Source organism: Microtus ochrogaster, chromosome 16, assembly GCF_000317375.1.
Source record: "Microtus ochrogaster isolate Prairie Vole_2 chromosome 16, MicOch1.0, whole genome shotgun sequence".
Classification (NCBI taxonomy): domain Eukaryota; kingdom Metazoa; phylum Chordata; class Mammalia; order Rodentia; family Cricetidae; genus Microtus; species Microtus ochrogaster.
The window spans coordinates 54,342,748-54,394,633 of record NC_022018.1 but is presented as its reverse complement, the minus strand read 5'-3'; the positions used below and the strand labels follow the sequence as shown (position 1 = coordinate 54,394,633).

General features: G+C 45.4%; 1 protein-coding gene across 2 annotated transcripts; it reads left to right on the top strand.

The window, feature by feature from the left end:
* Positions 1–1,601: 1,601 nt before the first annotated feature.
* On the top strand, positions 1,602–46,232 carry Sptlc1 (serine palmitoyltransferase long chain base subunit 1). 2 transcript variants are annotated; one of them, XM_005355188.3, is made up of 15 exons: positions 1,602–1,681; positions 4,861–4,968; positions 5,999–6,093; positions 11,009–11,102; positions 11,576–11,648; positions 24,014–24,146; positions 29,460–29,589; positions 32,541–32,630; positions 34,867–34,974; positions 35,936–36,031; positions 36,750–36,846; positions 38,202–38,256; positions 39,688–39,805; positions 43,300–43,373; positions 44,976–46,232. In XM_005355188.3, exons 1-15 carry the CDS (start codon positions 1,625–1,627, stop codon positions 45,067–45,069), a joined length of 1,422 nt encoding a protein of 473 aa, XP_005355245.1. In that variant the 5' UTR covers positions 1,602–1,624; the 3' UTR covers positions 45,070–46,232. The 2 variants fall into 2 exon arrangements, with proteins under 2 accessions (XP_005355245.1, XP_026638867.1); XM_026783066.1 differs by lacking the exons at positions 34,867–34,974; positions 35,936–36,031; positions 36,750–36,846; ... (2 more) ...; positions 43,300–43,373; positions 44,976–46,232 and adding an exon at positions 34,431–34,464.
* The last annotated feature ends 5,654 nt before the right edge of the window (positions 46,233–51,886 follow it).

The following is a 51,886-nucleotide window of genomic DNA, read 5'->3' as shown; positions in this document are numbered from 1 at the left end:
TGTTTGTTTTTCCTCAGGAGTCATGCACCTTGTTTTTGAGACAGGGGCTGTCTCTGGCCTGGACCTCACCAAATGGGCTAGGGTAGCTGACCCAGAGATGAAGGGACACTGGCCCACTCGAGCATGTGGCTATGGCAGGCCTTGCCCTCCTCCCCCATTCCCTCTGCCATGCTAAAAATTGTTAGATTACATTCCTAAAGCTAGTCACCAAGGTCTATTACCTTATTTGACTACTTCCTCCTCCTGAGGCTGTCAAACTCCAGCAATCAAAAGTCCCTTTTGGTACGCCTAATTAACATGCCCAATTAAAAACACCTCATCCTAACACGGAGCTTCCTTCCCTCTTGACCTTTATAAACCGCCTTTGCTGTGTGCCACATTTGACTCCTCTCTATCCTGAGGCAGTCCTTTGTCCCTCAGGAACAAATGTCCCTTCCCCCTTTTCCCTATTTTTTTACCACCACATCCCAGCCCAATTTAACACAATCCTCCCTTTTTCCTCCTCTTAAAAATTAGCCTGGTCTACAGAGCTAGTTCCAGGACAGGCTCCAAAGCCACAGAGAAACCCTGTCTCGAAAAATCAAAAAAAAAAAAAAAAAAAATTGCACCTGTGAGGTCAGTAGCTGCTGTTTTCTGCCCGAGTCAGAAAGCAGCCACTTTAACTTTTCTTCCCTGCTAAATAAAGGATCTCCCCGTGAAAACAGGTGTTTGGGTGTGGTTTGTGCCTAATCTGGTGTTGGGAGGAAGCCCCTCCCAACAAGATAATTGTTTGCTCCACCTCCCCATACTAGAATCGCTCTTTTTTTTTTTTTCCTTATAAGGCGCTGGGGATTGAACTCTGGTCCTCTTTATTGACTGAGCTATCTCTCCGGGCCGAATTTAGTTCTCTCCCACTTTAAAAAAAATAATAAAACTGCTATACCAATGGCACGTCTGGACAAGTATCACGAAGTGTAAATCGGTGTGCATATTAAACGTGGCATCTAAACCTTCACGGCAGCATTTTGACCGTATTTCACCATGACAACAACCAGACATACCCACATTATGAAATAACGACTCCTCATCTTGCCCTGAGGAAGAAACTATGTAGATTTCTATGGGTTAATTTTAATAATGCTGAATGACTGGGTTCCTTGTTTCTAAAGGGGAAGAGTGTATTTCCCTCTTGTTGTTTTAATTTTTTCTTTTTTGTGTGTTTTTATTTTGAGACAAGGTCTCACTGTGTATCCTAGTCTGGCTTGGAACTGGCCATGTAGATCAGGCTAGCCTAGAACTCAGAAGATGAGCTCCTCTGCCTCTCAGATGGGATTAAAATAGGAGGTGTCACCCACCTCCCCCGGCCTAATTTCGTTCATCTCAATAACCCTGTGCACAGCCGACCATCAAGAACAAAGGCCACGAACTAATTCTCTCAACACAAAGTCTACTGAGCGAAGGTGTTCAAGTCTCAGGACTCTGAGCCTCCGACTTCACGTCCCGGTTCAGGAACAACGCACACCCTGGAGGAGGCGACGCACAACTTCCCGCGGCCCCGCCCCGCGTTGGCGTGACGTCACTAGTCCGCGCCGCCGCACTATTTGACGCGACTGTGACCCGCCTGCCGGAAGCCGGGTGACTGACCATGGCGACGGTGGCGGAGCAGTGGGTGCTGGTGGAGATGGTGCAGGCGCTGTACGAGGTGCGTCGGTAGCCAGAACTACCCGTGAACCCGCGGCCCGGGTCTAATGACCCGCGGCCCGGATCCACGGAGCTTACTGCTCCCGGGGAGCGCAGGGGAGAGAGCCTCGGCTGCCCTCGCCTCCTGGAGTCACGCAGGAAAGCAGCTCTTGGGAGGGGTGCCGAGGACACACGAGTCCTCAGAACCACAGTTGGAACTGATGGCCAGACGGGGTTTGTGGGAGTGGGCGATCTAGGTGGGAGGAATGCCCTATCATAAATTACAAACTTTGCCCAGGGCGGGCGAGAGTGGTTTACAAGGCGGAGTAATTGGGAATTTATGAGCATGGAGTAGACATTCTTTTGCCCACAGTTTCTATATTATGAATATATAACGTTTTGAAGGATATTTAAAAGAATAGTTAAAGGGTTATGGTGGTTTCATTCAGCTATGTAAAAAAAATGGATAATACAAATGCCAGTCTTGGGAGGACGCTGGTTTCTTGAACAACTGAGCTTCCCTGCTATGTCCTATAGAATTTGTATGTCTTCTGTCTCAGGGCCTCTTCAACACGGCCTTCTCTAATTTCACGTGATAATAGGCACTGGCAATGCGTTTGTAATACCACTTTAATGTGAATGTTGGTGACCATATATGACTAGTGACTATGTATGTATTAGACCAGACGAATCTGAAGCCCAGAGACCAAGCTGTTTGAGCGAGCAGACAAATCCCGGTGCATAGAGAGCTCACATTAGTTGGAAGTGAATTTCACTTTATTTGATAATGTTATCCAAAGTTGCTTCTTCTGAGGAATGACCATGTTCCATTGCAAGAACTCTCTGGAATTTCTCTTCCTTCCTTCCCGTCCTCCACTCCCATGTCTCTGTGCCGCCTTCCCTCCCTTCTTCCTTTCATTTCTTTGTTTCTTTTGCTATTTCTAGACAGGGTTTTTCTGTATAGCCCTGGCTGCCCTGGAACTCACTTTGTAGACCAGGCTGCCCTGGCCTCCCAAGTGCTGGGATTAAGTACACGGCACCAAACTCAGATTACCGGGAATTTCTTCATGAAAATTATTTGAGACAGAGGGTACTTGATTTTCCTAATCTATACTGAGGTCCAATATTAGGCTAGTTATAGCTACTGAGTCACTATAATTGTTATTTTTTTTAAGAAATGAGTAATTTTCTGTTGTACAGTGTGACTTCTTACTCCCCAAAAGGGACCAACACAGACTTCGGAAAATTCTTTGTGTGTCACATTTCCTAGGTAGAGAGAAAAAAATAAAACTGGTATTTATGATTATTTGAATAATTGTTTAGACTATTAGTTTTTCATCTTAGGGTAATTTCTCTATGGGGTTTGTTAGCTGAAGAGATGTTTGCCTGCTATCATCCAGTTATTGAGAAAATCAGGGTTATCTGGACTTACTCTTAAGTTAATTATGTTTAAGAAGGGTCAGTAAAAGTTTTAGGTCATCTTAAGTAGAGATTTCTGTTCTTGTTCTCAGTTTCTGTGTATTTTGTAGAATTTGAGGCTTGTAAAGTATATCTGAAAAATAAAGATCCATGTGCACATGTGTATGTGTGTGTCATCTATGTAGTTTTAAAGGTACTTTCACATTGACAGGAAAGTTCAGTCTGGTATGGCTTTTGTTTGCTCCTTTGTTATTAGCTATGGTGAAATGTCATCCCGTATTTCTGCCTCAGTGCTGATCTATTCTGTATTTGAGTTTGTAAGTACATGGCTGTATTTTGAGATAATGTTTCACTCTGTAGCCTGGGTTCTCCTTGAACTTCAGATGCTCCTAGTATTTCAAGCACACACCATCATGCCTAACTTTTAGAGGCCTGGGTTTACCAGGTATGGTGGCTCATACTTTTTTTTTTTAAAGATTTATTCATTTATTATGTACACAACATTCTGCCTCTATGTATGCCTGCAGGCCAGAAGAGGGCACCAGATCTCATTACAGATGGTTGTGAGCCACCATGTGGTTGCTGGGAATTGAATTCAGGAGATGGCTCATACTTTTACTCCCTGCATTCCTGGCCTATATAATGAGTTCCAGGCCAGCTATGGCTCCGTAGTGAGACCTCTCTCCAAAACAAAACAAAAGGCTTGTTTCTTTTTTGTGTGGTGGTTTATTTGAAATAGGGTGCAGCTATGTAGACCATCCTGGCCTTAAAGTCAAAAGATCTGGCTGCTTGTGCTTCCCATGTACTGGGATTACAGGTGTGCACCATCACACCCAGATTAACATGTCTGTTTTAAATGATTTTTCTGTTGGTAACCCACTGGAATAGAGAATCCAGCCAGTAACTGAAGGGTTATAGGTGTCTAGATTCTTCTACATAAACTCTTCCATGCCTTTATTCTGAAATTATGTAGAGGACAAGATAGTAGACTAGCCAAGATTCCATCTTACTATGCTGGCTCCACACTCTGGGCAAGGGTCTGGATTCAATTCCCAGCGTCTACATGGTGGCTCACAGCCATTTGTAACCAGTTCTAGGGGAATCTTCTGATCTCTGCAGGTGCCAGGAACACATGTGGTAAACAGACATGTGCAGACAGAATACCTATACACATAAAATAATAAAATATTTTAATAAAGATATCTTTGTGTCTATCATCATGAAACAGGTTGAAATCCTTTGGTTCTCATGATAGAAAAGAGAGCCACTTTCCTTTAAGCATTTATTACTGCCACCCCCACCCATCCACGCTGCATTGTCTAATGTCTAAGGAGATTTAGCAGCAGGGTAGGGAAAATACAGTAAGATGTGCAAAACTTTAAGAGTTATGGAAGCTGGTTTGCACGTAGTTTTATTAGCTTTTCCATGGTGGGTACAGGTGTGTTTAGGTGTGTACAGTTTCCTTATACACATTTCTTGCCAGTAAAAGTGTAAATTATCTGAAAGACATGATAGAGTTGTTTTAACTGTTGGGGTTGTCAGGTCTTACCTCTTTCTCTTTTTCACTACTGAAAGGTTTTAAAGCTGAAGTGCTGGGGGTTTCATGTGATGGAGTAACTGCCGGTTGTTAAGGTGGGAAAGGCATGAAGAGCCCTTAAGGAAGCCCTGGCAGTGAGGTGTATACAGTAATAGTGCAACCCTCAGGAGAGGCAGCACTGTGGTGGACTGAATTTCCCTACAGCTTTTGAAGTGACTACTTTCCTTTGCTTTTCTCCCTCATAGGCTCCAGCATACCATCTCATTCTGGAAGGAATTCTAATACTTTGGATAATCAGACTGGTTTTCTCTAAAACCTACAAGTTGCAGGAGCGTTCTGACCTTACAGCTAAGGTAAGAAATGAAGCTGAGGGCTGGAGAGATGGCTCAGTTGATTAAGAGCATTGCCTGCTCTTCCAAAGGTCCTGAGTTCAATTCCCAGCAACCACATGGTGGCTCACAACCATCTGTAATGAGATCTGATGCCCTCTCTGGCCAGCAGGCATACACACAGACAGAATATTGTATACATAATAAATAAATATTTAAAAAAAAAGAAATGAAGCTTGTTTTATTCAAGGTATGTGGGAGGTACATCATCTTTCTAAAGCAAAATGAAACTTGACTCTGTAGTGGATGTTAAAACATTGACTATAAGAAGAGCAGGCAGAGCCGGGCGGTGGTGGCGCACGCCTTTAATCCCATCACTCGGGAGGCAGAGGCAGGCGGATCTCTGGGAGTTCGAGTCCAGCCTGGTCTACAAGAGCTAGTTCCAGGACAGGCTCCAAAACCACAGAGAAACCCTGTCTCGAAAAACCAAAAAAAAAAAAAAAAAAAAAAAAAAAAAAAAAAGAAGAGCAGGCAGTAAGGAACATCGGAGTAGATGAAGCTTGAGGAAAGAGGCATAAAGCCTCACTGGAGGAGACTGCAGCCTGCTGGGAGATGGCTTGAGGGGCGCGTGTGCAGCTCCTGGACTCCAGTGTCTCACACAGGTTATGTGAGCTGTCCTTGAGGCCAAGAGGAGAGTCCTCCATGTGGTCTTCAGAAAGGGGATTCAGAGTTGGAAATACCCACATCCCAATTAGGATTTTTTTTTGTGTTATGTGTGGTAAGATGGAAGAAATCCTAAACAGAAATGAGATTTTTAAGTTGTCAGGTTACCCAAAAACTGCATGAGAAAGGGGATGATCTGTAATAAGGAAAGAAGTAAGAGTGGGAAGTACCCCGAACACAACAAGGATGGCCTACGCTCTCCACAACAGCTGGCAGGGGTGTTTTTGTGGCACGCTGTTCATTGTTGCAATGTTGCAGTTTGGCATCACCAGAGCCAGTGTGAGGTGACTCGTGCTGAGCCACGCATACTCTAACGCCTCTTTTTCTGTAGGAAAAGGAAGAACTGATTGAAGAGTGGCAGCCAGAACCTCTCGTCCCTCCTGTGTCAAAAAACCATCCTGCTCTCAACTACAACATCGTTTCCGGGTGACTTGCTTGGCCTTGCTGCTTGGAGTGATTGACCTGGCTTTAGTTCTGTTACCAAGCGTGTGAAGGGTGGTCTTCACCCTTATTAGATGAAGACAATTTTTTTCAAGGGGTGGCCTGGGAATCTTTTAAACTCTAATTTGGGAATTGAAGATTATCTTTTTTGTTTTCCTTAAAACACATTCTCTTTCTCTCCTAACTCGTACTCTGTTGCTTCTTGATTCCCCCTTGTTCCTCTGAGGTTTTGTTTTGTTTTATTTTGATTGGTGGTGGAACTAAAGACTGACTATAAACACAGCAGATCTCAATGTCCCCAGGACTCCAGTATTCACTGTCTGGTCTCTGCATAGATTAGGAAAAGGTGGTCTAGAGCAAGTACAGTGGCCTGCTGTGGTCCTCTACTGTCTCAGCACCTGGGGTACCTGCAGGAAGAGCCTGAAGCTTAGCCGTACACATCTCAGCTGTGTGCACTGTCCTGTTCCTCCATTCCCTGTTAACTGCAGCATGGCGTGTCTGTAGATTGTGCTCTGCTTCAGCTTTCTGTCTCTGGCCATATTGCCACTAAAGAAGCCTATGCTGAGTGACTACTTTATCATACACTTCTCTTTGTTTTCCTAGCGTTGACATCATCCTTGGTTTACTTTTGAGCTCAACAGTCTGCATTCCATCTGTGTCTTCCTCCAGAACTGTACATCTCCATTGTTCAGTCATGCCATCTGTTAGGTTTCTTTTCTTTTTTCTTCTAGAACTTCCTGTCCTGCTCCTGCTGCTCAGAGAAGCCTTATAATTTTGTCTGTTGGCTTGAAAACATTGGCCCCTTCTTTTCCCCTTCTTCCACCCATTCCTCTCCCTCTGTCTGTCTCTCTCCCAGAGTGGGTAAGCAGGTAAGGTACACACATCCAGTGCTGACATGTGTGGATATTTGGAGGTCAGCGGTCGAGTGTCTTTTCCTGCTGCTCTTGCCTTATTCCCTTGAGACAAGTCTCCTGCCTGAAAAGCTGTCACTGATGTTTGGCTAGGCTGCCTGACCCAGCGATCTTCCTGTCTGAACAGCCCAGCACCGCACTGGGATTATAGGCACTTGACTGTTCCAGGCCTTTCTTTAATTTTCTCCTTCATGCCATTGGAGTACAGACAGACTCCTGAGAGTCTGGACTATGTCTTGTGTTTATCTTCAGTTTGTGTTTATTTCACACTCATGTTCTCTACTGATCCTCACTATCCATCGTTTTTTTTCCAACCGTTTTTATCAAAATCAAGTGCATTATGTACATTGCTTATAAAAGCTACAAGAGGCCAGGCCTCTTGGCATAGGAATTTCAGCAATACAAGAGACTTGAATTGGGTTCAAGCCCAGCCTGGGGTACAGAGTGACTTCAAAGCCTGTCTCCATAAATTACTTTTTTAAAATAATAATAACAAATAAACTGAGATTGTAGCTCAGTGGTAGAGAACTAGGAAGAGGCAACACAGTAGTTAGTTTTTAATTTTTTCAGTTTGATTAGTTCTCTCTCTGTGTGTGTACATGTTTGTGTGTCCATGTGTGTGATAAAGAGAGAGAAAGAGAGAGAGAATATACAGAAGTGTTTGCATGTGTGGGGGCCTGTGGTGGCCAGAAAAGGTTGTTGGGTCCCTTGGAGCTAAAGTGGCAGGCATTTGTAAGCTGCTCAATATGGATGCTGGGATCTGGACTCTGGTCTACACAATGGAGCATCAGGCTCTTCACCACTGAGCCATGTCCCCAACCAAACACACTGGTGATTTTACCAGTTTTTGTGGTGGTAGAAATGGAACCTGGACCTTGTATGCTAGACAGCATTGTACACTGAACTGTGACCCTGTCATGAGGCTGTTTCTCATGATGTTGAGAAACTATGTTTTACTGCTGTTGATGTAATGCCTGTTTGCTTACATACTAATTTGGCATGAAAGTGTTCAGTTTTATTCTTTAAAATCAAGCTTTACTGAACATCCACATAGCACAAAATTCATTGTTTTAAACTATTCAGCTAAAATAATTAAGTGTTATTGTATTTACAGAGGTGTGCCACTATCACCATTTTCTAATTCTAGAACATTTTCTTTCCTCCTCAAGTCAATCCCAAGCTTTTCTTTCCTGCCCCACTTGCTGCCCAGGCCCTGACAGTATTTATCTACCCTATGAGCAGACTGGACTTTGTAGGTATTTCATAGGAACGAAAGTGTGCAAAGTGTGATGCTTTGTGTGTAGCTCATCTGCTGAGCTTAGTGACTTCAGTGACTTACATCCATGCTATAGCAGCTGGCAGTATGCGTCTCCTTCCCTTAGATGACTGAGACTCTTCTTTATTTGCTTCTGTCTGTTTTAGAGTATCTTTTAAGTTCCCTGGCATCTGGAATTCTGTGGCACATGCCTTTAATTCCAGCATTCAGGAGGCAGAGACAGGTGGATCTCTGTAAGTTTGAGGACAGCCTGGTCTATAGAACGAATTTCAGGGCAGCTAGGACTACACAAACGCTGTCTTGAAAAACCAAAAATTAAAAGAAAAAGAATCTGGAATTCACCTTTACATATCATGTATCAGCTTTGTCACTAGGAAATACTGGTACATGCCCTAAGTACTATGGGTCACATATTCTACTTTGAGGTTGTCAGCATATCAGGTTCTCATCAGTGTCTCTGCCTGCTTGTATTTTATTACACATTGTATGTCATTTCCACCAACAGTTCCAGTAGTTTCATGAGTAGGGAGTCTACAGGTGATGTGATCCAGGGCCTTGTAGGTGATAGTGTGACTGATTTTGTTAATGTAAATGAAGTCATTGCACACACTGTTGTCTTTTGTGATAAGCTGGGCAGTAAGAAAGTATGATGCAACTTTGGTTTCTGTTCTCAAAGACAATGCCTTCATTGTCCTCTGTGTTATCTACATAATTTAGATAGTCTTATCAATTTGTATATCCTTCTTAAGAGTTTAAATACCCACACTGAACTTTATCCAGGGTCATTTCTTCAACGGTGTTTTTTAAATTGAGTTCTACGAGGGATTTGCCTTCTTTTTGCATTTTTGAGATTGACCAGCTTAGTTGAACTCCGTTCTAAGCGTTTACTTTTTCTAGTGAGGATTCAGTCTTTTTTCTGATCCCTTAGGAGCAGACATTCAGATTTGTAGATTTTGAAAAATACTCTATCTACTTCTCACATAAATGAGCATTGTCCTGTGGCCTGGGAAAGGCGGAAGCACTGCCACCTCCTCTCTGCTTGGGATGGGTTTGCACCTGAAGAGTTTTGTTACTTTAAAGCTTTAGAAAGTGTAGACAAGGGGTTATGATCTCTGCAGAGGGGTGTAAGTTCTTCCTAAGATCTGTCCAGCTATAGCCCCTACTTTTACTATGTGCTGTTAAAAGAGTTTGACACTTTAAACAATGTTTCCATTTGAAGTGTGCATGCATCCACATGCGTGCCACAGCATGCCCACGGAGCTGAAAGGACAGCTTTCAGAAGTCGGTCTCGGGATCGACTTGGGCCGTCGGGCTTTGTGGTGAGCACCTCGACCACTGAGCAGTCACCAGCTCTTAGCACTTGCCTTTGATACCTGAATGCTCTCAATTTTTTATTTTGATTTTTAAAAAGCTTTCTCTTCCCTTTTAAACCAAGAACGTTGCTTTCTTTGGACTGTCTGTCTTTAGTGCTTTGTGATTGATTGCTTTCTTGTTGGAAACTGTGTTCCTTTCTGAACAATTCCTGTGTCCTTGCTGAGATTTGCTTTGTGTCTTTTAGGTTTTGCCCATATTATATATTAGATACACAGTGTTGCTGGGTGTGGTGGCTCACAGCTGTAGACAGTCATACCACTTGGAAGGCAGAAACAGGAGGAGTTCAGGAACTGAAGGGCAGCCTGGGCCACATAGTAAGTTTGAGGCCATCATGAGAAAGTGAGGCCCAGTGAAAATACCAGTGTTTTATAATACTAAATATCATGACATGTATTTTTAGTATTTTTTAATAAAGCAAACGTTTTATTTATTTCAGGGTGTCTTACATCCATTGCATCGTGCATTTTATTGTTGCTAAGACATTGCATCTCAGACATTTTTCTGTCTGCTTGACTGCCAGATGAGTGACAGAGAGCAGAGATGACTACCTCCCTGCCACCTGCTACATGTGTCTTATTTTGTTTTGTTTTTTTCTCTACTCTTTTTTTTTCTGGACTGTCTGCTCACGGGACTTGTAACTTTTCCGCTGCTCTCCACGTCCTTATGTGCTTTTTTATATTTCTGTAGGCTCTTTTTTGCTTTGCTTTGTTTTCTTTAGACAGGGTCTCTCTGTATAGTGCTGAAAGACCTGGAAATCACTATGTAGACCAGGCTAACCTCAGATTCACGGCGCTCCTCCTGCCTCTGCCTCCCTGAGTCTTCTCTCATTTTGTATGTTAGTACTGTGAGTTGATTTCAGGTAGTCTCTTCTCTGGCTTTCTAGAATTCTGTACCTCTTTTCTCATGATTTATCAGTTCTGTTACAAATAAATAAGTAGTGTCTGAGAGCAGTGTGCAGTCCTTTCTGGCTCACCACAGACAGGCGTCAGCAGTGTCACTGAAGCCACAGTTCCGGGCACAATCCCTCTCCTCGCTTGGCCCATGCTTTGATGGCCTCTGTCTGTTCTGTCATGTTGTGCTGTCTCCTTACATCAGCAAAGAGCTGGCTTTCCCACAACTCCCTACCATCTTACTCTTTTTTAAGTACAGGGAGCTTATTAAAGAACAGAGCTAATAGGAAGATGTTTGACTTTAAATTTACCATTCCCTAATTTATGAAAAAGTACAAAGGAAAGGGATGGAGGGCAGATAGAGTGGTCTGACTGCATAGCTGTGCTGTGCTTGCCCTCCTGTGCTCAGATGGGTGCTGAAGTAAACCCCTCTCTGTCTCTTTCCCCAGCCCTCCAACCCACAACATCGTGGTCAATGGAAAAGAATGTGTAAACTTTGCGTCCTTTAATTTTCTTGGGTTGCTGGCCAACCCTCGGGTTAAGGTGAGTAGCGCTTGATACTGAAGTGGGACAGGACCTTGCTAGCTGCAGAAATGACATAAAAGTCAGGTGGGGTCATCTGAGAGGGACAGTTTCACACTACGGGGTCTGACAGAATCAAAATCTGGACTTGAACTATTCAGGGCAGATGTGGGCTCAGTGTGGGTGACATCCAGAGAACCTAGGAAGCCCGACCCGGGCAGTAGTGAGAGAGCATCCACAAGTTTCCCAGCTCCTGTTAGGACTGGGACTTGCAGATCCTCAGGAGAAACTAGTAGTCTTTGGTCTGTTTCCTAAACCCCATTAGAACTGCTGTAGTTACAAGAAAGGGGGGAAGGCAGAAGAGGGCCCAAGAGTGGGAAGTATTGCCTGGGCTTGTCGGAATTATCGATAAAGGAAAGAAAGGAAAGTTAGGGGCGGGGGAGGGTCGTCAGGACCACACAGAAGAAATCATTAGCACATTTGCTTCCATAAAGGCCGCAGCTTTAGCATCTTTAAAGAAGTACGGCGTGGGTACCTGTGGACCACGAGGATTTTATGGCACGTTTGGTAAGTCACATTCTTTTTCAGACCCCATTGAAAGATCAGTTTGCATTTGCAGCTCCTTAGGAAGCATTCTTAACCCTCAAGCTGAGTGAGTGCGAGTGCGTTTTCTTGCTTTTCAGTTAGTTGTGTTTGGGAACGTGGTAGAAGCTATAGGGGAAGAGCTGTCGGGCCTGAGAAAGTGCCCTGAGAGGGTGTGCTGCCGGAGTCCTGATGCCTGGGGCTAGGGGAGACTGAGTTGTGCGTTCCAGTTGTTGGGTGAAAGGTCCAGCTTCGGGGCCTGCCCTTTGTAATCCTGTGGCAGTCCGTGTCTAGTGTCACCATGTTGTGGAATGAAAGGGCAGGCAACAGTGCCGTGCCCACAGAACAGGTGGCCTTGTACCTGACTTTCCCACTGTCTACTGGCAAGCACTAACAGCAGGATGTACCTGGTCTATAGGCAGGGCTGATAAAAAGCCCTGGGCAGTCAGGACCACAGAGAAAGGCGAGAATACATTTACTGGGTTGAGGTTGTAGCTTTTTTTTTTCCTTTCTGCGATGGAGGTGAAGAGTCACTCGTGTCTTTGTGTGTGAGACCCTGGCACAGGCTCCCTGAGTCCTTAGGTGGTACAAGATAGCAAGTACCAGAAGCTTCCCAACTCAGCCTTCAGAGACTTCACTATGTACATTGCCCTCTGCTTCTGGAATGCCAGTCAGTGTTCTGGTGGCTAAACCCTGGAACTAGCCTTCTGGATTAGGAGGCCAGGCCGTCTCATTTCCACTTAAGGAGTTTCTGTGTCTTAATCCCAGTGGGTAACATGTTTTTATGAAAGAGACCCTTCCTTTGTTTCTTTGTTTGATGGTTGCCTTTTTCATGCTGGAACAGATGAGGACAGCTGGTGCCCAGAATCCGAGAGCTAGAACTCAGAGATTCTTTCTCCCCATCATCTGACTGTTTAGAAGAGAAAGGATGCCCAGGTAGTTACATTTTCTCTGCAGTCACACAGTTCGCGGATTTCTACCCTAAGCCTGGGCCTAGTGTCCCAGCTGCCAGCTCAGACTCAAGTGGCAGGATCAGAGGACTGAGCTCAGACCCAAGACTCCCACTACCCTAGAGTCAAGTCTAAGGCAAGCAGGGCAGCTTCCTGTTTTTACTGGTAGGGACTTGTTTACAAAAAAACAGGAAAAGCTGCTTTTTAGGGACTTTGTGGCTGTCACCTGATTCATGAGGCTTGCTCTCTGTGAGTTTGTCTGAGTACAAAAACTGCTTTCTTCAGAGTCTGTGGTAGCTTTCATTTGTGGACCCTCACTGCTCCTTAGGAGTTAACCTGGGAAGGAATTGAGATATATTGCTCTCAGAGGAGGGGTCAAATCTTTAAGCCTAATTTTCCCAGAGCTGTGAAAACGTAGTTTAAACGGCCCAGTTCTTCCTCTCTGTCACTTGTCAGGCGTGGACCAAAGACTGTTCGGTTAGCGCTCCTCACCAAGTAATCTGGTCCAGATGCAGATTTCAGGCCAGGTCCTCCAGCTGCCATCTGCCCCACAGTCAGCAGCTGTCAGTCACTTTTGTTTGCATGCACAGGCTCCTCTTAAGCATATATGGATGATTTCTGTATGTGCATGTTTCACCCATTTTTGTAAAAATAGAACTGTTTTACACATTGTTCTGTGCTCTAATTTTTGTTTGCTTCTCAATTTTTTTAGTTAAAAATTTTTATGCAGTATATTTGATCATGTTCCGTTCCCCAACTCCTCCCAGATCCTACCCAAGTTTATGTTTATTTTCTCTCAAAAGGGGGGAAAGGAAAGACAAAAAGAAATGCCCAAACAAAGCAAAACAAAATAACAAAGCCCACCGCTCCCCTGACCCCCTCAAAAAAAAAAAAAACCCAGAGTTTGTTTTTGCGCGCCAGTTTTGCCTAAGTATGGGACCTGTCCCGGAGTGTAGTCTACAGACTCAGTGACTGTCCAATGCACTTTCCCTTTGCCAAGCAGGCGTCGGTCGCCAATAGCTTCGTAGTTGGTGTGGGCTGTGCTTTCATGTGGATGTGAATGTGTCTGGGTTTCTGTGATGCTTGGAACAAACTACAGCCTTGTGCTCTGAGCACACACTTCTCCCCTGAGCTGTACCCCATCCCCCAAATGAGTGTATTTTAGATTTAAATTGGATTTGATTGTTTGGGTTTCTGAATGGCCACCGGCAGCAGATAGTGAATATACAGTTTATAAATACTTGCAAGCAAGCAACTCCCATCTGTCCTAAAACCACAACTGAAGGCTCATGTGACGCAGGGCAGCTATGTAATGGTACTGGTTGGTTTATTCCTTGTTCAGTTGTTTCCTCTGTGTGTGCACATGTAGTCTTTGTTCTTTCTTTTTCTGTTTTCTAGCAACTTTTTTTTTCCTGGTTCATTGGTTGGTTTCTCTCACCTCATTCTGTTTTTTTTTTTTTTTTAACTTTCTTTTTGACTTATTCTTTGTGTCTTTCTCATCATGTGTCTCCATCTCATTCATTTCCCTGTTCCTTTGTCTCTGCCCTCTGGCCTTGAAACCTTCCCCCACCCCCAAAATAAAATTTAAGAAGAAAAAAAGAAAGAAAACAGCCTCATCATGGAAGCTGCAGTGTGACACAGTGAGTCACACAGTAAACACTTTTGTCCATACATCTTTTCTTGCATGTATTTGCTGCAGAGTCGTTGGTCTGGTTCGAGGCCCCTGATTTCTGTTACACTATCGATGTTGACCCTCACTGGAACTCCTCTTGGTTATCCTGTTGTTGCCCTGTGTTGTGGAATCCTGCAGCTTTGGGTCTGCAGGACTGGTCCCTTCACATGCTCCAGCAGATCACAGATGGGGTGAATGTTGAGATGGGCCAACTCTTAACCCTGGTTCTGGGCCTTGGTAGTTGCAGAGTTGGGTCAGCCAGCCAGCTCTCCTGTACTCCCCACCAGGATGAGCCCTCCTGGCTAGTTAACCTCTTACAGCAAAGGGAAAGGGGCGTGGCCAGTTCTCCTGCTTTCATATCCTCAAGGTCATTTCTCTCACACCTGTACCTTCAAGTCCAGCTCTACTGTGTAGTCCAGGTGTGCATAGGGGCCACTCTCTCCAGTGCTGCAGCTGATGAGAAGGGGGACCAGCTCTTCTGCCCTTGTGACCTCAGGGCCAGCTTTTCCACCTATCTCAGGTTTTATGTGTAGGGGAGGGCAACTCTTTCCCACCCGTCCTGCCACATGGCAGACAAGTGATTTCTTCCCTTATTCTGAAAGAATTATATGAATAGTTATAGTGACCTGCTTTAGAATTTTAGCATTTAGTAAAATCAGAGAAAACTACTTGGGTCATCTCAGACTGAATTTCAGACCTCTGCAGTAGCCCTGCAGTGAATCACCCTGAGGGTGCAAGCACGTGGCTGGCACCCTTTGCACTGAGCCCTATAGCAGATGTTGGGAGCCTCCTCTTCTCTATACTTTCCCTATGCCAACAAAGGTTGCTCTTAATTTGATACTTTCCCTCCTTGGTGATCATTTGGGCATCTGTTTTCAACGATCTCTGCCTTGTAGATCATCTCTTAACTTGTAGATAATGAACAAATTACTGTGGGCAGAGTCTTCTGTCCCACCAACCCACTCCAAAGTAGCTACACAGAGAGTGATTGTTAATTATAAATGCTCAGTCTATATCTTAGGATTGTTACCAACTAGCTCTTTCAACTTAAATTAACCCATATTTCTTATCTATGCTCTGCCATGCAGTGGTACCTTTTTTCACTGGGACATGTTCATTCCCTGCTTCCTCTGTGTCTCTGGCTGGTGACGCCTCATGACTCCACTCTTTTTCTTCCCTGTCCTCTCATTTGGTTGCCAAATCCCACCTAACCTGTACCTGCCTAGGTATTGCCCTGTCACCTCTTTCATTAAACCAATCAGAAAGCACCCTGGCAAAGACACATCTTCTCGGTATACAAAATGATTATCCCATAACATTTCCCCCTGTTATCTAATTAAAAAGGAAGGTTTTAAACTTTAACATAGTCAAATTATGTACAACGAAAACAGTTACCAAGTGAGAATTACAGTTACAATATCCAGTTCTTTTTGTATTTGGCAAAATTATCTATCTTATCTTAGAGTCTAAAGTTTTATACCTAATTTACCTTTTACCATAATTAAGGAAAACTTTAATTATTTAGTTTTTAACTCTATCAAAGACCCCAGAAGGCTGTAATGTTACTTAATAACAAGTACATCTGGTGACTGGATGGTCACCCAAAGTTCATCTGTAATGTTGGCTTAGCCAACTTTGATCTACAGGCCTAATGTATTTGACAGACATTTCTGAGAAGCAGGGAATTTTGAAGGACTTTCTACCTTGTCTTGGCAATGTTGGCAGTCACTTTCTTTTGCGTCCTTCTGGTCCAGTTTGGACAGTATATTCTTAGCACTTGAGGTTAGAGCAGTTTTGTTGCCTAAATGGCTAACTTTTGCCATAAAGAAAGCAAACTCCATATGGAGTTTCTTCAGTGCCCTTCATCTTTTCTGAAGTAAGTTTGTGCTACGAGGAGCAGATGTGTCTCACTGTCGAAAAAACCTTGTTATTAAAACATTTTAAATGCCATATTCTATAAGTCTTTGTCGTGTTTGAAGACCATCTGCCTAAGTATATCTCTTTAACCTTTAAAACATACCTAATATAAGTTTGATTATTATAGGTAGCTAACTACTAACCTGTATTTCTTAATTATACATTTTTAAGTGAGCTACAGAAGCAGCTTGCCTCAAAAAAAGAGTAGAAATATACATACAGTAAGCAAAATAACTTTAAATTTATGCCAATAAACCAAAATTCATACCAATGTAAAAGATTTTGAGATTAATATTTATTTTTTGAATTAAAGTAGATTCAATAATCTACCCTTTTATCCCATCATTTCTATATCATATCCCCTTTATTCTTTCATTAAGTGATCCCTGTATCTAACTTTTCTGTTTAGGTGTTTTGTGATTTTTTTGCTCCATGATCAATAACAATTTGTAAACACCCTCCCCCCCCATGACAACAAACAGCCGTAACCCATCTTTTGGGAATGTGGGCATTGTTTTTCTCTAGACTGCTTCCTGTTGTTTAGTGGTGATGGAGTTTTTGGGGAACCCTGAGAAAAAAATGAGGATTATGGTCTGGCTAGAATAGTCTGTGAGGCTGGATCATATCGCCTAGGAGTCTTGAAGCTGTTCTGGATATAGAACATTGAGGAAACTGCAGCGAAGGTGATTTTGAAATGTTGGGTTACCTGCGCCTTCTGATTTTATTGATGTCTGCTGCCCTTGCTCTGAAAATACATAAACTTTTAAAGGTAACATATATATCTACATTAATACAAGTATGACTGTATATTGTACACAAGTTAGCCAAAGATGATTTGTTGTTGTTGTTGTTGTTTTATGCCTGAGTAGGTTACATGTCTTGTAGTTTTTCTAGATTTATTTCTTTATGTCTGTAGCCAGGGTTTTTCAGGGGGTCTTCCTCTATCAAACCTGATCATCTTTAACCTTGAATGAATCCACAGTCTTTTGTTTCCTGTGGGAACAGAAGCACTACCTCTTTCTCAAAGCAACACATCTTTTGACTTCCATTTTGAAGTCAAGACATTTTTAAATTTTGGTTTAAACCAGAACCATTCACAATTGTTGTCTCTCAGCAGCTGTTGTTTGTTATCAGCAATCAAAAACTCCAAAGACAACACAACAACACATGGTGTCCAGGCTCCTGTGCAGTTTCCATTTTTATCTGGCTTTTTTTTTCTCTGTAATTACTTTACTCCTTTCTTAAGGAGTTTTTTTTTCTATGACTGTCTATGTCTTTTTTTCTCTGCAAAGCCCCTGTACCTTTTTAAACACACTGACCGTTTAGAGGTTTCTTTTGTCTGGATTTGTCTTTTTTGAGCCATCTGTATTGTTTTCTGATCATGAGATGAATCTTGAACTTCTGTGTCAGCCACCGGTGGGACTAGGCTTAGTACATGGTGCCAGTGCAAGGGGGCCAATGGCTGACTCCATCCCACAGGCAGCTGCTGGGAAAGTCGTCTCTGTACTGCAGCTGCCTTGACACTGTGAGACTAGAAAGCCACATTTGGCTCTTTTTTTGTGTGTTTGGAACCTTTTTTTTAAGCTTTCTTTGGTTTAATGTGGAAATTTGTGTTCTACTTGTAGGCCAAGTTTTTTGTTGGGACTGCCAGCTCCCCCCAATAACCACACGGAGACTTATTATTACTTATAAATGCCCGGTTGATTTCTTAGAGTTGTTGCTAACTAGCTCTTTCAGTTTAAACTAACCCATATTTCTTATGTACACTCTGCCATGTGGCAGTTCCGCTTTTCAGCACAGCATGTGCATCTCCTGCCTCTTCTGTCTCTGACTGCTGACTGCTCATGACTGCACCCTCCTTCCCTGTGATCTCTTTAAATCCACAGGTCCCAACTAACTTCTAACTGCCTAGCTATTGGCCAGTCAGATCTTTTATTGAACCAATCAGAAGGTGCTTTGGCAAAGACACATCTTAACAGTGTATAAAAGATTAATCCATAACAAGCTACTGTACTTTTACTAGAAGTAACTTTGCTTGCTCAAATATCTTCCCAGGCCTGCAAAATGGCTCAGTGGGTAAGGGCACGGGCTGCCCAGCCCCAAGGCCTGAGATAGAGCCCTAGAACATACATGGTAGGAAGAGAGAGCTTATTCTTTTAAGTCATCTTCTGACCATGAACATGCACCATGGTACACCTCTACCCCCCCACACACACACATGCAAAATAACTTTGTTTGCTTTTTAATGCTCTTTTTTTTATCATTTGTCATAAAATATCTGTTAGATGATTAATACAGACAGACAGTGGAGCAGTGATTAAGCTAAAGTTTGTCTGTTTGTAGAATAAATGTGGCCTTCCTCCCAGAAGACAGGCAGAGGGAACTGAACACTGAGTTCTTGCAGTGGCCAGCTCACAACACACATATGTTTACAGATCATACAAGATATCTGCTACTTTGTACAGCTATGTATGTTGTTAATTGTGGTTTACAAGTAAATAGAAAGTCATGACTGGACTCTTTCCCTCCCGCTTACTTATGGTTTAGAGCTCAGAACCTCGTCTCCCTCTGGGGTAGTCAGGTCCTGTGTGCTCAGGAGGGTGGGCTGTGACTATTTGTTCCAGTGCTTTCCTGTTTGGGTACACAGAAGCTGTAACTTACACGTAATCCACACTGGCTTCTTGGTCTTGCCCTGACCAAAAGGCATCGTTATGTGGCATGCTCAGCAGTGAACATTCCGTGCCTTCCTTCATCCATTCCTTTCTTTGTGTGAGACTAGTCAACTGGGCTGCGGCTGGGGCCCGGAAGATCACACACTCTTCTGACTCCTAGATCGGCTGCTGCTTTACTTCATTCATATGACAGTGGTTTTGTAGGTGTGGGGAGCAGTCCTCAGGCTTGTAGCTTAGAGCATCTCAGTAAGAATCCCGCTGTGTCCTGCATAGAAAACATTCTTCATGACATTTGAATACAGAAGTGCTGCTGTTTTTACTTTTAGAAAAATTGTGCATGCGTTCATGTGTGCACATGTGTATTGCTGTGACTTAAACTCCAGGACCTTGCACATACCGGGCATGCGCTGTACCAGTGAACACTATACCCACCCTTTTCTGTAGTTTTATTTTGAGGCAGGTCTTACTAAGTTGTTCAAGTTGGCCTTAATTTGAGGTTTCTTGCCTCTGTCTGCTAAGTGGACGAGCTAATATCTTCTCCTTCTCAGGAGTTTTTACTTGTTTGTTTATGTTTGGGCATGGGTGTGTGCCACGCCCTATAGGAGGTCAGGAAGCACCTGCAGGAGTCAGTTCTGCCCTGCCACTATGTGCATCCTGGGGCTCAGACTCAGGTCGTCCAGCTGGCAGCGGGTGGGTGGCACCGTTACCTGCGGAGTTTTCTCGGGTGCCCTGGAGTGTTTTTTAAGAATAGTAGTTATTAGGATGGACAGTGGTGGCGCACACCTTTAATCGCAGCACTCAGGAGGCAGAGGCAGGTGGATCTTTGTGAGTTCAAAGTGAACCTGGTCTACAGAGCCAGTTCCCGGATAGCTAGGGGGAGAAAAAACAGGGAAAAAGAATAGTATTTACACAAAAATACAAAGTTCTTAACAGAAAATATGGCAAATTGAGTTTGAACTATTGTGAAGCTGGTTGCTTTCTAGTCTTTCCTTTGGAAAACAATCACGGGGGTTGCTGTTTCCTCGCTGTAAATGAGGCTGGACAAGTGACCCTACAGAAGATAAACTTTAACTGCTATCAATTCACGTGACTTTGTTGGAAAATAAGGGATAACCAGACTTTCCTTTTCTGAAGTAAAAGCTTTTTCCTAGACTTTGGTGCTCAGCACTGTTCTGAGTGTTTCATTCATGCTAAATGATTGTCCTCCCAGAAGTCCCTTGAGGAAGGCGTGGCTCTTACTCATGTTTGTCAGCAGAGACATTGCAGGTGTGGAACAGTCTCAGAGTTGTCTGAATGTACACCCAATGATGAGTGCCCAGCCTGAACCTCCCAGGGTCCTGGTTGCATCTTGAGCTCTTTGGATAGCTCAGTAGTTGGACCTTCTGTCCCAGTTTCTCGGAGGGCTGGAGTACCTTGAAGCATCAGAATCTTTAGGGATTGGGGGCACAGACCTCCCAGTGCTGGTCTCTTCTCCGCTGATACGAGTTAGAAACTGTAGTGCTTGGGTTTTACTCCATGCAGGGTTGGGGCCTCACTGGCCTGGGTGGATCTGCACTCAGAAGTCAGTGCCATCAGTAGTACAGAAATACCCTTGGTGGTTTTTCCTGCTGCCTCCCTCCCTTGGGTGGGGAGGAGTTCACCCACAGGCTCACATCAAGAGAAACGAGTTCTGCACTTACCCCTGTTGACCCATCACAGAACCTGCTCTGCTGGACTGACACCAGCCAGAATCTGTGTTGTCAGATAGAAGGAAAGACTGCGGTTTCTGAAACTTTGGGAACTAAACAAGTCATCAATTTATTACTCGGGTTCTCTATCCCAGAGTGTATATGTGCATTCCTGTTCCTTACAGTGCTATTGTGACCAGAAGCATGCTGCCTCACCACTTGCTTGAAATGGGAGCTGCTGTTTATTTTCACAAGTCTAGCACCTTTTAAGGAATCTAGCTGATCTGGGATCTGCCATTGGCACTCCCTGCCATCCTTCACTTGGAGGAGTCTTGTTCTGGCCATTACCCAAAGTATTCTCCGTGGACACACCCTGATTCCTTCCTCCACTGCTTTGGGATCTGCCTGTACTCCCCTCCGTGCCCCTGAGTCTTCCCTTAGTGTTCAGGAGCCAGAACCAGCTTCCTTCCCTGAGCTGAGTGCATCTTGCACATAGCATGTGGTGAAGCCGATCTGGTCCTCCAGGTGTGAGCCCACTGTGGTGAGATGGGAAAGGGTGCTCACATTGCCAGTTCTCTCCTCAGAATGCCTCATTTTAAAGTGACCTTGAAGCTCTAAGACTGAGCCAGTTGGTGTTTCGGAGACTGTTGTCCTTCTCCTTAGCACATGTTAAGGGCTCCAACTGTGATTTGAAAGCCTTTAAGGAGCCATGATTGACTAAATATGTCAGTGAATAAATATGTCAGTTCAGTATTATATTTTATGCTCTCATACCAACATTCTTTTCCCTCTTTTTATTTACTCGTGTAATACATTTGATTACTGTTTCCCATCCCATGTGGATCCCCACTCCCTTTCTGTCTCTCATAGGAAAACAAACAGACTCCAGACAATATGACACTTTAACAGTAATATTCAGGAGGCAAAGACAGAATAAATTCCAGGACAGCCAGGGCTATGCAGTGAAACCCTGTCTCCAAAAACAAACCAAAACTTTTTTTTTTTTTAAAAAGACTTTTATTATTTAATAGTAAAATAAAATAGAGTAAGATAAAGCAAAACTAACACATTAGAGTTGGAGAAGACAAACAAACAGAAGGAAAAGATCCCAAGAGAAGGCACAAAAATCAGAGAAACACTAAACTGGAAGTCGTAATATATATGTAGATGACCTGGTGCAGACCCATGCAGGCCTTGTGCTTGCTGCTTCAGTCTCTGAGTTCATATGAACTTTGTTCAGGTTGATTTAGAAGCCTTGTTTTATTGGTTTTCTCTGTCCCCTCTGGTTCTTAGATTCTTTCTGTCTCCTCTTCCCTGGGGTTCGCTGAGCCCTGGGGGGACAGATTTTCTAGAGACACCTCATTTAGGGCTGAGTGTTCTAACTCCGCATGATGCCTGCTTGTGAATTCTATTAGTCAGGGTTGTCTAGAGTAATGGAACTTACAGAATGCATATAGAAATTGGAACGACTTAGGTCTGTTGTCCAGCTAATCCAACAATGGTTGACTGTGAACAGTCTTAACTGTTGGTTAGTCCACGAGGCTAGGTGCCTTGTCTGGTCTTCATTTCAGTACATGCTGGAATCCCAAAGAAGTGGGCTCCGATGCCAGTGGCGGAATGGCTATACTAGCAAGGCCAGGGCAAGGACGCAGCAAGTAAATGCTTCTCTCTTCCATGTCCTCGTAAAGGTTTCTGGCAGAAGGTGTGGCCCTGGTTAAAGGGGTGGCAAAGGACAATGCTAGAAGTGCATTCACCTGCTTCAAACCAAACAGAAACAATCAGTCTCTCACGGGTGTTCCCTCCCATGGAACGAATAATTGTAGTTCATTCCAGATGTAGTCAAGTTGACAACCTAGAATGGCTGTCATGTGGGTCTCTGTATGCATTCCCATCTGCTGTAGGAGAAAGCTTCTCTAGTGATGGCTGAGCAAGGTACTGATCTGTGGGTATAGCAGAATGTCTGGTTTTGATCCCTCAAGTGGTGTTGGATATGGGTCCCATCTCGTGGAGTGGGCCTTCAGTCCAGTCAGGTATTGGCTGGTTTATTCCCACAAGCTTTGTGCTAGCAATGCCCTAGCACATCTTATAGGCAGGACAGGGCTATAGATGAGAGGTTTGTGGCTGGCTTGATGTTTAAGATTCTCCTTTGGTGGTGTGCAGAGTACCTTCTTATACCAAGGATGCTGGAAGATGGGGGTCGAGGCTCTCTATGTAGGCACCAGTTAGACGTCTTTGTGTTCAATGAGGTGTGTAGGTGGTATCTTCAGCAGTGGGCCTTGCAGTCAGTTTGTCTTGGCAACAGCCTGGATTGTTTGAGGATTCTTATGGGATCCCTTTTGCCAACAACTCAATTAGATGTAACCCAATCCTGGTACTGGAAGCTTATTTTGGTGATAAGAGATAGCCAGTTGGGACTCTGTCTTCCCCATTATTTGGCAGCTTCATTTGGATCACCTTCATATATGTATATATTTCAGGAAGCTTCTACTGTCTTAGGTTTCCATACAAGTGACCCTTCATCTCTGCTGTCTCTCCCTGTGTTCCCTCCCTCAGCCTCCTGTCCCAGCACTCCCCACCCACCCATAGCCATCTCCTCTACTTCCCTTTCCTGTGCTCGCTGGTCCTTTATACATACCCTCTGTGGTTCTGTGAACTTAGACCAGCATTCTTAAGCTGCTGCTACACAAGAGCCCTATTTCTGTCAGTACTGTGAACGTGAATTCCCTGGTGTACTTGGGGGTGGCATTTCCACACCTGAGCGCTAGCTGGACTGTGAGAAGAGGCCACTTGAATGTGTCTTGGTGCAGAGTGTGTAAAGGTCTTCTTGTTACAGTGTGAGAGCCGCTTTGTGTAAGTGGCAAAGCCTCAGCAGAGTGGCCAAGGGAAGCTGAAGTGGGTAAGGTAGGTAAAGTCAGGGGTGTGGGATTCCCACCGCAGAGGGTAAGGAGGCAAAGGCCCTGCTTCGTGGTCTGTCACTGCTCCAGGGCAGTGTGATCAGCTCTTAACTCCCGGGCTTCTGGAACACTAAAAAAGCCTATAGCTAAACTGAGGTCTCCATTTGCCATGCTTAGAGACAGGGAACTGCTTTCAGCTCACATGTCTCAGAAGAACTCTGGATCCAGAATTATTATAATCTAGAGGTTTTTGGATTTGTTGTCGTTGCTTCTAATTCCATTTTAGAAACTGGTGAAATGGGTCAGTAGGTGAGACACTTTCTGTCAATCCTGAAGACCGAGTTTGACCCCCAGAACTAAACTGTTGGAAGGAGACAGTGAAGTCTCAAAAGTTGCCCTCTGACCTCCACACGTGGGCTGTGAGAAAAACACAGACATAAATAATAAATATTTTTTAAATTGCATTTTATCTATAAGGTGAAAGAGGCAGTAATTAAACTATTAAAGTGCTTCTTTTCTCTTGTTAGTAAAGGAAAAAGAATTATAAGAGTAACTATTTTACTTTTTCCGTAAAATAGATGTCCATCTGGATTTGGAAGAGCGCCTTGCAAAATTTATGAGGACCGAAGAAGCCATCATTTACTCGTATGGATTTTCCACCATAGCCAGTGCCATTCCTGCGTACTCTAAAAGAGGGGACATTGTTTTCGTGTAAGTGCCTTCACCCACCCTTCTATCCAGATTCCTTCTGAAGCAGCACTGTGCTGCCGGGCTCAGCAGGTCCTGCACTGCATTGGAAATTACCTCCTAAGGGGAGAAGGAATCTTCTGGGGTTCTTTATTTTGGTTTGGTTTTTAACTGTTTGGTTTCCCAGGCCCAAAGCTACAAGACCCTCACCAAAAGGTGCTTGACAGTGATTTAGCCACTCTCCTGGCACCATGATTGTTTCTGTTGGTATCCAGATGAGGCTTGCCGTCTCCTTCCCTGTCAGCTCTGTGGCCCTGTCATGCCCTGCGTCATGATCACAACCTCACATTGCTATTGTGCCTGGCAAAGTCACCCACCCCTCATCACTCACCCTTCTTACTCTCCAGGTCTCTACTGATCCTGTCTCACTGCTTATTAAGGATGTAGGAGCTGAGGCAGGGACAATGGCTCAGTGCTTGAGAGCACTGGCTGCTGTTGCAGGGGACCCAGGTTGGTTCTCAGCATCCACATACCAGCTTACAACTGTCTGTAACTCCAGCTCCAAGGTATATGATACTCTCTACTGACGTCCTTGGATACCAGGCACACATGTTATATATCTGATCAGACAAACACGCATGCACATAAAATAAAATAGAATAAAGAACCTAGAAACCATGAGTGGGGATCAAGTGCACAAACTCGGGTGAATTCCCAGACGCATGGTGTGGCTGTTCACTGCGAGGGGAAAGCGCCGACCATGCAGATTATGTCAACAATTTCAAGCATCTTTGCATTTACCATGAGGTTTACAAAAACATCTCTTCATTAATATAAGCTGTTTTCAAATGATTTCAACTTAAGTATCATAAACATAAGACCGAAACAAAAATAAACTAGTAAGGAAACTGCCCTTGTATTCCTTCCTCCCGTTTAAATGTTTTTTTCCATTTTTGTGTATGCTTGTATTTGAAGTTCCTAGGTTGATGTTTGCAATTACCCTGGGTTGTTCTTCTACTTCTTCAGTGAGGCAGGGCCTCTCAGTCAAACCCAGATGTCACTGATACAACTAGTCTTGCTAGACAGCCTGGTCTGGGACACTCTCTTTACAGGTGGCATTTACATGTGTTCTGGAAATCCAAACTTCAGTCCACAAGCAAGCACTTTAACACTGGACCGTCTCTCCAGTCCTCATTTACATTTTTGGGGTATCATATTTGCATCTTTCTGTGTTGACTATCTCAGCCTACTAAAATAATTATTATTTCAGGGTTTTTTGTTCTGGATTAAAATTATTCTGAAGGTATGAATGGTTTGTACTCATTGTTTACAATGTTAGTATCTCTGTCCCTGTGCAGAGCTCAGGAGATCTGGGCGACATAGATTCTTTCTGCTCTGGCTTGTCTGGGATCATCTACATCCCCTTTACCTTCTCATCCCTTCTTTACTCTTCTCTTCTTTTTCTTTTGGTATTTTGAGACAAGAGTTTCTCTATATAGCTCTGCCTGTCCTAGAACTTGCTCTGCAGACTAGACTGTCCTCAAACTCACAGAGATCCGCCTGCCTCTGCCTCTTCAATGGTTAAAGGTGTGCGCCACCACCACCTGGCAAAAGAAAGATCTGTCCTGAGAAGTTCGGTCTTTTTGTTTGTTTGTTTTTGTTTTTGTTTTTTTGAGATTTCACCTTCATTTCCTTTTTTTAAATTAATTTATTTTTGTTTTGTGTGTTATTTGTGCTTTGCCTACATGCATGTCTGTGTGAGGGTGCCAGATGCCCTGGAACTGGAGTTACAGACAGTTGTGAACAGCCATGTGGGTGATGGGAATCAAACCCAGGTCCTCTGGAAGAGCATCCAGTGCTCTTAGCTACTGAGCCACCTCTCCAGCCCCACCCCTTCATTTCTAAATACAGCTTTGCTGTAGAGAGAATTCTTTATTGGAAGTTTCTGGAAGTTTAGTTTCTCCTTATAATTGAAGACCTGCACTGCTCTGTCCTGGCAGTAAAGTTTCTGTAGCAAATTCTGCCCGAGACTGAGAGGCCTTGAGAATCTCACTTTTACCTCTTTGTGATGTGCTTCCAGCAAGTCTTGACTCCAGCCATCTGTTTCGCCATGACTGTTGACTTTCTTAGACCTGTGCTTTGGTGGCCATCTCTTTGGGAAGTCCTCTATCCTGATGGCATTCTCGGGTCCTTTTTGCCGCCAACCTCCCCCCCGCCCCATTGGCGTAGCTATTTGCTTTTTAAGGCTGTTCCAAAGCTCCTGTGAGTTACCTTCATCACACCTCACTTTTCTCTGCAGATAACTGTTTGCAAATAGTCTGTCCTTGAACTCAGTAATTCCTTCCTGTATTTGATCATTCCTGATGTTGATACCTTCTACCAATTTTTTTTTTCACTTTGTGTGTGGGATTTTGTTTTGTTTTGTTGCTCAAAGAGTTCTGTGTTTTTGTTTCCTCTTCTCAGGTGCCCATATTAGAGTGCAGAGTGGTTTATCTGTGCTTCCTCTGAGCTCCTTGGCTTTCCTTAGAACAGTTGTTCTGAGTCTTCCTGTGAGTCCTCCTGTGAATCTTCCTGTGAGTCCTCCTTTGAGTCCTCCTGTGACTCTTCCCCTGAGTTTTCTTGTAGTTTCTTCAATACTGATTACAGTGTGGTCAGTTTCTGGCACCTTGTTATGATGTAGTGTGTTCCGGGGGGGGGAGGGTGACGTTGAGGTTTTTTGTTGTCATTTGTTTTTAAAGATTTATTTATTATGCATACAGTTTTCTGTCTGCATGTCTGCCTACAGACTAGAAGAGGGCACCAGATCTTATAACAGATGGTTGTGAGCCTCCATGTAGTTGCTGGGAATTGAACTCAGGAGCTCTGGAAAAACAGTCAGTGCTCTTAACCTCTGAGACATTTCTCCAGCCCCTTGTTTGTTTTTTTTTTTTAAGATTTCTATTTAATGTGTATATGTGCATGTATATATGTGCACAGCATGTGTGTGCAGTGTCCACAGAGGTCAGAAAAGGACATCATATCCCTTGGAACTGGAGTTAAGGGTGGTCACTAGGCACCATGTGCTGAGCCGCAGTGCTCTTAATGGCTGAGGCAGTATTCCCACCCCAGGGTCTTAGTTTATTGAAGGCTCTTGATGCTGTTGGTGTGAAACTTCACCTGGGCACTGAAGGAGTCATGACTCATCTTTTCACACTGACTTTGCAGGTGCCTCTCTTTCTGGAATGAGAATTATGATCCACAAGACCAGGCTTACCTGAAGTGGGCTGATGTAGCACTACTCTTTGAACACTAGAGGGCGATCCAAGCCCAAGTTCGTCACAAATTCATAGTTGGTAGGTTGCTTAGGGATGATCAGGAGTCTCTAGGCCCAGGTGTCTTGTCCTCATAGTCACTAGCATACCTGCAGGATTCTGTCCACCATGGCAGAGTTATTGTAGATAGATGTACTCTGCCTCCTGTGCTACACTTGTGCCATCAGCAGTGCCAAGCTATGTGATACCATAAGGCCCCAAACCTGCACGTCTCTGGGGCACGCAAGAACACAACTGCTCTAGACTAAGGGTGATGTGGGCTCCTGGCCCGTGGTCAGTGCAACTGGCGTGGGTGATCCTGACTCTTACAGAGGTCTCTTACACACTGAGATATCCTGCTACCAGGGAAATCTCTGTCCTTAGACCTGAAGGTGGGCAGGGGATGGGGGGAGTTAGTGACTTCCCTGCATTATATGTGTCCCATTTGACACTTCCAAGTCGTGTCTCTGCTTTTCTTGTTGTTCCTCCATGAATGGAGTCTTGTACCATGCTGTAATGGGTGAAGGCTATCCTTTGGCCACCTAGACATATGCTGAGTGGCTGGAACCAAGTTGGATTGTGCATGCATTTGACAACCTTGAGAGCCTGCAGAGACTCAGGGTTTCACTGTACCCCCTGTGACTCTTCATTTGTCCTTACCTGTTTGAGTTTTGCTCACTGTCTTTAACCTGTAGACTTAAGGTTTTTCTTTTTCTTTTTGTATTAGTATTAGGGGTTTTAGCCAGCTTGTTTGTGTCAGCTAGCGGTTCTAATGTCTTTCTCCTATGACTCCACTGACATGAATGTTAGGTACCCCCAAGTCCTTGGAGCTCTGCTTTCTTCTTTCCTGTCTGTTTCTCTGTCTCTCTGACACACACTGACTCGTTTCAGTGTCTTTCTGTTCACCAGTCCTTTCCCTCTGGTCCGCTGTGCATCTCGCTGATGTTTCAGAACGCTTTCTCCACAGGAGAGGATTCTCTCTGTAGCTTCTGTTTTGCTCAGCTTTCTGTTTTAGTCCCTTGTTTTAGGTGTGTTGGGGACTGCTCGTTTTTATCCTGGCTGCTTTGAGTTCACCGCTAGGTCATCTTTGGCCCTGTTTTCTCAGTAGTAACACTTGATGGGCGTGATCCTCAGCTGGGCCCCGGCTTTATGTTATATGCCTCCAGTCCATACTGGCTGTGCAGCCTGCTGGCCACAGGCCACATGTACCCCAAGGTAGATAAAGGTGGCCCACCACAGAATTCTTAACTTAAAATGTTGTGAGATTTTTCCCTCTTCTAACTTGGTTGTGTTTCTGGAACATGGCCTTTGCAGATGACAGTGTTGCAGAACCATCTGTTAGGGTCAGCTTTCTCTGACACATGGGAAGTGGGAAGTGGGAGACAGCTATGTCATTCCAAATGCCAGGCACGTTCAGCCTGGACACCCAAGGGTGTCAGAGTTTCTTCATTGCTCCTGGGTGATGGTGACAGTCTTGATTTCCCTTGGGTTTCCTCATCCAAGTGGAGAATGTGGGGGTGCCTCATTGTTACCCTGTTGATAAGAAGTTTGTGTACCTAGGAGGGATACAGCATTCCATTATAACAGCCTTTCAAAGGCCGACAGCTTAGTTCTTCACTCTGCCTCAGCTGGTGTGAGTGAGCTTAGACCGTTCCTTGTGCTCGTGTCTGTAGTTACGTGCTTCCAGCTGACTGCCAGTGATGCATCAGTTGGGTAAACAGAGATGCCACTGACGGTGAGGTCACCAGCGTTCTGCAAAGTTCTTAGAAAGAGGAGCATGTGAGTAAGCTCGGATGCCAGCCACAGCATGCATCCTGGTTTCAGAGAGGTCATGATGTGGCTAGCTGTTTTAAGTAGCATGTGGAAAGGACTTGCAGGGTGAAGAGCAAACAGTGGGTGTGAGTGCTCAAACACACTCTATGTGCTGTGTTTCAGGTAACGATTGGAGGCTGGTCGAAGGCAGGTCGATGTACAAAAGCAGGCATTCTTCTTCTGAGAACGTTGACAAGGCCCTTTAACCCCAATTTGGTGCCTCTCCCCCTTGCAGGGACAGTGCGGCCTGCTTTGCTATCCAGAAAGGATTACAGGCGTCACGCAGTGACATTAAGTTGTTTAAGCATAATGATGTAGCTGACCTGGAGCGACTGCTAAAAGAACAAGAGATTGAAGACGAAAAGGTATGATCCTGTTGCAGAGCATTGTGCAGCTCTTTGTGCTTCCTAAGCAGCTAAATTATAGATGAAATGGTAATTTGTCACCGAAAACTGGCCTGCAGATCACATTTGGATACTAAGTAAGTAAGGGGGTTCCTGCTTATTAATGTATTTCAGGTTGGAGAGCCTTGTCGTATTTGGGAGAGGTGTTTGAGGCAACTTTCTTTGGGAGCCGAGGGGAGAGAAGCAGCTTGCCCTTGAGGAGACACAATACTCTGAGTTCTGTGTAGGAGCTCTGGAACACACCAAGGCTGTAAGGAGGTGCATAGATTAAATTCAGAATATTTTTACTTATTCTATCAAATCTTAAGCCCTCCTGAAGCTCCAGACAGCTGCTGCCTGTGGGGAACAGCCTCCCTGAAGAGGGGGTGCCTGGAAGCCTTGACTAGGCCTAGTGGTAGTGATTAGGCAGTGTCTCCCTGACATGATTGGAGAGCTGCACAGAGGACATGTGTTTAAAGCATCATGGGAGGATCCTGACTTACCTTCCGGGCAGTGTAGGTAGGAAAGGCCGAGATGGTGGTGCTGTGTGGCTCTGCAGCAGGACCTTGTGATGTGTGGCCTGTCCTGGGAGCCCAGTTGTCACATCTCAAGCCCCCTTTCAAGTGGACTTTGCCCCAACAGCTCATTCATAACTAGAGTAACTGATGAAAATGCTTACTGCCTTCTTTGATTTTTGTATTTAGATTTTTCTAAACATTTGGATTATTCACTCAGGATTCTGTCGTCTTTGTTTAGGAGTCAGCCTGCATGATAGATACTTGGTGAATATGCACATTATCATATTGAATATGATGAACTCACCTTTGAGTGCTCAGAATAGTATCAGCCAGTGTTCCATATTTACACAATTAAGAAAAAGCTAAAGAAATTCTGAAATTGAGATTGTTTCACAGATTTAATAATTTCAGCAAACGAGAAACATGACCTTATTCTGATTAAACACTCGATCCCAACCACCAGAATAAACACTGGTTCGGAAAGTGTGACTATGGAGTCAGTGTGCTGAATCTAGGCACTGTCATGCTCACATTTCATGTGTGTTTTCCGTAAGATAATCTATGGAGCTCCTGTGGGTAACAATCAGAAAGCTAATTATGTATCTTAGAAATTTAATTTCACATTTTCACTAATTAATTTACACCTCATTTTTCTGCCAGGAGTATGTTATTAAATAACTTCACATTTAATATTAGAAAGTTCTTCTTACTTGAGATGCTGTCTTTAGAATATAAGTAGAACTTATATCAAAGATTGGCACGTACTAACAATGTGATGTAAAAAGCAAAATGAAGGCAGCAGCTTGCTTCCAGCACTGAGCATGGTGAGGAGGCAGTATGCTCCCAGAGGGGATGTCTCCAGTAAAGGCGTGTTGTCACAAGCTGGAGAGATGCCTCCGTGGTTAAGAGTACTTACTCATTTTCCAGCATTGTGACTCCAGTTCTAGGTGTCTCATGCCACCTTCTTCTGATCTGTGGGCATTGCACACATGTGCACATGCATATATGCAGGCAAAACATTCATATGCATAAAATAAACATAAATCTTTTAAAGGAACAAAGTAAAACTGTTTTAAGTAAAACTGAGAAATGATCATAATGTAATATTTTTTTAAAATACGATTCTAAAATTACTACAGTAAAATCCTGATTTTGAAAAAGTGATGTGCCCATAAATATTCAAAAGAAAGACGAGCTATCATTGCATAGCACGACTAACCTTTAGTAGCTTCCATATATACTTTTGCTCATCCTAAGTCTCTTCCATTGAATATTTGGAAATCCTAAGCAGGTACTTGAATTGGTAGAACACTTAACTAGTGTGTGTATAAAGAAGCCCTGCCAAACTAAGGGAACAGGATATCTTTTCAGAGGGAGAAGTCAGGACGCTCTGTGTTGGCATGCAGGTGTCCTCTTTCCACCAATGATTCTGACAGGTCCATGCTGCCATCTAGAAATGCTGTGAACCGCAGCATTCAGTGGCGAGTCACGCGAGACCGGCAACCTCTGTGATGTATATCTCTGCAGAGCAGAAGTGCTTCTGTGCAGACAGCAGCCACTGGTCCTGAAAGGCCCCATAGCATTGTTGTAATTAGTGATTGGAGCACAAATAAGCAATCTTTGAGTAGGAATGTGGGGATGAGTTCTAACCCTGGTTTTTCAGCCTGTCACACCTGCAGCATCTTCAGGTTCTTAGGTGTGATAGACTCATGGCCTTCTGGACACGAGGCGGAGGAGGACACACACTGTCTGAATGAGGCTGCTCCAGTCTACCACCTTGTATTTGATCAGACAAGGTCACATTTGGATTTTACGTGACTCACTGAGCAGGCAAAGCAAACGAGGAGTTGGTTATATTTTGATGGGGAGGAAGGCTAGAGATTACCAGCACACAGAGGAAAATACAGTAGTATAATTCACACACACACACACACATACACACACACACACACACACAATGTCCCTCCCATACTGTTATCATCAACCTCCCAGGACACTTATACCACCCTGCTCCTCAGGCCACACCTGTGGTGGTGGTAACAATGGTTTTCATTCATTTGTAATTTTTTCCCCTTTTACACTGAAATGTGTAAATCCTAGCTGTGTAATTTTTAATGTTTTCACTCTGGAGTCTGTGCTTCATCATTAATTTCCCTGGGCTTTCTCCCAACGGTCCCCAACTGGGACATTGTTTAACATTGTTCGGGCCCCTCCAGTGGTGTGTGAGGTCATCAGCTAGAATCTGCCTGAGGAAGGAAAGCTGCTTTTTCTCACAGTGTTTCTGTCAAAATAATAGGATCTGAATTCATTATGGCCTTCTCCCCCTTTTAAATAAATCCTTTATGAGGTACATGCTCTTGGGAGTAACAATTTCTATTTGGAGTTATGACAGTTAAGATGTCTCGTTTCTTAAAGAATCCTCGGAAGGCCCGTGTGACGCGGCGTTTCATCGTCGTGGAAGGATTGTATATGAACACCGGAACCATTTGTCCTCTTCCAGAACTGGTAAGCAGCCCTGTCAGTCCTAATTTTAGTGTGCTGATTATCTGCCAGTTAGACCTTTCATCTGTAATCATATTTAAAGCATGATACCTGGGACACAAGGTTGCGCAGCAAAGGAATGTGCTTGCGTTTTGCCTGACCTGAGTTCGATCCCCAGAACCCACAGGGTGGAATGAGAGAATTGATCCATGAGAGCTGTGCTTCAATTCCACACACAAACTATGGCATGCACACACATGCACAAATAAATAAGAAATATTTATAAAAAATAGTAAAAGCATGATGTGTTGTTGTCAGACTTTCCTTTTGGGTCTCCAGCCCCCAAATAATGACATGGGACTTGTTATTAATTATGAAAGCTTGGCCTTTAGCATAGGCTTGTCCCCAACTATTTGTTTGTTTGTTTGTTTGTTTGTTTTTGTTTTTCGAGACAGGGTTTCTCTGTAGCTTTGGAGCCTGTCCTGGAACTAGCTCTGTAGACCAGGCTGGTCTCGAACTCACAGAGATCCTCCTGCCTCTGCCTCCCTAGTGCTGGGATTAAAGGCGTGCGCCACCATCGCCCTGCCCCCCAACTAGTTCTTATAACTTAAGTTAACCGTTTGCTTCTATTAGTCTACATTCTGCCAAGTGGCTTTTTACCTCCTCCATTCTGTGTGTCCAGCTTACTTTGTGTCTCGCTGACATTTGCTGCACACCTAGATTCATCCTGAATTCCTCTCTCTGCCCGAAAGTCCCACCTCCTCTCTCCTGCCTAGCTGTTGGCCATTCACCTGTTAAACCAATCAGATGCCTTAGGAGGTGAGGCAAAACACAGACACAGCTTCACGAAGTATAAACAAATCTCCTGCAACAGTGTGCACAGTGGTGCACACCTTTAATCCCAGCAGTCAGGAGGCAGAGGCAGGCGGAACTCTTAAGTTTGAGGCCAGCCTGGTGTGCAGAGTGACTTCCAGGACAGTCAGAGCTACGAAGAGAAACCCTGTCTGGAACAACCAAATAATAATAATAATAATTGTTATTATTATTATATTATTATTATTAATTTTATATATGTCTACAATGTGTCTTGATCATATCCACCTCTGACTTCTTTTTTTTTTTTTTAAAAAAAAAAGATTCTTAGAACAAAATACAGATATGTACACATCTAAAACACTAGAAGCTAAAAGATTTTCTTCTATTCCCAATGACAGAGAAGAACAAGCCATTCATGCCTCTGCCCGCCTGCAATGCCTGTGTCCTAGCACTGAGCAGACTCAGACGGGAGGATCAAGTCTTTAGGCCACCCTGTTCAGCATTAAAGTTTTAGACAAGCCTGTGTTACTGAGTGAGATCCCTCTCTTATAAAGTAAATTAATAAATAAAAGTAAGAGGAAAACAGAAGAATGAACCATAATAATAAATATAATAGAACTTTTTACATTCAAACATTTCTGCAAATCCAAAGTAAAATAACTACTGAAAAAAACCACTATACTTCCCAGGAATTTTTATATGTAGTTGGACAAGTGTTTAGCCGAGAAGTTGTACATCTGCACACATAAATGTCTTAACTTTTCCCTTCTGAAAACTAGGTCCTGTGCTGTCTGTTTCTAATCTGGGTCATTTCAGAGATTGAAAGGACAGTTGGTTCTCATTATTCAGTATACTTACATTCTGGAAAGGTAGCTCACACAACGACATGGGGACCTAAGGGTGAGCCATTGCTACTGGGCTCCTGTGAGCTGTGGTCAGAACACAGCTGGTTTGTGTGTGGTTCTAGTACAGGCTGTTGATTGATTCACACTGGACTCCTGCCCACAGCTCTCTAACTCACGCTGAAGGAAGTTTCTCCAATGTCTGTTTTCCCAGAATGCATTTCTCAACTTTTCCGCCTCGGAGAATACTTGAAAGCTGATTAGCAGGGACAGTGTGAGCAGCAGAATCTCTAGTGATGGCACAGTGCTGTGAAATGCACGCTTCTTCAGAGGACAGTGGCCTCTCTCCTCAGCTGCGAGCACCCGCTGGCAGGTAGCTCACTCATTTCTTGACCACCGCACGCATGAGCCTTCTGAAGGATGGATGAGTGGATATTGATTTTAGAGTCATAGATTTTAACAAGTAGGTAAATTTGCAAATGCAGAATTCATAGATATTGAGAGTCAACTGTCAGTACTTTTACAAGTTTTTTTTTCTGCAAAAGACCTTCTGTATGTTGTTAATGGTGGTGGTATTAAGTCCAGTTTTATTTATTATCTAGGTTAAGTTAAAATACAAATATAAAGCAAGAATCTTTCTGGAGGAAAGCCTTTCATTTGGAGTCCTTGGGGAGCACGGGCGCGGAGTCACGGAGCACTATGGGATCAGCGTGAGTTCTCACTGCGGAGTGGGGAAGCTCTCCCCTGTAGGAAGCCTGTCAGAGGCATGAGAAACAACCTTTAATGAATCAGAGGCTCCTGGGCCTTTGATGTCTGGGTGGATCTAGGCAGCCCAGTTAAGGACAATATCCTCCCTCTGAGATTTTTGTTTACCTGGGATGGGGATAAGTGTTGAACTTGACTCTTCATGTTTTGTGTTGTATTATTAAGGTCACTAAGAATTTCCTTAGGAGCTGGACATGGTGGCACATGCCTGTAATCGCAGCAGTTGGGAAACTGAGGCCTTCATGAACTATATAAAAAGATGCCCCACACAAAAAGCAACAGCAAAAAGGGTTTCCATAGTCCTTTAGAAGACAGTTTAGTATTTAAATTTCTCCATATAATCTGTGGAAGTACATGTGTACAGTTGCAACATATTTATATCGTTTGTGTAGGTGACAGTATGTGTGTACATATTAAATATATAATTGTGACACACACAATATATGCTGTCAAAAATACTGCCAAAAAATGGCTTCAGCAAAGCAACTAAAGCTTAAACAGTTGGGATAGCATTGGCCCCTTTCCTTTCATTGAAGGGAAATGGAGCCACAGAGACCAAGTGCCCTGGCCTGTGCTCCTGGTGCCTCAGGCTGGTGATAGGCACCTTGCTACTATAGGGTACAGCTACAGGGTGCCTTTTCTCCAAATGTGGGTGGTGAGTTTTGCTACATGTATGACCCAGTTGATGGTAAAATGCAAAGTCCCCTTAGTTATCTGCACCCCAGCACTGCACTGCCCCAGAGAAAAAGGTACAGAGTAAAGCTACATGAAGTTAGCTGACAGCTGACATCAGCAGATGGGTGTGGGTAGGGGCGTAGTGAATGTAAGGATGGTATGGAATTTACTGAGGGAAACCTCCATCCCCAGAGGGCTTGACGGGGAATTGCTCTCTGTTTTTCCTGGCAGATTGACGACATTGACCTGATCAGCGCTAATATGGAAAATGCTCTCGCATCTGTTGGGGGCTTCTGCTGCGGCAGGTCTTTTGTGGTTGACCATCAGGTGATGCTTCGGTGTCAGGGTTTTTGTCTTGCTCAGTTCCTGCAGTCATTAAGTCCCAAAGAAATCACACAGAGTTCTACATTAACTATAAACTGATTGGCCCATTAGCTCAGGCTTCTTATTAACTCTTATAATTTATATAGCCCATTATTAGCCCATTATTCTTATCTGTGTTAGCCATGTGGCTCAGTACCTTATTCAGTGGGGCAGTTACATCTTCTTCTGTGGTCGGGTCAGGACTGTGTCCTCTTCCCAGAATTCTCCTGTTCTCATTGACTCACCTCTACTTCCTGTCTGATTGCCCTGCCTATACTTCCTGCCTGGCTACTGACCAATCAGTATATATATTTAAAGTATAATTGACAGAATACAGACCATGGTCCCACACCACTTCTAGAGATGAAGCATAGTCACAGACAATTGTCCCCACTGTCACTGCCGAATGATGTTTCCAGTACAAGCTTTGTACTGGAAACTTTAACTCATAATTTACCACACTGTTTTTACTTAAAAGCCTGTTTTTTTTTAAAGCATAGCTCAAAGTGTTTACAGATACATAAGGACCCTATCTAAGACAGCATCTTGGGTTTGTTACACTGTCCCTCAGCTGCCCTCCTGGTGCACTCAGTGTGCTTGCTGTTCAGATGTCTGTGGCTATGTAGTAGCTTCCAAATGTCTCTCCAGAGAGAGATTATCTATTTATTTTGTTTCTCCTTAGCGGCTCTCTGGCCAAGGATACTGCTTTTCAGCGTCATTGCCTCCCCTACTAGCTTCTGCCGCCATTGAGGCCCTCAACATCATGGAGGAGAATCCAGGTACAACCTTGTAAAGTCTGGTTCTGTTAACTGTGGTGCCAACTTGCTTTCTGGAAGAATTAGCACTAGGGAATTGTTTATCAGACAAAACTCTAAATTACTTTCAAAATCATGTCCCCTAATACAAAAACCAATATCCAAACTTGTAGAGCACAGGTGCTTCAAATTCAACCAATAGTCTTTGAAAATGTTCCAAAGTCTGAAACACCAAGATCTGAACCATGCCTCACCCCAGAATTTAAGTGGGTGTTCTTACCAGTGCCTGACATTGTGGGAAGATGGCGGCAGAGAAGCCACCCCTGCCTCAGGACTGTGCATGGAGCTTTAGCTCTGAGTGTGGCGCTGGAGCCAGAGTGGCTGGCTGCTGCTCCAGGTAGCAGTGCCAGAAAAGTGAGGACCTTGTCATTGCCAGTCCTGGGTGCTTCCCCAAGTGTGGTGGCTGTCATTGTTTGGTGTATAGTGTTTGGAGAAGCTGGCTGAAGTGTTCTGAGGCTTAGTGGATGTCGTTTTCTTTCTTGTTTTCCCCTTCAGCCTTTGAATCATTGATTAATTCAATGCTAGCCTGTTTTGTTACCAACAACTCAGTGGGCAAAATAAAAGTCAACTAAGGTTTTTGTGAATGGCCTTTGACTGTAATAGTGCAGCCTTTAAGATGAAAAGTGGGTCACCAAGATGTTTCAGCAGGCAAAGGTGCGTGCTCTGTGACCCTGGCAGCCTGGGTTAGGCCCCCAGAACCCAGATAAAGATGGTAGGAGAGAACTAACTCCATAAAATTGTCCTCTGACCTCCACACATGCCCAATGATGCATGGCCACCCAAGCCCCCCACGCACATCAATAATGAGTCATTTCAAGAAGTAGGAAAGGAGAGGCCTTCCCTAGCCATCAGTTCTGAATCTCCAGCAGAGATGTCTGCTCCCAGGGTCAGATATGACTCATGCACTTAGGCTCACACCAGGAGGGTGTCAGGCCCCAACTCCCAGTCACATGGCTTTCACTTTGAGCTTTTCCTGAGTAGAGGAAAACATCCCCCAAATTACTTTGCTGCCCACTCGTTTTGAGTTGAGACTGAGTAAATGGCACCCTGAGAACTTAGCGGGACTGTGCAGATCCTGATAAGGACAAGAGCCTGAGTTGGGTTCAGAAGCCATCGTCTCTGGTCTGGCCAGTTGGCAGTACCAGTGAGGAGGAGCCGTTGATGATGTCAGAAGCCCAGACCCTCAAGGTGTGGTTGCCAAATGTCTGCTCACGTCGGGAGCATTCACAGTGTTTCAGACTACGGATGGGGCGTGTAGAGGAAGTTACAAGCTGGTCCCACCAAATGTCCTAAGTAGCCATCACCCTTTTTCTATGCAGGCATTTTTGCAGTTTTAAAGAAGAAATGCCAACACATCCATGAATCTCTACAAGGGTGAGCATTAACACGTGTCCTCCCCTCACTCAGCAGCACTGCAGTTCTGAGTTTTATGGGCTCTGGAAGTTTCATCCACACTGCAGCCAGAGAAGCAAAATCTCAGTCCAGGCCGCTTCAATATAACTGGACCAGCCATTTGCTGCTGCCGTAAAGACAAGGCCTTATTCTAGAATTCCATGGCGTGTAGTGGGCACTGTACCAACCAGGAGGAGAATAAGCCGCAGCTGCTCTCAGGGGTGACCCAGGAGCACGTGGTTTGTCTCCCCAGAGTGAGGGCGGCACTGTGCTGTGTACTGGACAGTCCCGAGTCCTACTGTCCATGCTACCCTTAGTAAGTTAAAGTTAGTCATGAGTGGTCTTTTTTTTAGAAAAGAAAATGAAATCTTCAGGCTGATTTTCGTTCCACAGGAAATGATCTCTCATTGTTTTAGATCTTTTCTGGGGATTCATTTCATCCTGAGAGGAAACCTGGGCCTAAAAACAAGGCGCTGAGCAAAAGCAGCCAAACTGAAACAGGGAGCCCAGTTTCACACAGGCCTGCATCCCAGCTGTGCCCAGGAGCTGGATAGCATGGATGAAAGGGAACCTGACTGAGGACCACTCAGAGCTGCCCTGCAGCTCATTCCAAAAGACAAGATTTACCAGAAGGGAATCTGTCCTCTTCCCCGACAGCAGGTTTCTGTGTGTTACTCTAAGAAGAAAATCTTAAAGTGCAGAAGATGTAAAACAAATCACACAGATAAGACAATCATGCCCCCTAAACCTATTATTGATAGTCAAATATAATGTTCTCACTTCAAGTCTCTATGACATTCTGAAAGCCTAGATTATAGCAAGGCAGCGTGACAGTACACAGACCTGCAGGAAACCAACAGGACAAGTCATAGGAAATGGTGGTATATGTCCTACTGGAAGTGGGTCCCAAGAGAGGTCCCTCCAGAAAGGCAATGTGATCTGGAAGTCAGTATGGACAGCGTTCTTGGGAACAAGAGAGCAGCGTATATCTGGTGAAGAGATCAGAGGACCAACCCCAGGGCTGAGGGGCTATGAGAAGAGGGACCTTGTAGGGCGAGCAGCAATGATGCCCAGACTCACAGGAGACTGAGAAGGTCACAACACCCATGGACAGGAGCTTTCAACCACAGGCCTTTCCTGGACAACACACGGCTTCTCAAGATGGAATCCTGCCATGCAATGTAGCTCCTTTCCGCATCCCCAGTTCTGCTGTTAGTCCAGAGGCCTTGACAGGGCTGAGTGCTTATCTGTTATGTTTTCTGTATGGCACTGGGGGACTGAACCCAGGGCCTCACCCATCTAGGCAAGCATGACACCCTGAGCCCCGACCCCTGCTCTGACAGTTACACTGTGTTGGTGGGGGGGATCTCTGAGCCTGCAGGGTCCCGATACCATGTTTGTTTGTTTCTGCAGCATTTCTGGTTTAAAAGTGGTGGGGGAGCCCCTGTCCCCAGCACTTCACCTCCAGCTGGAAGAGAGCACTGGGTCTCGGGAGAAGGACGTGAAGCTGCTTCAGGAAATCATAGTTCAAGTAAGTGTGCCCTTGTGTAGTGAGCACCAGTACTCACCTCGTTTCCAGGAATACCTCCCTACCGCAAACGGTGGGGTGCACCGGGAGGAGATGGTCACCAGGTCACCATGACCCTCCAGACAGGCCTGCTGAGCTCACATGGTGTCTGAAGTGCTGGCTAACAGTCTTCTCTCCCCTGCGTCACTCACTCCTGAAGTTGTGAACCTGCTACCTCCTGTGTATGTCTGTGCTCAGCTTCTCTCCTGAACAGCCCTGCAGAACACTCTTCCACTCAGCATCTGCATTTTCTGAGCTAAGGTGTCTCTCTTGTCATCCCCAGGCTGACCTGATATTCACTGTGTAGTTAGGCTGGACTTCCCACTCATAGGTCATCCTGCCTCAGCTTCCTGAGTGCTGGGGTTGCGGTGTGAGCCACTGCTCCTGACCAAACTCTTTACTAAGTTTACCAGTGTTTCACTTTTTGTTTTTATAAATTACTGCTAAGTAGTTGGCTCACTGCACAGTTGCTTGGCCCCTCCTCCCAGCAGTAGCAGCCTTCCTGGCGCCTTCCTGCCTTTTTTTCAGGCTCCTGCTCCAGTGTGCTACAGAACTCCAGTGTGCTACAGCTCTGGGAATGTTCACATCTGGAGTCATGCAGCCTCCCTGTGGAACCTGGCATGGGCCCTTTATGCCTTTGAGGAGGAATAAAGGTTTCATTCCACCCTGTTACTGCCCTGAGACAATACCACTGGCTGGTCACATGATATTCAGTGTGCAGCTGGTATGTCAAGACCTCTAGTGGTTGCTTAAGCTTCCTGGGCCATCCTTCATTCTACCATGTTTTAATTGTGTGATCTGGAGTGACTCTGTGCAGGCCTGCACATGGTAAACAACCTCTTGGCCTCCACTGTATTAAAAACAAAAAAGCAGAATCTAAAATTCATAATTAAGGACACATGTCAGAGCATGATGATCAGGCCAGCAGTACTTGCCTGACTGAAAAAGGACACATCATACACAGGCTCAGCTCTGCAGGCCTGAGGAAAGACAGACTTCCTTAAAGGGACAGAGTATCCCTCTAGCCTTTCACTACCTCAGTACTTTACCCTAGGTATATATAGATGTGAAAATAAACTTGTGCTTGGAGTTTTTACACAAAGGTGAAAGCAGATGCACACACTTAGAAGAACTAAACAGACAAGCCAAGGCAGCTCGAGTGAACTCCATTGCATCCATGTGGCTGTTGAGTCTGCTGTTTTAAATAGGATTGCTCGCATTGGAGGACCATGTCGGTAGACACAGAGCAGAGGCCCTATAAAAGCTGTGTGCCTCTGTTGGGGCCCATGAAAGGAGCCCATTGTTTCCTGTCTCCCCTGGCCTGTGGCCTGTGCACTGCCCGTGGTTGGAGTGACCCTCATGGTAGCAAATCTGCTCTCTATTAGCCCCACCCTGCTCTCTTCCCCAGCACAGGGAAGCTGCCTTTCAGAGACCCGGGCTCATGTGCATGCAGTGGACATGAGCAGACTGCCTGCACAAACCTTCTCAGAAGAAAACCTAAAGATGGGCCCTGAGAGAGGACTCAGTGTGTTAGTTACTTTTCTATAGTTGTGGTAAACCCCCACGACTACGGCAGCTTATGAGGAAGTGTTTAATTTGCCCTTGCCATTTCAGAGAGTTAGAGTCCATAATGGTGGAGAAAAGGCACAGTGGCAGCAACAATTGAGAACTCACATCTTAATCCACAAGTGGAGGCAGAGATTATACTGTGAATAGCAGGAATGACCACACCCAGTGACACGCCTCCTCCAGGAAGCCCACACCTCCTAATTCTTCCCAAATAGTTCCACCACCTGGGAGCCAATGGGTCTGTTCTCATCCAAACCACAACGCTTCGGGCCGTATGGATCTGATTTCAATTGCTCTGGTTTAAGCCGGTCATAGCAGCACATACTTGTGGTCTCAGCATTGGAGAGCTGGGCCTGCCTGGTAAGCATCAGGCCACTGAGAGACCCTGTCTCACAAAGGTGGATGGTATGTGCAGAGGGACAGCCAGGCTGTCCTCTCACCTCCAGATGCACACACACGTGTGCACACACGGGAGTCAAATAGTACAAGGGTGCAAGGCCTGAACAGTTCCCACGCTCATGTGTGGGCTGCAGGCTCTTACTTACGTCACTGGCTATCTTGGGAAATCATCCTGTGAAATCCAGCCTGGAAGGAGAGCCTCATAGCTTCTTCACAGCCTCCACTCTAAGTCTTCCCAGATCCTGCCCCTGCCCCTGCCCCTGCCCCTGCCCCTGCCCCTGCCCCTGCCCCTGCCCCTGCCCCTGCCCCTGCCCCTGCCCCTGCCCCTGCCCCTGCCCCTGCCCCTGCCCCTGCCCCTGCCCCCTGGATTTAGAGAAGTAGTTGGGGTACAGTAACCTACATTAACCTTTGCAGACCTGAGAACTTTTCGCCAGGTTTATGTTGAGTTGTTGGTCAGGACATTGTTTTCACAACAGCTCCGGTTGTGATGTCTCTTAACCAGCCAGGCTAGACACACAGCCAGGCCAGATGTCCAGATGGTGGCACACTTCCAATTTCTCTCCCTGGATCTGAAGTGAACTCACGACTCTGATGCCATCTGCATGGTATTCCATCTTTCCTTGAAGCTTGTGGCCACCTTTCTTTAGGATGATGCTTTTACTGATGGGCAGTTGAGGGACTCTGCCTTCCCTTGTGCATCATGCCTTGCATTGTGCACCACGTGTGCACTTAAGTGTGCACGTACACCCACAGGGAACACAGACAGTAGAACCCTGGGAAATCTGCCTTTCAGGGGCCTAGGCTGTATTCACAGGTTCTGCAGCTCTCACTGTCTCATTCCAGAACTTGCCATCACCCAAAAGGAACTCTGTCTGTACATACTGCCACCTCGCTCGAGAGTCTGGGCTTCCTGTGTACAGTGGAGGTCTTTTCAGTTAGACAGGTAATCAGTGGGTGCCTAATGCACAGGACAGCTCAGAACAGTCGTTTTCAGTGCCAGACTCTTGGGACCAGGGAGTGCTTTGCCAAGATGGAACCATGGACGGTCTCAATGTGGCTGTCCTCCTACAGTTGCTCACTGAGGCAGTCCTGCCAACACTGTCTTCTGCACATGGGCCTTTCCTCCTGGCCTCCCCAGGTCCTCACTCTATGTTGTGTGAAATGTTGTCTCTAGCTTCTATGTCTGTGTAACTGAAAAATGGGTCAAAGTGTGTAGAATCAGATTTGCAGTTCTAGGGAGCCAAGTCTTTTCTCCCGAGTGTTCAGACATCACACAGGGTCTGTAGCTACCAGACTCCATAGCCCAGCACATCACCATCACAGAAGGTCTGAGTCCAAAGGAAGGATTCACCTTGAGAGTCCAATGGGGCATATGTGCTTTGTCTCCTAGAACTCTGCGTGGAACTATGAACAGCCTGTACTTTGAAGGCAACATAGATCTCTGCACTGTGGTCTAAGTCTGGATTGTTAATACCCCTTTCTCCCTGCAGTGCATGAACAAGGGCATCGCGTTGACTCAGGCACGCTACTTGGACAAGGACGAGAAATGCCTTCCTCCTCCAAGGTTGGTTAACGTTAAAGCACAGATGTGTTGGGAAACATTACAGACTGTTGCAGGATAAGAATGTCCTTGTAGTACAGCACATTCATGGGTTTGCTCTCAACTAGATGGTTTTCATTTTCCCTGAAGAGCATCTCAGGACCGAGTGTCCTCCTAGGTGACTGGAAGGGTCGTCTGGAGACCCAAGAGTGAACTGACGACAGACTTTCACGACTAATAACAGCTGGAGTCCAACCCTAACTTGTGCTATGGAGACACTCTCGAGGGAGGGAGCAGCCTGGATGTGGTCACCTTCCTAGCTGTCCTGGTGGGAGTCTGGATGCATCATGCTGTGGACCCCAAAGCTACTTCAGGACTGCAAAGCAAGGGGGAGATGGGGATTTGCACATAGGCTGTTGAGACACAAGTCTGCCCTCAAAATGCCTACGCTGTTAAGAGGAAGTGCACACCCTGACACCAAAGTCCTAGGTCAGAGGTCACAGAGGAGATTGGCACGATGCAGACTTCCTAGAACAGGTGACACCCTGACCTCAGAGAGTCCCTAGTTTCTGATGGTTTCCCCTCAGACTTGCTCTCCCATAAGCATTTGATTGCTCATGTTAGTAGGAGTCTCATATCATGACATATAAAGTCGAGTTGTTATATGTGACGTTTCCACGCTGTGGGCTAATGCCGAGCTCATAGGCCTTGCACTGCTCTGGCTGAGTGTGTTAGCTGGATGAGATTTGTAGAGGGCTTGTTGGCATGTGTCCCACCCTGGGCCAAGCAGTATCTGCTCAAGAGGACCCTGGTGGGCACCATGGTCTTCAGCAGATGAGACACTAATTGTCTTGGGTGTGCAGTGGTTGAAGACCTCCAGGTACAGCCTGGAGCACAGAGAATAAGACGCCATGGACCTGGGCACCGACTCCCTCCTGGGTGGAGGGGTCTCACATGCAGAAGGCTTCATCTGGACTGAGCTCACTCAAGAACTGCTCAAAAAGAGTTAAAGTTCCAACTCTGTCCTGTCTGTGTCCACCGTCCCTGTGCTTCTTTGCTTCCTTGTAAGTGCACAGGGCTAAGACAGGAGACACACTTGTTCTGTGTCCTTGGTGGCCATGCCTGGTGTTTAAAACCAGTGTTGGCAGAGGACAGGAGGAGCGTTGCCTCTTCAGCTTCTGTTTCCTAAGGAACTTGAACATGTCTGCTTTTCTCTCTGATGTGGGCATTCATGTTTCCAGCTGAATTATTAAACAAGAGCAACCAGGCAGTCACTGATGGGAGAAATGCTGACTCTTGCTTTGGGGCAGGACTGCTTAGAGTGGAAGGTTGTTCAGAGGACTTTCCCACTGAGACTGGGAAGCACAGTACAAACCCTCGGAGTAGTTGCAGATGAGGGGGACGGCCAGGAGGCATAGCTTCTGCCCATGGCCACAGAGATAGCGTTAGGCCGCAGATAACCTCTCACAGCTGCTCGCTGCTGCTGCTGCTGCTGCTGCTGCTGCTGCTGCTGCATGGTAGGAAAGCAGCAGCAGGTGGAAGGACCACGGGTAGGCTTCCAGAAGAACCGTAACAGTCTCCAGCACTGGCGTGTGACCCCACCTCACTGTGTTTTGTCTTTCTCAGCATCAGGGTTGTGGTCACAGTGGAGCAGACAGAGGAAGAGCTGGAGAGGGCTGCGTCCACCATCAGGGAGGCTGCCCAGGCTGTGCTGCTGTAGGCTGCAGCCCCATGCTTCCTGCCACATCGCCTGCAGGCAGAACTGCTTGGAGACCTCCAGTTTGCCAGGGAGTGGATTGCTGCCCCGTGGTGCAGCTGTGGCTTGAGTACACAGTCTTAATCAATGGGTGGATTTGTTTGTAATGCAGGAGCCTACTGTAGAGGAAGACAGAAGACAACGTGTAACTGTACGGTGTGCCATTTGCTCTGTTTGGATGCTTTACTCTCTGTCATGTATATTTGTTTAAACTGGAACTTCAGTTTTCCTCCTCCCACCTGTGGTAATGATTTGATAAACACTCCTCCTCAGCTAAGAGGAACTCGGCGGGTATCACAGTTAACTGTGGGAGAGGGAGTCCTCTGAATCTTCCCAAGTCCCTCAGTGGTGACTGCTTGCGGAGAACACTTCCTGCGAGTTAGAAATTTCATATAATGTATTTGAATTCCAGAACCTTCTATGCACTAGTTATTGATGTTATCATTTCTGAGCTTCACTAACTGAAAATATTCATAGTGCTTCCTAAGCAATAATCTGAATTGAACATTTGTTTATTTTTGTGTAATTGACTTTATATTTTTAATATTCTCTCGTCAGTTTTGGGAAGAGGATTATTCTGGTCCCCAAATATGAATCATGCCCTGGGCATATTTGAATATGTCAGATGTCTGTTTCATGGTGATTTTTGTCCAGGAGCACAGAACCGTGGGCTTTTCCTAAGCTGAGGAAAATAAGAACTTCTTTCATTCTATAAAGTCCAGATGCCTCAGAAAAACAGGGATGCTCTGAAGGTGACTTCCGAGCTGCACACTGGCAGCTGTTCTCCTTGGCGAACATGCTGAGTGGTGTGCCACAGAGCGTGTGTGTGGAAGGCTGGAGTGTGTGTGTGGAAGGCCGGAGCGTGTGCGTGGAAGGCCGGAGCGTGTGCGTGGAAGGCCGTCATTCCTTCTCTTGTTGCACAGGCAAAGGAATCAGGTCGTTTAAATGTCATTTTATGATGTGCATCCATGTTAACGGTGGATCGGCATCTGTTTAAGTGATCTGTGACATTTTGAATGTTTCTATTTCATACGTGCCTTGTGATTGCTGCTGCTGTGAGGGTACAGTCCTGTTGGGGATGGGTCTGCTCTGTTTGGTTTTTAGTGAAATAAACCTCCAAGAGCCTATTCCTGAAAATGAGTCTGTTTGTATAGCAACATGCTCAGCTCAACCTTTCTGCAAGTCTGAGGCACTATTCATTTTCCCTGTGTGGTTTCCTTCTGTTTTAGAAAATAATTTAGTTACTTAGTCCCATTTCCCTGCTCAACCAAAGAGTGTATACTATTTTAAAGTTCTTAGGTTGCTACTAACTTAAACATTGGTTAAGGAGGACTCTTAAAATGCTAGAGCAAGGGTTGGACACTTAGTTCAGTGGGAGAGTACTAGCAAGCATAAGGCCCTGGGTTTGGTCCTCAGGTAGGGAAGGAAGCCTGGATGAGAGAGAGGACACAAAGCTTTCAAAGACGTTTACAAACAGCAGTTACTTGTGTTGTTGAGAAGAGGAGGTCCAGAAGCAATGGGTCAACTGAACTCCTGGCTACCTCTTCCAGTCGGTGCACTCCCTCCAGCTTCAGAGGGCCCACGTAGTACAAACAGGAAGTTCAAAGTAAGGATCACTGTCACCCCCAGATCAGGCCCAGCTAGTGTGTGAGCTTCAGGCAAGACTTGAACAGACATCCATTCACTTCAGACAAGACACCAACAGAAGACCGAAGAAGCTAAGCTGTGGTGCACAGGTCTCTAATCCCAGCACTCAGGAGGCAAACACGGATGGATCTCTGCACTGGAGGCCAACCTGGTATACACAGGTAGTTCTAGGATAGCCAGGGCTACACAGAGAAATCCTCTCTCTCTAAAATAAAATTAAATAAATAAATAGGGAAAAAAAAAGGTGGGGGCTGGAGAGATGGCTCAGAGGTTAAGAGCATTGCCTGCTCTTCCAAAGGTCCTGAGTTCAATTCCCATACAGTGCTCTTAACAACTGAGCCATCTCTCCAGCCCCCAGTCTTTTTTTTTTTTTTTATCACTTGAAAACCTTGCCTCTAACTTGTGGTGTTTCTGACTGCAGATCTTCTGTCGCTCAGCGAGTCTTCCTCTATAGGTACTGCATTCATCTCAGGCTGTTTAAAGATGTTTGTTTAGGTTGGTTGGGTTGGTTGGGTTTTGGTTTTGTTTTATTTCATTTTGGTTTTGGCAGTTGCATCACTCTTGTGTTTTTGGTGTCCATTGGTTTGGGTTTATCCTATTCGGCTTTGTTTACCCTTAGAACTCTGAGGTTTTCTGTCTCTGGCCAACTTTGAGAGACTGACAGACACCATTCCTTTGGGGACTTTCTAGCCCCAGCTACTTCCCACTTTCTTCTGGAACTCTCTCTACACGTGTGGCTGTGAGGTGGTTTAGGTGTGGGGGTGAGACTCCTCCAGGCGGCTAAGGCTCTCCGTGTCTGGTTTATTTTCCCTGTTTTTCTCTGGTTTCCAGATGCATCCTGCAGAGGTCTTCATGTGTTTCGGTTTCATCTCCTGCCATCCCCGCTGAACACCATGTCTGTCTAACACATTTTTTCGCTTCAGTTGCGTTTCTCTGTCCGATGATTTCCATATTTTACAGTGTCTGTTTGTTTGCTGAGAGCTGGCCTGAGACTGGTTTTCATTTGTCTCAAGGGAATCTGTTGAAGCTTCCTTACTGCGACCCTTTCAGTCCTTGGAAGTGATGTCAACGTGATTCATTTCAGGGCTTGCATGGGGAGGTTTTGGTGGTTGTTTTCCTCGTTAAACATGTGGTTTCCCCGGGTGCTCATAGGACCAGTGGCTTTCATTGTATCCCGGACATGTCGGCTCTTCTGCTCTGGGACTCTTGCTGAGACTTGAGTCTCCTGTGTAAGCAGAGGCTCAGCTTTCTGGAGCATAGACTGGCTTCTGGCCTGCATCTGCGTCCTGTGCTTCTAAGGCCAGTTGTGTCTTCCCACTCTCGTGATGTTGCTCACTGGCCTACTTTCTCTGGCGTTTCTATGGCTCTTCCTGGGCCTCTGGTGTTGCTTTCTGGCAGAACAGAAGTTGCTTCTCTGTCCCAGCTGCTATGTGGCAAGGCCACCTTCTGCCATGGCAGATGGGAGGAAATGAAGCCTCGGGCCTGCATCCCCTCAGGCAATTAGACTCAAAGCAAGGCAACAGCCCACTTTGCTGCTGCTGTCTCAATGGCTGTCTGGCCCAACAGCCAGTTACCCAATATGGAGAAGGGATGGTCAGCCCAGTAGGGATTCGAAGACTACTTGTGCCCTGTTGTGGGGTTGGGGAGAGCTCTCCATGTGATTTTTGCCTTCTCCTCCTCTGTGTCTATCAGGTTTTGGGCATCTTTGTCCTCTAGTCTGGAGTCCTCTGAGAGACAAAAGGAAAATGTGGGCATTTGAGACCTTATTTCACCTGGATTCTAAGCAGGCTCATGGGTCTGCCTTCTCTAGGTGCCCAGAGTCTTGTACCATTGCCCAGGGATTCTTCCCAGGGTGTTCATTTCTTTCTTTTCATTCTGCTTTTTTAGATGAGGTCCAATCTGTAGTCCAGGGGGACCCTAAATTGTGATCCTCCTGCCTTAGCATCCCAAATAATAAATAGTATGACTGTAGGCAGTCATAGGCCACCATACTTGGTGTGCAGGTTTGTCTTGATATTTCATTTGTATTTTAATAAATAAAGCTTGCCTGAAGTTCAGAGATTAGAAGAGCCCCATTGGTCAGCCTTACAGACCAGGCAGCAGTGACACATGCCTTTAATCCCACTAGCCACACTAGTTTGCCATAGAAACTGAGCAATAATGGTACATGCCTTTAATCCTGGCACTAGAGAGGAATATAAGACAGGAGGAGACAGCTCTCAGACACAGTCTCACTCTGAGATTCCTGGAGGCAGAATCGTCATTCCAGACTGAGGTAAAGGTAGGAGACAGTGGCTGGCTGTTTTGCTTTTCAGATCTTCAGGTTGAACCCCAATTTCTGTTTTTATTAATTCTGCTACACAGGTTAGTTATATAAATGTCAATTTGCCATAATCTAGAATTATCTGAGAAAAGAATCTCAATTGAGTTACTGCCTAGATCAACCTGCCTAGCAGGAGGCAGACTTAATTGTTAATTGACGTAGGAGGGCCCAGCCCACTGAGGGCATCTCCCTTCCTTAGGCAGATTGTCCTGAATTACCTAAGCAAGCTAGCTGAGCGTAAGCCAGCAAACATCACCCTCCGTAGTTCTTCCCTCATTTCTTTGGCTGTGAAGTGGGTTCCTTGGTCAGAGGTGATGGTGTGTGGCATACAAGCTGGACTGCCCTCAGGTGCAGCCTGGCTTGGGTCACGGAACCCCGACTAGGGGTAGCAAGGGAATCAAGAAAGTACAGCTACACAGGCAATACAGAAAACGGGGATCAGCTGGGGTGTGCACTCTAATGGAGAAGTAGCTACTCAGGCCACAACCCAGAACAGTTGCGGGGGACCCACCAGAAAAGACCACTCAGACAGGGTTTCAAGCCAATAGAAAGTCTTTATTAGCCCGCTGGCGGCTACACTGGGTGTTCTAGACCTGAGTGAAGTCCCCGGCCTTTCTCTGGATGGGTTTTTAAAAACAAAAACCACATCCTGAGTTTACACACCTAAGTCAGCAAGAACAGTTAGCCAGAAGCTGAATACAGAAGCAAGGTCAGTACGTTCAGGCATTTTGCCAGAACTATGGACTTTGGTGGATTAGGTCTTTGTCCTCATCTTGGCTGGTGGTTCTGCCTTTGTGCTAGTTTCCAGGGCTTGAATGGTCCTTACATCATGGTGTCAGTTGGGCTAAGGTCTGGGGGCCAGTTACAGAACTTCAGTGTGTTTATTAGGTTCAGCACATGGGGAGGGGTTCAGTAGTCTTGGGAGGAGATCTCTGTGAGTGAGCAGCCTCCCTCTGAAGACACCCCATAGCAGAAAGCTGCACTTGCTAATTTTTGCACACCCTGGTCAAATATTTGCACTCAGAGCCCTGAGGGAAGCTTTGCCATCCCTCTGAGTCTCACCCAGGGAAGGCTTTGCCGCTCCCACGGGGCTGAGGCATTGGTGCCCTTGATGTGGCTGTACTCAAGTGAACAATACACGCCCACTCGGGGCTTCACACACTCACAGTTGCCTCCGCTCCTTCATTCGGGTTCCTGCCTTGACTTCCCTCAAGGATGGGATGTTGCCTGGATTTGTGGGCCAAATAAACCCTTCCTCCCCCCAAATTGTTTCTGGCCAGGGTGTTTGTCATAGCTGTGGAAATGAAACAGGGACACTCAGCTTAGGCTGTCTTCCTAACTGTGCATGGTTCTGTAATTGGGACTGGACAGGAACCTGCCGTCCATGTTTCCTGAACCAAGTTCCTCCTGTCCTCAGTGCAGACTGCACTCTGATATCTGTGAACTGAATGAACGAACAGGATGGTTTTCATTCTCGAGAACGTCAAGACCTTAAAGTTTCCGTCCGGCAGACGTCCCTAAACTCTTGAGTGAGTGCCTCCCAAACACATAAGGTTACATGAAATCATCATGTTGAACAGGTGACCTGAAGGCGGGAAGCTTCTGTTGTCAAAGGGTTAATGGTGACCTGAAGGCGGGAAGCTTCTGTTGTTGTCAAAGGGTTAATGGCATTACTTTCAACTTAAGCCCTCTCCAGACACCCCAACATCCATCCCGCTATGTACCCCATCTCACAGTCCATCCTCCCGTCTGACTGTCCATCTCTCTGTCTGCCTGTCTCTCTGTGCCTTGCTGATCAACTTGAAGAATTCTTTTCTGTTCTTTGAAAGGATTAACCCTTGTTACCAACTATCCTGATATTTTTATCTGCATAGACCAGCCAGTCCCCCTTGCTGATCTGCCCCCAGGGAAGACACCAGGATTTAACGTGAGACGTGATAGAGTAATCGCACTCTTCATGGCACTGGGGTACAGTGACAGAACCTTGGTGGGGTTTTAATATGCCTAAATGCCCAGATTCCTACTAACTTCACCCCGACTCTCATTCCCTTTCCTCTGTAAATGTTACAATGACTCTGAGATGTGACTCTTTCATGGCAAACGTTTAAGTGAGGCAGTAAATAACCTTACGGTGCACGGCCGACCCCTTGGTGTGGGTTTCACAAAGGATCATACCAGCTAGGGTTTGCGTTCCTAAGTCTGAATTCTACTCCCCAAAGGACACCCCACTTTTGTGTTCAGATGTGAAAGGCATAAGGAAGTCATTAAGAACTGGGCTTTTGCGGGACAACTTTGATTTGACACTTTTGAAATATGATCCGGGTCATGGCTGTGGATGGTGCAGAGCTCTTTTTGGGCAACGCGTCTGGACTTGATTATTTGAAGCCAGGTTGTGGGCTCTGTTGCCCACCCCTCTGCGATTGTGCTGCTGCAGCAGGCTTTGTGTCCTGAAATGATTGGGGACTTTGTATGGGTTCTAAATATCATTAAGTGTCGTATGAGTTCTGACTTTGCTGTCTAGCTTTTACCTTGCTTCTGTAGTGGTGGCCTTCCTGTTCCAGAAATTACACTGCCAGCATCTTGTCAATATTCAGTTTCTTCCCTGAGGAGGACAAAGGACACAAAACAGACTATTCAATAAATACTTACCTAATGAGTGAAAAGGAACCGGAAGTAACCTACCTCAGTGGGCCTCAGTGGTGCCAACACATCCGTGTCTAGGGACTTCCCTCCTCCCTTTCCTCTTGTGGTCAAGAGATTAACCCAGAGTCTTTCCGTCCATCTCACCCCCAGCAGCAGACAGACAGGAGG

Coding starts and splice junctions, on each gene's coding strand:
- Sptlc1 (XM_005355188.3), top strand. CDS start 1,625: ATGGCGACGGTGGCGGAGCAGTGGGTGCTGGTGGAGATGGTGCAGGCG. Junction 38,257..39,687: donor ATCCATGAATCTCTACAAGG/GTGAGCATTAAC, acceptor TTGTTTCTGCAG/CATTTCTGGTTTAAAAGTGG. Junction 43,374..44,975: donor AAATGCCTTCCTCCTCCAAG/GTTGGTTAACGT, acceptor TGTCTTTCTCAG/CATCAGGGTTGTGGTCACAG.